Source organism: Parus major, chromosome 2 (genome assembly GCF_001522545.3).
Source record: "Parus major isolate Abel chromosome 2, Parus_major1.1, whole genome shotgun sequence".
Lineage (NCBI taxonomy): Eukaryota > Metazoa > Chordata > Aves > Passeriformes > Paridae > Parus > Parus major.
The window spans coordinates 46,095,811-46,167,899 of record NC_031769.1 but is presented as its reverse complement, the minus strand read 5'-3'; the positions used below and the strand labels follow the sequence as shown (position 1 = coordinate 46,167,899).

The 72,089-nt window shown below is 41.6% G+C and overlaps 1 protein-coding gene across 1 annotated transcript; it reads left to right on the top strand.

Annotated features, from left to right (window-relative positions):
- Positions 1-18,044: 18,044 nt before the first annotated feature.
- On the top strand, positions 18,045-57,450 carry TBX20 (T-box transcription factor 20). Its single transcript, XM_015650745.2, has 8 exons — positions 18,045-18,278; positions 20,357-20,591; positions 21,938-22,102; positions 27,290-27,398; positions 32,888-33,046; positions 36,458-36,534; positions 47,513-47,622; positions 51,949-57,450. Exons 1-8 carry the CDS (start codon positions 18,152-18,154, stop codon positions 52,287-52,289), a joined length of 1,323 nt encoding a protein of 440 aa, XP_015506231.1. The 5' UTR covers positions 18,045-18,151; the 3' UTR covers positions 52,290-57,450.
- The last annotated feature ends 14,639 nt before the right edge of the window (positions 57,451-72,089 follow it).

Genomic DNA, 72,089 nt, shown 5'->3' with positions numbered 1-72,089 from the left:
GCTTTGCTCCCATAAGGCTGCCTGTTTCTGACAGGAGACTGACAGCTGCATGTCCAGGTTTGGATTCCTGGCATGACAGGAGAACACCAGTACCAGTCCAGGCAATCTGTATTCAGGTTGCTCCTTTGTTTATATACCAGAAAAGTAACACAGATGTTTTTTATTTCATATAATGCTGGGCTGAGTCTTGGGAGACATGCATACACTTCCTACCATGCCATTTACCTTCTGGTACTTCAGGGAACAAAGCTGGAACAGTTTATGTAGTTCTTCCTGTCCTATCTATCATGATCATACACTTATTTGCAAAGACCTTGAGCTGTCCCACTGAAAAGTGTGATAGAAGGCCTTTTCATCATTATTTATTTTTATTAATGCAGGAGCATGGTCAACCCTAGCTTGAGCTAAGTGTGGGCTCACGAGGAGCACTGCTGTGCCCAAGCAGAAATGCCCACCAGGACCTGAGACTGTAATTCAGTTGTTTCCTCATGTCCCAGGGTGTGAGTGCCAGCGTGTCAATTCCTCTGATAACTCTGATTCAGAAGCAATGCCACATGCCTGCCAGTGAAGCTGCATCTCCCCAGTATTCAAAAAGTGCTCTCTGCTTCATTCATGCAGATGCTCCATGTATTAATTAACTGAAATCAGATACTTGTTGCTTTTAGCAGCTTGTATTTGAATAGACACTTGGTGGCACACTTTCTCTGAACAGTGCTATGGGAATACTTAGCTGTTTTGTTAGTGACCCTTTTTGTTACCTTTCATTGTCCTTGGCATGGTGTGTTCATACAGGCTGCCAGCCTTGTCCTCTGGCTTTTACAGCTTACCTTGAGAGGGTGAGCAGGTGCTTTTACAAAACAAACAAACAAAGAAAACATTTCCCCACAGATCCCTTTCCAGGTCCCCAGAAGGAGAAGAAAATTGACAGAGTTTTCTGCTAGTTTTGATGACCATCTGTGTGGTTCCAGCTCACCTGAATTTCTCTGTAGTCTGTGGGTGGTGGACACACAAAGTCCTGCTCTCATGGATTTCCTGGGCATTCCTTCCTGCTTCTTCATTGCTGTTTTCTAGAGGGTACAGTACTCTTCAGTATTTGCATATACTCAAGAAAACACCAATATTTACTTTAGCTAGCCTTGGTGCTACATATTTCTGTTACACTCACACATAAGGAAGAACCTCGCTGTATTAAAAAAGGAAAGCTATTTGTACAAATAGTAAGAAGTGTTTTGTGATTTTTCCTTGTAAAAATACTTGTGCTTCATAAATATTTACCCTACTGTCCCTGTTATACAAATACTTGCCTAATACTATTGCTCAGCCATAAAGCTGACTTTTGCTTCCAGCAGAGTTCAGCGATGTGAACTGGCTAATACAGGTATCATCTCTCTGTGAATATGCATTACTGGATGACTAAAAGAAGAATTGTGTCTACATTGCCCTGAAATTTTACATTTTTACATGGTGCATTGCTGACTTCCCGTGCTTGGTGAAATATTGGTTGAAATGTGGAAAAAGCATAGGAGTACCCAATGTCTGTTGAACTTACAGCTCTGATCATCTTTCCTTCATGCTGCTTCTAGCAGCTGGTACTTCGGCCATGCAATGGACAGCACAGCCCTGGGTGTGGGGGCCACTAATGAACCAGCAGTAAAGAACTCTGCCAAAATCCACTGCCATCAGAGCACAAAAGTAGAGAAATGACCATCTTGTCAAGTGTTTCATATATTTAGCTGTGGACAAAAGCTGAGGGGGAGAGGAAAGAGCAGAGGGACAGTAGTATGCTACATATCAAAGATGACTGTCATATGATGAACTGGTAACTAGTTCGCTGGTGTTTTATCTGCAGTTTCCCCAGCCCTGCAAGTAGTATTTTAATTAACAGGATAGTTGTCCAAAGCAGTCTTTGCTTACCTGCTCACTCTCCTTACTTAGTGTATTATGGCATTTGCTGTTCTGCAAAGCTCTGAGGACTTCTGTGAGGAGGAAAAGAAACAGCAGATTTGGCTCCCAAATGCTCTAAAGCTCCATTTAAAACCAGAGAGCGAGTAAAGGCTTCCCATTGCTCACATAGGAAGGTTTCAGATGATATAATAGTGTCTTTTTCATCCTTTACAGCTCTGGCTCAGGTCTGTTAGCCATTTCAGCAGTGTCCCTCTGAGGGAACGTTAGCGATTCTTCTGCTGCTGACTCACAAAAAGCTCCACTTCCTTGACACATCACAGTGACTGCAAAGAAAGCCCTTCTCCATGTGAGCCATGCAGCAGCTCAGCCTGGTTCTTGTTATGTTCCTCCCCATACCACTACACTTCTGCATAGATGCAGTACCCACCCAACTGGGGTCACGTCTGCTGCTAACAATCTGCTGACATATTAGATAATTTATATGGGTTTCTTCACTGCTGCCAAGGGCAAAATATTCCCACATATACCGGCTTTTGTCATCCTTTACTTCTTATACTTTTTTTTAAACCAGATGTGGGTCAAGCTACAAAAGCAGGGAAAGTTCCTGAAGTATTGTGTGTTTAACACTGCCTGGTCTGCTCCCCAGAAGTGTAGGATATGAAACAATGGGGAGGTAACAGTCAGGCTTTTTCCCCTTGGCATGTCTGATGGGTCTTTTGCTTCTTTGTTTGTTCCTATACTCATCTCATGTGGATGCTGTGCAATTTATTGTCGCTCTCTTTTAATTGAGGGAGATCTAATGATTCACCTGCAAGATCTTCATCTTCAAGGTAGAGCACACGGACAATTTGCAAGACATCTTAATGTCTCTCATAGAGTTTTTGACCCCAAAGCAATATCTTTGCTTATGTGACACAAAACTTATATGATTAATTGTTGTGATATTACTATGAGGGAGCTCTGTTTGTTGCCTGCTTCTCCTTAAGGAAACAAGGTTGAAACAATCCTGCCTATCCCACCCCTTCTCCAACAAAGCTTCTGAACTACTTGGGTAATTTCAGTTTAATTTGGAAACAAGGACAGGATGTCAACGAATTTCAATGTCTACTTGTTTTGTGACTATAGACAGACTAATATATGAGGCCAGAATTCTCTTCATACTTCCATTCGTGGAAGAATTACAGCATGGTATGATTCTCTAATTAGAAAAATTATTGACATAGCATACTTTATCACAAGACATAAATTCATGGGTGACCAGCCTTCATAGGTTCTACTACTTTCTACTACTAATTGAAATCATTCTTTTTGTCCCCTTCAGTACATGCAGCAGAGAAGCTGTACCTAAATTTGCACATAATGCTGCTTCACTGTATCAGAGGAATAGCCTGGTTCCAAACAAACTGAGCATGGGGTAGATGTACCAGCAGTCTTATTCCTTGAGCCTCAGCAACTGGTCTAGTTTCCCAACACATGAAATTTTGTGAGCTCTTGACATGTTCTTCCTTGTTTTGATTACACAGGTCCCTTTTGTTATAAGCTCCTGTTAATAAAAACAAACCAACCACAAAAATCCAAACCAACCAAACAGAAGTAATTGGTAAATTCAAATTATACCAGAGGAGGCAAAATTAACTTTAGTTGTTTTGCATGTGGTACTATCTCATATATAATAGTTTATACCTTTTCCAGTCCCTAGCATGTGGATGACTAAACAAGTTTGTTAGGAGCTTCACTGTAAGCCTTCAAAAAGGACCTCACCTAGACATGTCTTAAGCTATTTAGTATCAGTGGGGCACATTAATATCAAATCTGCTGAACAGATAGTAAATCTGTTTTCTGTCTTTCTTCTTTAAGAAGGGAACCCAGCTTTTGTAAAATCTGGGTTCCATATGCAGAGCCAGCTATGAAGTCTTTCCTTTCACAGGAAAAGCCTGCACCAGTGTCCTCAAAGTTTCATCAGCTCTGTTATGCCTCTCATGTCCCTTCCTTCCCCCCAGGAGATTCAAAGTACCAGTGCTTTGGTCAGGCCTGCATCATCTTTACTAGATACAGATGGTGATAAGTAGGTTTCATGTCCCCACTACCTGTTAATTAAATGGCACATTGAAGGACCAAGGTGAAGAGCTTAGCAAGGAACTGCAGCTTCTGGTGGCAGTTGCATGAGTCAACAAAGATGACATGACCAGGTCATAAACATCATAAACATCAGCCTATTAATATCATTCATTGTGAGTTTGGCTGCAAAAGTTTGTTACAATCCTTCCCCCCTGATTTATGGCTTTGAGGGGAGGTTATTTTAAGATATCAAGAACTAAGTTCAGGAATATGGTTAGCTGATCAAATTACCCCGTCTTTACTAGATGGGGCATGGCATGTTTCCTGTGGATAGCTGGACTAAGCTCACTAGCAACTGTGTGTTAGCAAAGATCCATCTAAGTAGTGCCTTAGGAATGTATAACAGTGAAGCACCACAGGAAGAACACTGCAGAATGATCACTTTTTATTAACTCCTCTGTGTCTGGGGCTGAATGTGACAATGTTTCAGCTTTACATCAACATTTATGTGCTCTGAAAAAGATCTGGCATTTCACAGCAGAAATTGCTTTTCTTTAAAATAAAAAAAAAAAATTAAAAAAAGTAAAATGAGAACCAAAGTGAATTACAGATGTCAAAGACTGTAGGCTGCCAGTGATGACATGAGATAGCATTCAGATGACTTAGGCAGTGTGTGAATAAACTGAAAATTCTTTTGTTGAAAAAAAGGGCAGGAAAAAGAAAAGATGGTTTTCACTTCCTCTTTCTCTAATGCACAACCTTCTTTCTCTACCTCTGCAGCCCATGCATCTCTCTCTTGTGTGTTTCAGATGTGCTGAAAAGTTGGTTCTTTTTGGTTCTCTCTTTTCCATGAAAGCCCTCTCATTTCTGTGACAGTTGGTTCTCTGGATTTCAACATGGTGCATCTGTAAGAATGCACATTTGTGTTAACAGAACAAACCCAGGATAAGTGACATGGATACATTTGAGATCCCACTCTCTGCCAAGTGGCTGCATCTCCAGTCCCACCATTGCTGCCATCTACACCACCGTAGGCAGGACAAGTGCATGCTCCTCCTGTAATTCCACTGTCACCACCATGGAAAGCACAACAGATTTTAAGGCAAAAGAGCAAGGTCCAGAAATAGATAAGAAATAACAAGGTTAAAATGTTATTCAAAACTGTATATACTCAGTTTTTAGTGGAGAAGACCAGCAAAGTGATGGTGACCATTGTGTTGTTCTTGTGATGGGTCTGCACCCATTCAGCTCTTCAGTGCTCAGGTCACACATTAGGGAAGGATCAGTCACTGTAGATTAGCAGATGTCATCCATTTCAGTGACAGCAGAACTAAGTAATACTCCTTTTTCTGCAGCAGTCGGTAGTTTCTCTAAAGACATTTCCAAATTCAATTGCTGCTGGGTTAATTCCTCTTCTCTTATATCATACTGCAGACTGGACAGCTGCCTCAGCTGGTGTCTGAATCTTCAACAAAGAAGAGGTCAGAAGAACTATTTTTCAACATTTAGCAGAAATCTACTGAAACTGTCAATTTTAGAAAGCTGATGGCAAGTTGTTTGACAGATGCCAAGTGGTAAGAGCCCAAATATACTATTGGGAATGTTTATTTGTGGGCATAATCTCCCCTGTCAAACTGAAGAAAAGGAAGCCATGCAGGTTTCAGATATTAAGTGACAGATTTCATGCAGTCTTTCTTTCTCTGGAAATGTGAGTGCATGTTAAACACAGAAGTGCTCTTCCCAATCCCTAGGAACACATCAGTGCAAAAGGCACACGACCCTTTGAAATCGGACTGAGAAAATAAAGAGTTCAAGTATTGGTTGCTTTGCTAACAAAAATATTTTAAAACCTCTCTGAAAATTGACCTAATTGAATATGATTGTGTCATTAGCTGTTGGTGGGTAGAAAGAGTCTATTTTTAAACCTGACCTATTTTCTTTGTGAAAGCCCAGAGAGAGTGTACAAATGAAGGTGCCTTCCAGGTGTCCTGTTTTATAGGCAGTACTGACACCATCTCTCTAGGTGGTGCTTTTAATCAGCAGACTCTGATGCCTTTTCTGCAGCAGGTTGGTATCACTCCACTTGGGCTTGGGCAAGGCAAAGCAGGAACGTAGAGCAGTTGCAGCTGTGGGCTAGAGTCTTAGACCAGTCAATTCTGACCTTGTGTCCTAGTTACCACATTGTACTGATCAAGATCAATTGTGGCACAGCCAAGGAAGGGTGGAATCATCACCTGAGCTACAAAGCTGTCATTACAAAGCTGTAAAAGTTTAGCTGGGCTTTTCCTAGCACTTCCATCCCCTGGAACTTAGCACTAAATTATTTTCTCTCTTATACCTTTGGTCTTAGTTTTTTTTCCAGTACCAAATATCTGGTATGTCTACATGTCTGTTTATTTTGCCAGAATTAACCATGGGTTTCTCCTTTTGACATGAAACACCTGTTTTAAAGTACTCACTAAATTATGTTCCAGCTTTCCCTCTCTTATCCCTCCTATAGCCTTACTGTACACCATTATCTTTCTTTTATGGTGCCAGCCTTGGTTTTACTATCTGCTTAGTAAATCCACATAATTTATTCTAGGCCTTTTTAGGGGATCCATGCTAATCACAGTTAATAGTTCTAATATTTTGTACACTGTATAGAGGTGAATATCACTTTACACATGATCACTTACATCCAAGTGTTTCAAACCTGAGAGACAAGGTTTGTCTTGGCACTGGCACTCAAAGCATTCCTGGTGTTAGAAAAAAAATATTAAAATTCTTGTACAGTACTTTGGTTGCTGTCTTTGAAATTGAAAGATGCATGACAGGTTTCTGTACTCCATACTTGCTCTAGAGTTTCTGTAACAGAAAGAGGGATGTGAACCCGGGTATATGAAAACACCACAGACTCAAAGAGAACCCACTCATTTCAGCTTGTGTGAGACTTAAACTCTTGACTAAATCCTTAATTTGTCAAAAAGTGACAATATAAAATATATTTCTTAACTTGAAATATACTATTTTAACCTGTTTAAAATAATAATTTTCATTATTGGAAAATTTTTTCAGTTAATGAAATGTATTTTTTTATTTGATAAATATCTTTCTTTTTTACTTTGAAATCCATTTACAGATGGAATTAAAGCCTATGACTTCAGGCTGATTTCCATCACAAAAAAAAATATTTTAAAGAGAAAAAGACAAAATGCTTAACCTTAAATTTAAGGGACTACCACGGAGGAAAAATAAGTTGCCCCCAGTCCTGAGCGGTGGTTATGGGGGAAGACAAGGAGGCTAATCCATCTCTAGTGTAACACAGGGCTGCCTTGGCAGATATGTTGTGGCAGGATTTGGGTACCTTGGGTAACTATTGATAGAGAGAATGGCAAATCCTGCTCCAAAGCCCTTGCAGGCAGGCTTGGGGCAGTGATGAATGGAGAAGGAATGAGATGTCTTTTTCCGCTGATGGTCAGCTTGCACAAGGGGAATCTCTCCTGTCCAGCAGTCACTGGTGGGGTTCCCTAAGGCCCAGTATTGGGGCCAGTCATGTTTAATATCTCTGTTGATGGTCTGGACAAGGGGGTTGAGTGCTCTCTCAGTAAGATTGCAGATAACGCTAAGTTGGGCAGGAGTGTTGAGAGTGCTGATGTGCTGGAGGGTAGGAAGGTTCTGCAGAGGGATCTAAACAGACTGGATCAGTGGGCTGAGGCTCAATAGGGCAAAGTTCTGGGCCCTGCACTTATTTCACAACAGGAACTCATGCAGCACTACAAACCTGGGAGGAGCGGCTGGAAAGCTGCCCAGCAGAAAAGGAACTGGGGGTGCTGGTCAACAGCCAGCTGAACATGAGCCAGCAGAGTGCCCAGTTATCCTGGCTTGTACAAAAAAAATGTGTGACCTGCAGGACCGGAGAAGTGATTTCCCCTCCGTGTTCAGCACTGGTGAGGACACACCTTGAGTATTGTCTCCAGTTCTGGGCTCCTCACTACAAGAAAAACATTGAGGTGCTGGAGCATGTCCAGAGAAGGGCAACAAAGCTGGTGAAGAGTCTACAAAAGTAAATCAAAGAGAAGTGGAGGCTCAGGGGTGACTTTATAACTCTCTACAGGTGTGTGACAGGAGGCTGTAGCAAGGGTGGGGGTCAGCCTCTTCTCCCAGGTAGCCAGTGACAGGACAAGAGGACATAATGTCAAGCTGCACCAGAAGAGGTTCAGTTTGGGCATCAGGAAGAATTGTTTTTCATGGAAGGGTTTGTCAAACGTTGGAATGGACTGTAAGGTAGTAGATTCACCATTCCTGAAAGTGTTTAAGAAATTACTGGAAATGGGACATAGTGCTATGGTTTAGTTGACAAGGTAGTGATCAGTCAGAGGCTGGATCTGATGATTTTGGAGGTCTTTTCCAACCTAAATTATTCTATTTTTTTTTTTTTTTAAACAAAAAGTTCCCCATTTACATCCCTAATGCTGGGCTAAAAGAGCACACTGGAATGCAAATGTAGTTCAGTCCTTCTGTAACCAAAGATAATCTCAATAAAAGACCAGGAAGACTTATTTTTCTGCTATGGAAAAAAATAAGATGCATGATAGTAAGTGTTTCCTTTTTGTTGGAAATGAGCTCTTCTCACACTTTTTTAATTCCCCTTGTTTTTATCCCCGAGATATCCAATGTACATGACTTAAACCCATTTAAGACCTATATTTATGACTGCATTTCTTGGTTATTTCTTCAGCACAAGCAGCAAAGTATTATCCAATTAGTTAAGTTTCATTTGTGTTTCATAGTAACAGCAGTAACAATTCTGTCAAATTTTGCTAACCTTTCATGTATCCTGAAAAATCCAGCCCAACTTTGTATCTTGCAAGAACGCTTGGGACTAACACATGACTTACTCTTGTCTAGCTATATTTTAAACAACTGGATTTGAGCACTAAAAGACCAAAAAGGTTCTTCACTAACAAAAACTACCCATTGACCTATATTAAATATAAACTGTTAGAATCTCCTATAAACTCATATAATCTCATGTCTGTCATAGGGCAATGCTAGTTTCTGTGTCACCCAGAAGCCTAATTGATTTGTATTTTCATTACTGCACCCATTGTTGGTGAAGGTTTTAAGATCAACCATGAATTCTGTACTATGGTCAACGATAAGTTAAGCTCTAAAACCAGCCAAAAATTCCTGGTAAGGCTGAACTGAAATATTGGTCAAGCTCTTCTCTGATCCATGCTAAATGAACTGTTAACTTTAAAGGGGCCATAATTTCACCTCTGATCACCTGAAAGCTGATGGCAACCTACTTGGCTTGTAGCCACTTTTTATGGTGCAAATTCCAGGTTGATTGGTTTCCTCACTTTGATATAACTAATGGAAGCAAGCTGGCTTCTCCTGCAATCCTGTGCAGGCAGGGCAGGAAGTGCTTACCTCGTAGGGTTGTCTTCACGCTGCTGAAATGAAAACCCTCTTGGTGTCAGCCTTCCAGCAAAGTGTGTGCTGGGAGTTACACAAACTTGTGAACTGTTTTCCCCCCGTGTTATTTACGACCACATTATTTCAAATAAGCTTAGTTTCCCTCTGCAAGCTTAGCTGTTGCCAGATAAATCAGCGGTATGTTATGGGTACTGAAATATGTTTTTCAAACCCTAATCCCGAATGCTTTCAAAACTGCAGGCTTAAAGAAAAAAAAAAAAATCATTTTTATGCCAGAACACCCCCAGTCCTATTCCCCTTTCTGTTAAAATAAGCAAAAGCTATGCCTTTCACCCTGCCATGGTGTGGGAATGCTTCTCCCTCCATCCTTACCTTGTGGAAATAAGCCAGAAATATCTGGCATTTGCAGTGCCTCATGAGTCCAGCAGCAGGATCCTCTCTTCACCCTCTGGGTTTCTGTGATCATGGCTGTGAGACTTCAGGCAGCAGAAGGCTGCTGGAGCAGCTCTTCAGTGACAGCAGTGCTGCTCCCAGACCGTATCACACGCTCTGTTACAAGCTCTGCATGAGCTGGGAGAGTTGTAAACCACAGCACTTCTTCTCACTTTCCAAACTCACCAGGCCAGAAATGAAACCTTCTTTTTTGCTATGTTCACCTTTCTCCTCCTTGTTTTCTATCTTTTAATTTCCATTTTTTCCCTTTTTTTTTTTTTTAAGTACCATTTTTCTTTACACCTACCAGGAGAGGTGAACACAAATGACAGGTACATCACTGAGCAAAAATGGAAAAATCACCACTACTGAAGTTTTTGGGAAGTGGCTGATAGTCTTCTTTTAATGCTTTCTACCTCTGGCCCTCAAAGCAAAACTCATTTTCTTTACTCTTTGTCTTTGGGCGTATTCTACTGCTGTATGTTCACAGAGGGAAAATATGCAGAGATCAGCAGTTTCAAAGGCAGTCTCTAATTTTAGGTCCTTAGCTTTGGATATTTTGGGACAGAACTTTAGACACAAAAAAAAAAAAAAAAATAAAATACAAGGAACTATAAATCTAGATGAAGTAAATAACACCCAAGACATCTCAAGCTGGCGAGCACAAAGTGGATACTTCTATTTAAAAAAAACCCAAAGTTTTAACATTTGCCAGATTTTTTTTCTCTTACTTGTTGAGCTTTCTATTCTTCACAGCATTTCCCACTATTCCTATTTTCATGTTGCCATAACAGGCAGCTCTGAAACTCTCCTACCAATCCAAGGCTGCAAAGAGAGAAATTTGCCCTTTCTCATTAATGTTCACATGGTCACCTTTAGTACTATCTAAAGTCTCATGATCTTTTTAACCAAAAAATGCTCCTTGAGGTTTTTTTATTTAGTAAAAATTGTTCTAAATTGACAATTTATTGTTTATTAGTATTCCTTAAACAGGCAATTTCCAACAAACAGCAAATAGATTAGCTATTTAAATCTCACTTGCTTAATAAAGCTAAAAAGTTCTGATTTATTACTTTTTAATTAAAATTAAATATGAAATGAGGAGAAAGACAAAAAGGCCTGAAAGAAAATGAAAATAAAAGAGTTTAAATTAAAATATCTGCCAGAAGTGCAAGAAAAAAAAATGAATACTGTTTCAGGAGCTTGAGGAACATTTTCCAAGGTGTTCAACTTCACAAGCAAGTCACACACTAGCCAGAGATTTACTTTAACCAACAAACAATGTGAGTGGCAGCTTTCCTGAAGACTACAAGCCCAAAATTTCAGGTGGACCACTGTACCTGATCAAAGGAGAGGGAGCCATCATATCCCTGCAGTCTGCCAGGAGCTGCATCTTGACTTCCATCATCAATGTGAAAGTCAAGAAGCTCCATCCTATCTCAAGGACAGACAAATGGGCAGTCATACATGTGCCTGTCACAGTATCTTAACTCCAGTAACACTTCAAAAGTCAGGAACTAGAAGAGATTTTTCTGAAGCTCCAGCAAAATGCTTCCATATCATTAGCATGAATTTTATGTCTTTAAAATGAGAACTGAAATAAAGAAGTTTTGTTTTCCACTCAAATTTTGGTCCAAAGCAGTGGTTTCAGCTTACAGTAAATCTTGTGCTGTGGCAGACCGTGGCTTTCTTGTATTGTTTCATGGAAGACAACTAAGAAAAGCACTGGGCAAGTTTAAGTGTATGGTACTGCAGATGTATGTATGTGTATACAAAAGTGTACACACAGGCACATTTTGTTCATCTTGAATAATATTCCCATCTGCTAAGTAAACAAGTCACATTTTATGATTTAGAAAATTTTGAAATGTTCTAAGACCCTTTGTGAGTAAAGAAATTAATAGTACTTTTTGTGTAAAGAAACCAAACAGTTTCTGTTCCAAGCCATTGAAATGTAGCTCTCCCCAATGAAGAAGTTGGACAGACAATTCTGTGTCCTCTGTTGTCTAAGACCTGTGAAGGAGCTTTTCTAAAGTTGTCTTTCTAACATGCCAGTCCTTCTGCTTAATTCTGCCACTTAATTAATATTTCCTCTAACTCTGCAAAACAGGTGGATGGGCTCCTAAGGACTTTGATTTGGAATTGAGCATAAAATGGTTGTATAAAATAGAGCGTTAACGATGTGGCTTTTCATCACACTTCTGTGTGATTTAAGCCCCAAAATCCAAAGCTGGTGCTTGGTCCCTTCAAGCCTGGTCTGCGTTGCATAGGTCCTGGCAGTTCTGGGTCTTTGGGGGGGATGAGTCGTTTTGCTTTAGTTTTCAATTAAGTGATTTTTGAGAAAGACAAGCAAGACAATCTTGTGTGTTAATGATTTATACGTATATACCTTTAAAAAGCCTTTAAAAAACCACAAAGACACATGATTTTTTGGTACGTGCTACATGAAAGGAGGCAGAAGTTCCCTCAATGAATAGAGCCAGGGAGGCCCTGCTGCCTATGCCTAACCCATCCCGCTATGGGGAGCCCAACCTTTCCCTCCACCGCCCTCTGGTCCAGGACAGACTCTCCTGGGGCAGGAAGCGGTGCCCTCCGGCCGCCGTGGAGCATCGTCTTCCCGGGGCTGCAAGAGCCAGTCCCCACCGCGGGGAGGGAGGCTCACAGTCCCCACATCCCCCGGGACAGGCACGGCACCGGCGGCTGCGAACCCGCTCACCTCATGACAAAGATTTTGCAATATTGGAATTAAATGATCACATCCGAAAGTCGTATATTGCTTGGTGGTGCTTCAAATTATAGCTGCAGAGCGTTAGGAGTTCAAGCCCTTAGTGAAAATTTCGTCAGCTTCCAGTGACAGTTTTAAACCGAAAAAAATAATCTGTGGAGTACCCAAAGTGGGATATTTATTTTTAATAAAAATGTCATCGCTGTCATTAAATATAAACTTTAGGTTTATACAGAAAAGAGTGTATTTTCTGCACGTGAAGGGACATTAAAATCTAATTGCGTCCAGCTGATGCGGCGATGTGTGAGAGCTAGATGATCTTCCAAGCTCTGCTATACACGAACCGCGCTATACACACACAGTATGGCACTTTGGAATAGGCGCTATGGATGCGCTTATCCCGGCGGCATCTTTGCAGCGGCTGTGCGTGCGCTCGCCGGCTTGGACCACAAACAGATTTGCCACACGGCTCTGGGTCGGGAAGGATGTGTTCAATGATCCTTCTGGCTGCGAGACCTCCTGCGTGTGCGTCTGTTCGTCTGTCCGTGTGTCCGTGCGTCTGTGTTGAGTTGTACCCGGCTGTCGCGCTCTCCGCGGACAAAGACGTCTCGCGTTCAGGAGCGCGGCAGCCTGCAAAGTGTGAATAATTTTCAGCGAGGAGTTACACTAAATGGGAAAGCTTTTAGCACATTATCCACTGGCAATTGGACTATAATCTAATTGTCAACCCTCGGGTCTTAATAGAGCCTTTCTCTTTCCACCATTGGATTTGCATCTGGGAGATGCCTAATAGGTTTAAAATGCCTCGCATTTTGCTCCAATAAGCCAGCCACCTTCTCGCTGTAGGTGACATTGAGATGTTTTTGTTGTGAAATTGGATCTCGGGTACCTTGCTGGCGCGGATCTTTCCATGAAGAGCGTGGAGCGGAGGCAGGGGAGCGATGTCCCCGCCGCAGCAAGAGCGCTGGGAGCGGGATCTGCCCCGAAATCGGGGAGCGCAAAGAGAGGGGGAATCCGGCCGACAGAGCAATAGAATTACGTGCAGCGGAGGACAAAAAAAAAGCTCCTGAAAGCGGGGTTGATAATCTTGTGAGGTCGCAGGGCAGCAGAGCCAGAGCCGGATAGCGCTGTAGCCACGGCTTTGTAAAGTAGCGGCGCAAGGCACGAACGGGCGAGCTGGAGACCCTGCTCGAGCGAATAAACACCATTCTTTATGCTGGACAAATTGTTTTCATCTACAGCGGTGAAAAATAAGAAAGAACAAAAGACTTTAATTCTTCCTTCCCGAGGCAGGAGGAAATTCAATCCCTAGGCAGTGCAGTAGGTTACCTTGGAGAGGGGGTGCGGGCTGGAGGGTCAGACACACACTCCGGGAAACAGCGGAGCGCTCAGGGTGGGACGGCAGCAGGGAGGCTCTCGGCAGCGGCACCCCGCACCTCTAGGCTCCTAATTAAAGGGAAATGTGGTCCTTGCCCTCCCCACAGGCTACGGATCCGGAGGGGAGACGGGAAAGTAACGCAGGAGGAGGGATAGGATGCACGTGCCGGGTTATCCCAAGGGACAGCCGGGAGAAGAGCGGGTGTCAGCTCGGCTCGGTGCCGGGCCCCTATTCGGGGCGCAGCCCCGCGGCTGCCGCAGCACAGATTTGTCTCTGCGGCGTGAGGGATTTTGCGGGAACAAAAAAAAACCCCAAAACTAAAAGGGCAAGGGCCCCTTACCACTATGCGAAAGAGTTGCTTAAAACCTGAGCATGGTTCCTCGCCCGGTGTGCGCCTCTCTCCGCACACCCCTCCCGCCGGCGGGGCCTGCGCGGCCGCGCAGAAACGCGCAGCGTAGGAGCTCTTGTCGCACAAGCGAAGGAGCACCTGAAACCACCCTCTGGAGCCCAGATTGCTCGGCGGGTTTCTGCGGGTTTTCTGCCCCTCGTGTGTCGTTCCCGTCGTGATTTTGTCTAGGTGAGGAAAGGGCCGGGAAGATGCGGTGCTCATGGTTTTCTCCGGATCGAGTTTTCTCCTTTGCTTTTCAGGGATCAGAGAGGGGTTTTGGAGGCAGGCTGCAAAGGGAGCAGTTTGAAACCTGAAGGCGAAACTGAGACCTAATCCTGATTAAAGCTGGGAACCGAACGAGCGCGATGAGGTGTGCAGCGATTACCGCACGCTGTTTTTCGTGGTGCACAAGAGAGTAAGGAGCGTTTTAGGTAAAGGAAGGCGGTGGAAAAAAAGTATTTTGAAAGAATAATGAGACCTAATGAAATGTCTCTGCCACAGCAGGCTGACAACAGCGATAAACACATGGATTTGCTAGATTAAAAACAAACTGCGGTGTACATTGCGTGTTCTTTATATTCGGATAAACAATAAGGAAGGATTTAATTGAAACGGGTTCAAACGAGGCAACTGCCCTGTTGGGGAGCAGCAGGGTTGGTAACTCTGCTCTCGGGAGGGGGTCGGTACAGTGGTGACAGCCGCTCTGCCTGGGTGCGGCGGGGACTGGCAGCTCCGGTTCGCATCCCCTGGGAAGAGCGCGCGGACGTTTTTAAATACATCCACTCGGTTGGGAAAGCAGAGAGGCATCAAGAGCCTTGGGTTAGTGGCGCGTTCCCCTGCCACCCCCTGGTCTCTGGAAGCCGGCCCGTCGCCGGAGAGGGCTAAGGGCAGGGACGGCAAAGCAGCCCAGGGAAGCCGGGCTCTCACACTTTCCAAACTCGTGTTGCCTGATCCCTGTGTCTCCCCAGTTCGGCCCCGGCGGGGGAGGAAGACGTAGCTAGGATTAGGCGGCCGGAGTTGAGACCCATTCCCTGCCCACGGGAGAGGAGGGGGTGCTCTGGGCGTCTAGACAAGGCTCATTTCCTTATCAGAGGCGGAGCGAAGAGAAAAAAAAAAATTAAAAAAATAAAGATTTTCATGGGATAGAGCGAAAAATTGCATGGCTTAACCAAGCAAAAGAAAAGCCATCCCGTGTGGACGGACCCGTTAAAAATAAAATAAAACGAAGCTCCTCGTTTCTTTCCATCCCGTTTTTGTTTTACCTCCAAGGTACGAGCAGACACCCACAGGTCCCCAAAGCCGGTTCCTCTCCCCGGGGTGAAACGTCCTGCTCGGAGGTGACCGGCAGCCCCGTCCCAGCTCCACGGCCTCTCCGCGGCCTCGGTTCCTCCTCGCCCGCCGCTCCGCTCCCCTCCGCGCCCGGGTGCGCCGTGCCCCGCTCACCGCGCAGCGCTTCCCCCCGCCGCGGCCGAGTCCTCCCCCGGGCCAGGGCAATGACCGCTCGCCCTGCGGGACTGGAAATCCCGCCGAGAGGGAGAGCAGAAATCAGTCCGGAGCTGCCTCAGCTGCCGGTGTTTCCCAGACGGACGCACAGAAATATCCACAGCCCCACCGCCCCTCTCCCCTCAGCCCCGATGGAGCGGGGAGCCCCTGCTAGGGACAGGTATGTTACGACCGCACTGCTAGGGGAAATAAGAAAGGGAAAAAGAGAGATTGTTTTTGGGGTTTTGGGTTGGTTGCTTTTTTGGTTGCGTTTTGGTTTTTTTTGGTTTTTTTTGGGGGGGGGGGGTTTCTTGTGGGGTTTTTGTTGTGGGTTTTTAGTTTGTTGGGTTTTTTTTAGGATCTGCGCTGTTACTTTGAAGGGTTTTAACCTGTGGGTTTTATTATCCTCCTTACTTGCGCGGCGCATACAGTAGGTAGGAAACCAAAAGAGACTTGGGCATCCTTGTTACCACCAGAGGATAGGTGAAGAAGATAACTTCCCCGGCTCTTTGTACCCTCTTTTGTCTTTCTTTTCAGGCAGGCCGGACCCTGCTTTTCAGGTAGGGCCAAGGGAGCGCAGGGCCGGGACCCCCGTCCCACCTCCTCTCGCACGCCGGGAGGGGTCCCAGGAGCGGGGCTGTCCGGCAGGGAAACCGGACCCATAAGTGGTGGGATGTCCCTCGGGATAAAGCGGTAAAGTGTTGAGGGGACTTTTTGTTTGTTTTTATAAGATTGATGTCGGCAGAACTTCTCGTCTGTGTTTTCCCTGTGTCAAGCAAGAGGCGATGCTTCGTGAGCTGACCCTCGCATCCCGCCGGCCGCGGGACAGGCTGGGCTTTCCCCTTTCGCCCCTCTCCTTCCACTAATGCCTGAGGCGAGACCGGGGCCCCGGACCGCTGTGGGCCACGCCGAAATCCTCAGCCAGACTCTTTAGGCGCTTCTAAATATTCACGTCCCGTTTGCGATAGATATTCCGTACGTTAGGAAATTCAGGTAACAAAAGGGCAAGCTGCAGTTGGTTCTCGCCGATCTCAAGGCGATGAAGCACTGTTTCGTCTTCCCCACTCCACTGGCTGGGGAGGATGACCCAAATCATTCTTTGTCCATAAAAATTAATTAAGAGTAGTAGAAACGAGGGTGACGCCGGGTATGGCTCTTGGCAAGAGCCTGCATAATAAGAGTCCTTGGATTCTGTTCTAGGTTTAAAAGGTGGAACTTCAGTGACAAGCTCGCACGTCCTCTTGTGAGTCGTTCTAGCGAGTAACTATTTTCAGTGTTATTTTTATTTAAAGGAATTTAATCAAACGCACCGCTTTGCTTTATTTAATTTATTCATGAGAGTATGTTTACATTTGATGTGTAAAAGAGTACCGGTGATCAGCTTATTTAAATCACCGCCTTGGAATAAGCTACTCGTTGGTACCATCAGCCCGTCCCGACTTTCTCTGTCTTACGTGCTTGATCAATACCACCTATTTCGGTGCAGCCGCTGGAACGGATTTGAGGAAAACTGTGCGATCAGCGGCCCACGCACTGGTTTGGCTTAGAAGGGAATGCTGCAAGGGTCTCACCTGGAGTCGGTGGGGGCGAGTACCTCTCACCGGGATGACAATATTTGGGATCCGGTGCAGGAAAACCAAGGGCACGATCAGCCTTAAGGAACATTCTGTCCCAACAGAAAGCACGTAACGACGAAAACAGCTGCTTTGAAAGCTGTGGTTTTTTAATATTTGAATGTAAAAGAGAAAATTGACACTCTCACACACGCACCAGAAAAATCCACAATTACATTTCATCCTTTCAAGCGCTTCTCCGCCGTTTCTCGCCTAGGCAAAGCGAATAGCCTAGGGACCTTCTCGGGAGCATCCCCGCCGCGCGGCCTGCCCTCCCCTTCCCGCCCCCGGGGCTCAGAGGAGCGGAGGGCGCTCCCCGAACCGCAGCCGGGGCCCCTGCGGGGAGCGGGGTTGGGGTGCCCTAAAGGGGAGCGGCTGCGGGGAGCCGTCCCGAGGGCCGGCCGCCCCCTCCCCACCCTGCGGGCGGGCAGAGCCCTCCCCTTCTCTCCCTGCCTCCTCTCTCTCCCTCCCTCCGTCCGTCCGTTCGTTCGTCCGTCCCTCCTCCTGCTGCTGCTGCTGCCCGCCTCCGCCCCCTCCCCCGCGGCCGGGCCGGGCCGGGCCGGGGCCCTTGACGTGTCCCGGCGCCGATTGGCCGCCGGCCGATAGGATCTCCGCGGCCCCGCGTTAAGGCGGGGGAGCGAGCGGCGCCGGGAGCAGAGCGCTCCCGGTATCCCGGCTCCGCCATCCCCGGCCGGTCCTCCCGCCCGCCCCGTCCGGGCAGCGCCGCAGCGAGTCCCCGCACAGTGGCCATGGAGTACACGCCGCCCCCCAAGCCGCAGCTCTCCTCCCGGGCCAACGCCTTCTCCATCGCCGCCCTCATGTCGAGCGGCAGCTCCAAGGACAAGGAGTCCCCCGAGAGCACCATCAAGCCTCTGGGTGAGTGGGGACGCGGGTGACCGCCGGTGTCCATGGGGTGCGGAGCTCCCGTCTGTCCGTCTGTCCCTGTCCGCCCTGGCTCGCTCTTCCAGCTCTCCGGCAGCGGGGACGGGCAGCGGCGCGTCCCCCCTGCCCGAAGGTTTCCCCTGCACAGGGAAAAGCAGCACCACCTAAGCTTGAAGGTTGAGTGCCTTCATCACCCACGGTCGTTTTTAGGCGAGGCTCTTTATAGCATAAAGAGTTTCCTAAATTCCTCCAGTTTCAGTTATGCCTCTTATTCATTTAGCTTGGCCGTTTGTAGAATAATCCCGCGCTCTAAGGTAGTTCAATTTCTCTTCGCTGACATGAAATTAATCTCTTAAATATTTATTGCAAATCCACCCTGGTTCTGAAGTCAAATTAGAGACTTTCCGTACCTAGACTTACAAGGGGTAGAAAAACTTGTGTGTAGAACTGAAAATCCCTTCACTCCACAGTTCCTCGATGTAGGCTCATATGGGCTGTTTTGCTCTACATACACCGGGAGTTTTTTTGTAAGCGCTTGCGATTTTCGGGTAAGCGATTCCGCTTCTATTTGGTTGCCTCGATTAAGAATCCTGAAAAGCTTTTAAAAACCATTAACATCTTCCCTTCCTCCCCCTCTCCAAGATTCTGGGGTTTGTCATCCTTGCGTGTATCCAGGAGTTCGCAGAAAACTACAAAATATGTGTTAAGCTTTCAGGGCGCCAATGAACAGGATTACACTCAATCCTACAAGAATTTAGAAAAGGCAGCTCCTCAGTGTCTGCTGCACCTAATCAACTGTTTCAAAAGATTTCACATAGTTTAGGGATTCATTGTGAACTTCAGTTTTAAGTCTGGGCGCTAATGTAGGCCGGGAATGTTGTAGTATTCCCGGTAGGCGTATTTACATGGGCTTGTGTTAAACTTAGTGGGGATTGTTGTTTTGTTGTTTGTTTGGTTTTGGTTTTGTTGGGTTTTTTTTCTGAAAACTCTAATTTAACTTTTGAAATTTTTTTTAAGCCCTTCCCTCATGTCGTTCAACCAAAAATCAAAACGACTGCCTGTGACTCGGTTTTTATTAACTGGAGCTTTAGGCAAAACCTTTCCCTGGAGGGCCAGGGCGCGTTCGTGCTCCTCCCGTTCTTTGGCGCCGGGCGGCGGATCCGTCGCCGCGTCCCGGTGCCGCATCTGGGCGCCGGGCAGAGCCTTCGCAGCCCCGCTGCCTGCTGGCCTCGCCTCCGGCCGAAACTCCCAGCGGAGCCGCTGAAGCGCCCGGAGCCTCCCGGGGCTTGCGGGGGTGGGCGGCAGCGCCGGCGGGAGGCAGGCGCGGCGGGCAGCCAGCGTCGGCAGCAGCCACTGCACCCGCGCACGGTGCGCGGCCGCACGCAGCTCCCCCGGAGCCTGTTTCTTCAAAGGAGCGGGTTCAGTGTCAGCAAACCGGCTGTGAGAAAGGCAGACCCAGTTTTCCGGGAGAGTGAGCCGCGCCCGCTGTTTAATTAGTATTTGGGGTTCGCTTCCCCGTGAAGGAGGCGCGGAGGCTGCGCGGCCGCGCTCGGGCTCCTTTCGCGTCGCGCTCTCTGACAGCGGCGCAATCCAGGAGCAGCTTCCCGTGGTTCCCCAGCGTGACCCTGGCCCTCAGCAGCCCCTCGGCGCCCAACGCTCCCGTTTTAATGAGAATTAGTGACCTTTCCGTGGATCCCCTCGGTTGGCGGGGGGGCAGCGCGCAGGGCTGGCTCTGCCCCGCGGAGCGGAATCGCAGCCGGGCGGTGAGGCCGGGGCCCTGCTGCTCCCGCCGCCACCCGGGTGGCTCTCCCGGTGCGCCTCTGGGGAGCGGCGCCGCTCCGGGCTCTTCCGGAGCTCATCTCCGAAAATCTCCACCGCTGCCCGCAAACGATGAGCGGACGCCTAAAGAAGCGGCCGGCTCTGCGGGTGTGCTAGGGCAGTTGAACAATAAATGCGTTTTGTGTATATATATATATATATGTATAATAATTTGTCTTGGTGGTTGCGTTGTCCTGGCTGAATCTTCTCTCTCTCTCTTTCTCTTTCTCTCTCTATTTCTTCAAACCCTGCAGAACAATTCGTTGAGAAATCCTCCTGCGCCCAGCCTTTGAGTGATTTATCCAGCCTGGATCCTCACGGGGATTTTAGCAGCAGCCCTTCTTCCCTGTGCACCGAGCCCCTCATCCCCACCACCCCCATCATCCCCAGCGAGGAGATGGCCAAAATCTCCTGCAGCCTGGAGACCAAAGAGCTCTGGGACAAGTTTCATGAGCTGGGTACCGAGATGATCATCACCAAATCCGGGAGGTAAGGCTGGGCAGCCCCGGGATTTCCCTCTGGGCATCTTTCGAAAAGCGGCTTTGGACGGGGGTAAAAACGTCAAAGTTAGCGAGTCCCCGCAGTTCTTTTGTATGGGGAGAACGGCACGGCTGGGTTAAGGCGAGGAGGAGGAGGGTGAAGCCCCGTTTTGCCGCAGCCCCTCGGCGGGCCCAGCCCGGCGCTGGGGGTGCGGAGCCCCGCTGGGGCAGAGGGAGAAGCGGCCGGGTCCGGCAGCGAGGTGCGGTGCGCTGCGGCGGGGCAGGCTCAAATCCATCCCGGCCATCCTGGATGCAGGGAAGAAGTGGCGCTTCCCTAATAATCAGGTCTGTGACTAAAATCCCGCGGTGATTTTGAGGCGCTGGGTTGGTACACACCGAGGGAAACGAGGGGTCGCGATTCTGTCAGAGCCCGGTTTAGTTTGTTCTTTTCTCTCTTGCAAAAAAGCGCAAAAGAATTCCAGGCTTTCTTCTTACATCGAGCTATGCCGTTTTCTTCAGTAATGCTTGTGGGGTTTGGATCAGTCAAACACAGTCCGGAGGAGCCAGATGTCTTTTCGAGTTTTTTAATCCCCAAAGTTACTTTTTATTAACGGAGTTGCCTGAAGTTGTTTTGTTTTTTTCCTAACTGGTGGGTTCTATAGGTATATGTTTGGGGTTTTTTTGAATAGGTATAAAACATGAAATATAAAACATATGCAATTTACAGCTCAAAATTTTAAACCGTCAAAATTATTTATTTCTTTATTTTTAAAAATTTATTTGTTTGTTTGTTTAATTCTTTATTTCTGGTCTATGCGAAAACCTTACATTTTAAAACTGTGTTTTCTTGAAAGTTTCGTACAGAAAATAAATGTTTTAGTTTTGAAAATTCCGTTCAAAAACATTGTGAGCAGGCTTAAGAAAACACTCATTTAAATATGTGACAATAACCACGGAAATAATTTCTGGAATATTTCCCTTACAGTAGTATGGATCCTGTAAAAAATAAATAATGAAAAGAAAATTCAAGTTTCTAAATATCTGTACTTTAGCTACAACTAATTGCTGACATCGTTGTGTACTTTTAACAGGAAATAGTATATTTCTCCTTTACTTTTTCACCTTTACCATATTTTTCTTTCTGCTTCCAAATATAATTTCGATTTCAAGCTGCTTTTTTTCTCTTTATTAGAGAGACACAAGATTTAACTCCCATTATGTTAAAGCAAAATCAATAGATGCCATAAGATTTTCAGGGGATTTAAATATAATTCTTACTTTTAACAGCTTTTCAAATGCTCTCTTATTTCTGATTTTGCCCAAATATTTATTTTCTGATTTACCCTTTTTTTTCAGGAGAATGTTTCCTACGATCAGGGTTTCTTTCTCGGGAGTGGATCCTGAGGCAAAGTATATTGTGTTAATGGATATAGTTCCTGTGGACAATAAAAGATATAGATATGCCTACCACAGGTCTTCCTGGTTAGTGGCTGGAAAAGCTGACCCTCCTCTCCCTGCAAGGTTTGTAGATTTATTGCTGGTCTTTTATTTATTTTATTTTATTTTTTTTCCCAAAAAATATCTTGTATTATCTTTTGATTCTGTTTACAAACACTACTCTGAGATTTTGAGTCCATGTTCAACAAAGTTGGTTACAAAACTCTGATTACAATTTTTGTGTTGCAGAATCTGGCCTCAAATCTCTGCTTGAGGTTTGATTTATGCTGAATATTCCAAGATATGCAGAATTTGGTTAAGAGATCTTTTATATCTATTGTTTGTTTGTTTGTTTGTGTTAAATGGAGTTTGTCATGATTCAGATAAGAAAACTTTAAAAAGAAATAGAATTGATTTGTCTCTTGGATTTGCCTCCCCAATATTTGACCTCATAATTCAAAGCAATCCAGGCACCACCAGCCAAGCCAGAGTAGAAATAAATTGCAGCTCATTGCTGTTTATGCTTGAAATTATATTATTTCTGTAACATATCCAGCATTTATAGGTTAGCATTTGCTAACCAATGATTTTATTCTTGATTTTAATCATCTATTGGGCAGCAGGCAAAATACAAAACAGTTTCTCGGCACAGTTACTTTTCTTTTCATTAAGAAATCATGAAATATTATGAGACATTAGGAAAAAAGCCCTCTGTAAAATAAATTCCCTTTTCTTTACAGAAACATGCTTCAGAAATTTGATTTCTAAAGTCATTCCATTAATGTAATTAATGACTGATTCCTTTAAGCGCTGGGCAACTGAGGCTGCTGGGCTGGGCTGTACAATGGGAGGGCACTTCAGAGGAGACCCACACTTCATCGTGTTCAGCCCAGCACTTCTGTACCTACTTCAGTCCCCCAGTCCAGTAAGACTGCAGCACATGTCGAAAGGCTTTGCTGAGTCAGAGCTGGAGATATGGAAATAACGCGGATGCCTCTCTGGCTTCAAAGAACCTTCTTGCAGAGGGCTCCGCACAGGAACACAGATCTGCTCCAGGTGGCTTAGCCCAGGGTTAAGAACTTGCTTATTACAGGGGCAGAAATTATAAGTGAAACACAAGAAATGGAAACAAATTTTTTTTGGTGTGAGAGTATAGGCACCAAATTCTGCATGATTTCCTTATATAAATCATTGAATTGAAATCTTGGTGACTGGTGATCTCTGGAAGGCTGTTCAGGGGAGTAAACAAACAAAAAGCGCAAGCTGAGAAGCTGTGATTAAAGACAGCAACCTAGGAGTTATGTCTGCTTTGTTTTCATGGCCAAAAACTCCTTCTTGCAGTGTGGTTAACGTCTGAGGGCTTCGTTTGACGTATTGTAATGGGCACTGATCAAAACCCAAAGAGAAAACACTGATCCTGCTCCAAAGGAGTCAGCATCAAAAGAAGAAATAACAGAAGAACAGAAATAGTTTTAAGGCAGGGTTTCCCCCTTCTTATTTTTCTGTTCACGCCCCTTTTGGGATACCTTTAAATAGATTTCTAATTGGCATTCTTTCTGGCATAGACTCGCTCAACAAGGAAATACTAGAACGTAAGACAAGAGACCGGAATAATTAACAATTGCCTTACTGAGTATTGGAAAAAACCTTCTTGAAGTTTAATAGTTATTTTTATTGTACTGTGGTAACTTTGTGAGTCCCCAGCAGATCAGTGTCCCTATGTGCAAATGCATGTGTCTGCTGTTACATTTTCAGGATGGTTTGCTCCTGTGTGTGAATGCACACCTTTCCTGCCTCAATTGCAGGATGCTTAGTTAACAGACTATTGATCTCTGATCATTCATGCACTTTTTCCTCCTTATACTTTGATGAGAAAAAGGGTGCCAAGAAGTTTAGCGCGCCAGTGTTTGCATTACCAGTGCTGCTTCTAGAGTGTTAACACATCTTTTCAGGTGGGGGGGCCTCAGTCTTGCTTGAACAGATTAAAAGTAGTTCTCCTTCCATCTTGAAACAAGTTTCGTCCTGCTCCAGTAACAGAAACCTTTAAAAAAGTTATGATTTCTCGTCCTCCAAACACAGGGTTTTAGCTCTCCCTGCTTGAGGAGTGTCAGAGAGGTGTGTGTGTGTGTGTGTTTAGTGTCTGGGCACTGGTAATGAGGTACTTACTCCCCACACACATCACTGCCTGCCTCTGCCCAGGCACAGTATAATTCATGAGTTCCATTGTGTCTGGGTGTAAGACTTTGCAGGATTGAACCAGTTCGATGGTTTTACTCTTTCCATTATAAAAATAACTTTCAACATCACGACAGTTTTGTAGGGTTTTTTTTTGGTTTTTGGGTTTTTTTCAAATTAATAAGTATTCTGTGATTCTGTTTGAAAGATTAGCCCTTCAGGGAACTTTCTATTAAAACCAGTTTTATCCTTGTCTTCCTGCTGTCAATGTTGAAGACAAGTTTATGTTGCAATGAACAAGTTTATGTTGCAATGAACACTTAAATAAAAATACTTTTCAGAAAGTCTTTTGTAAATCTTCTAAAGTGGTATCTGGGGATAGAGTTCCTATGTGATATTTTGTGTTTGCCTTCCACATTGTTAAGACTGTGTGAAACATCAGTTCAGTAAGTTTCAGCATGTACCTTTATTTGATCTTCTTCCATTTTTGTCTCATTTCTTTCACTCAAAAGTTTGTTACTATTTTTTTTTTTAACCGTATTTGTCTCAATAATTTGTTTAATGAACTTAATGTTTACAGACATATGGAGAACTCTAGGCAGGAAACCTTTAAAAGGTATTATATTTTGAAAATTATTTGAGACATTATGGTAAATAAAAGTAGCATGCATGGAGCTTGTGGGACCAGACCAGCTGTTAAACTAAATAGAGGGAGTGCGGTGTTGCATTCCAAAATACACAAGAAAGAAGCAGTACCCAAACCTTGCTTATATCGTGAAACATTATATACTGCAGAGCAAATGCACATCCAAATATGGCTCCTAAATCCTTTGTGAATCGAAGCGAGGAGCCCCTCACATCTGGCTGGCCTTAGGCAGCAGATACCAGACAAACTTCTGGGAGAGCCTCGTGTGCCGCGCTGGAATGTGCACATTTATCTCGCTGGCCTGTTTGCTCGTGCTCACTCCTGGTCTTGCCAACTTCTGCTTCAGAAACCACTCTGTCAAGTGCTCAACACTCTTCCCCGAGGTGTGCAAGCTCTGGCTGTGGGAGAAGTGTGGGAAATAAGTTTAGGTCACCAGATAGAACCCCGGGTTGCAGTGGGATTGTTGGGGTGTAGCAAATGGGTAAAGAAAAGTAAGGTCTGTTACTGCTTTTCAGTAATTGACATTCTGGTGCCCATCCTTCAGTGACCTTCCTCTTAGCACTCTGCTTGTTTTAAAGTCTTGGTAGTTTTAAACTTGTCTTGGTAGTTTTAAAGCAGTGCCCAGCATTAACCATTGATGGTGTAAAACAATTGTGCTCAGCTTTTCAGCACAGGGAGGTCTTTACTCATTCCCTGCACATATTTGAAATACTTTGGCTTCTCGGTCCCAATTAGCCAAACCTTGCTGAGTCTGACGCTGTGCTCACAGTAAACATTATTAGCTATCCAGGCATTCAAAATTAGGAGTCGGGCTCAAAAAAAGAAAAAAAAAAAATATCACAAGAGGCTGGCTGAAAAGTTGCAGGGCATCTTTGGAACTTTTTGTTTTACCTTCTCTAATTCAGGGTTCTAAATATTGACATTTTCACAGTTTTTAGAGGAAGACAAAGCTAATTTTCATGATAGCTAAGATTCTTTTGACAGAACATGATTCTAGGTCTTGGTATTTCAGATACATCATCATTTTTCAAGAGCTTTGCAATGCAAGCAGCAGAGTTGATAGCAGTGAGGACGCCTGCATGCTAGGAATATTTTATTGTGACAGGAATCCTGGCTCAGCATCCCTCCCATGGACATAGCTAGAGCAGCCAAGCTGTGCTTTGGATCAATGTAAGGAAAACATCCTGCACATCTGAGGCGAGCTGTGCTGGTAAAACTTTGGTTTCACTGTGTCTTGGGGATTCTGCTGGCAAAAACAGAATACAGGATCAAATCTTCTTCCTCTCTGAGCAACAGGGCTATTCTCCCCAGTGTCTTTGCTATGGGCATTCCTTGATTAGGGATCAGCATGCTCTACTGGAGAGTTACGCCCCACCATTTAGTGGTTTTTTCCATTCTAAAATCGTAGCTCAACAACAAGGACAAATGTTTATCTTCCTAACCTAGCAGCTCAGTGCTGCCCCACCCACCTAATGGAAGAAAGTCATTTGTGTGGCTAAAGACATCACCCAAAATGAGAGTCAGGCCCTCAGTGAGCGATAACCAATACAGACAGCAGCAAAACAGGGCTGGCTTGCACTGGCTGAAGGTCTAGTCTATCTTTTAATTTGCCATCACAAAAGAACAGCTGAGTTAATAATTTCCAGCAATACATTATTCCTATAAAATCATTGCTCTTAAATAGCATGGCACTTGTAATTAGTGTAGTCATAATGTATATATCATTGTATCTGCATGTCTTCTTGCTTCCTTTTCTTCTGCTTAATTTCCCAAGTGTAGGACTGTTAATAGCAGAGCTGCAACTGATTTTTCATGTCAGACCACTGTGTTGGACTGCAGCCTTCAACCTCTTATAAACAGACGTCACCACAGCGAATGTGTGATCGAGTGCAGGTTAAAATCATTATCACGGCTTAATGTTACATATAAAGAAAAATGCATTTTTATCTGCATTCCCCCATTATCTCTGTAATGACACCATGTTTTTTCTCTTGGAGTTGTAGTCATTGTTATTTTAAGTGCTTGTTAGTACAGCTGTGGGGAAAGACATGATCAATTTTTCATTTGGGAAAAGACACAACAGGGAATGTTAATGTCTCCATTTTAGATAGTGGGATAAAATAATAAGTATGGTTAAGGAGCAGTCTAGCACTCAGACACAGGATTCTCAATTATGTTCCAGTGAATTAAATAATGCTTTACTGCTTTACTGTCCTTCATGAATAACTTTATTTCAGGAATTCATTTATCTGGGGGGAGATGGTGTCATGTTCTAGCAGCAGATTTGTATTACCCTAAGCTCTCCGGAAGTCCATGCCCATGAAAACACTGCATATCCTGAAAGCAAAATGATATGTGCATTTTAATTTCATACAGAGTTGGTGCCCACAAGCACACAAGCCCAGAGGAGAGATTTTATTTTGAGCAGGCATTTTCCCTGTGTTTTTTAGGTTGTATGTGCACCCTGATTCCCCGTTCACAGGAGAGCAACTGCTGAAGCAGATGGTGTCTTTTGAAAAAGTCAAACTCACCAACAATGAGCTGGATCAGCATGGCCATGTGAGTAGCTCTATGGGTGGGAAAGGGAAAAGAAATAAATCAAGGAATTGCTTGCTTGTGCCACAGGGCTAAATGGGAGAGAGACTGCCATGGGGAAAGGCTGCCGTGGCCCCCATGGTACACCTCTTTTAGCCAGCCCTTCATACCACAGTGGTGGAATATGTTGTGTGAAGCTTGAATGTGTTTGGTTTAACACATTTAAGGGTACTTTTGGGTTCCTTTGTTGCTGAGGAACAGAGAGCTTTCAAGTCAGGATTTTCTGTAATATTTCATAAAGTAGAACCTGGATCAGTGTTTCAAATCATGCTTCTCCTTCCATTAGAGGCAAAACATCCATCAGGGGCAAGTTCAGGGTGGAGCTGAGCATCAGAGCAAGGGGTAGAAGGAAGGTAGATGAGCCTTTTGTTGTGCTTCTGCTTGCATTTTGCTGTGGCTTGGCAGTATGCTCTGCCACATGCTGTGGCCAGCAAACCCACGGCTTGGAAGCTCCCTGAATGTCACTTCAGGCCACCTGTTAGGGTTGGGTCTGTTAATAACAGCTCTTTTACTTCCAGACTCGTGGCAGCATGGGCTCAGAGTCAGAAGCAAATACTGACCTGACACCAAAGCAGGGTCTATTGAATTATAAAACATAAAAGTGCCTCAATTGCCCTTGAAATTACTGTAGGCTAACTGCAAGTCAAGGTGCCACAGGGTGGGCTTGGGCCTCTGAAGGAGACAGGTCCCAGATTGGTGCCAGTTCGTTGTCACCAGTCCTGAGGCTGGAAGATGGTAAATAGGGTTGAGAGGTGCTTGCCATGGGTTCCTGCTATGCTTCATCAGTGGGGACAACTCCTTTAGTTATCTGACTACCTACTGGTAGGTGGTAAGAATAGGTATTGTCTGTCCTGTTCTCTCCATAAAAGTACCTATAAAGTACAGGAATGTCTAGGTAGAGCTTCCATATTTCAAAGAAAGGGCTAAAATTGTTGCCTCTGGGCTTGGTGAGTCTCTGAGGGAAGGCAGAAGGAGCAAGGGGATGGATTTGAAAGGATTGTTGGCTGAGAATGGGGAAGTTCAGAAGAACAAGTATAAAGACAGTGTTAGTAAATGAGGTGTTGGGAAGAGAGGAATGATTTTGAATTCTAAAGCATGGGTAGGGGTAATGAATTCGTTCAGCTGAATAATTGCAGAATACGATGTATCAGAAGTCCCTAGTGTGGTATTTATTGCCTGGACTGTGGGATACAGTGGCCATTTGTCTCAGCTATGCTCTGTGCAAATGTTTCTCATCCAAAAGAGAATTTTCACTCATTTCACAAACTGAGAATTGAACCACAGCCATGCTCGTTTAAAATACATCTTGGAAATAACAGCATCAAAAATAGCTGAATACCCCAAACAAATAAACAAAAGAAAGCCCAGATAGATGTCTCTGTGTTGTTCTTTTGTAGAGATCCATATGTGGGTATATTGTTCTTGAACCCAGCTCCCACCGTTGTTCCCTTCAGGACTAGCGGAGAATGGTTTTGCTTTTTTCCTCTCTTTTATTTCATAATCTGTAGAAGGGCAAAGCTGAAGATTTGTGGGCTCTATCACCGAGTGATGATAGAGCAGTATACGTGAGCACTTAAAAAGAAGCATTTTTCATCATAACAGGGGCCATGTGTGCCTCTAATAAAGGGCTCGCAGCAGTATATTGCAAGCTAGTTAGGAGAGCTGCAGTTCCCAGAAGCCCAGAGGAGTAGGAAGAAGAAGTAGGTCTGAGGAGCTGTCGGGAATAGAGACATGTGGCAGAGCAAGAAGATGTAATCGTCTCAAATACAGGCAGCAGGAGAAAATGATCCGTAGTGTTTGAGATGCGCCTTCCCATTAATTTCCGGAGAAGCAGAGGTTGATCCCGTTCTTTACACAAAGGCTAATGTAAAGCTTTGTGTGTTCAGTTAAGGATAAGCCCTGAAGTCTTGATCCTGTGTTGAGATTTGAGTGACAGGTGTTACCCCTTCACAGAGCACTCTCTTTTAAATATTTTGGGGGGGTTTATGTTCCAAATGAGGCCGTCAGGTTTTACGTGCTGCCTTACTGAAGCTACGAAAACGCCATCACTGGATGATCAGTAGAATTAAGGATGAAATCAGTCCTCTGGAGCCTTTAAGGAGGATTCACTGTGTTATGGCCCATGACATTTCCAATCTCCTGTGTATGAAGAGAAGAGAACGGAAACACCTCCTAAAATCTCTCCCTTCAGTTTGAAAGAGCCAGTATTCATTTTTTAATTATATTCGATAAGGTGTGTTGGTTCCTGAGGAAGTTTGGATGACGCCTTTAAATGCCAGTTACAGGTATGGAAAATGAATCCAACCTAATTCCAGTTTGTTCTAGTTGCTTGCTTTCTTCACCATCCAGAAGACAGTTTGGGGTGTTAAGGTAATTGTGGTTTATTTGCAGGGTGGTTCACTTCCTGAAAAGGAATCTGTAGAGAAGAGAGGCATTTGTTTGTTCTAGCATATGTTTGTTTTCTCGTGTTCCGAGACTTTTGGAGTTGGCAAGCATTTCTGATGTGTACCTTCAGCAGCATGTGTAACCCCAGAGTTATGCACATATTCTCCCCAAGCCTCAGGCACAAGTCTTATCTCTGTGTGCATGGCATACAGCTCACTCCATGGAAAAACTTTCAGATATCCTTACCAGAGAAAGGAAATGACTCCTATCTCTAGATTTTTACAGCCAAGCAAGTATTGCCATTTTCCTGACTGTGAAATATTTATGAATGTGGCATTTCCCCCCTAGTTTTTAGTGTATTTTTCATATTGAGTGCTTTCTTTAGGATGTTTCATTGCCCTTCATTGGAGTGCCATCATTTTTGATTTATGGTGAGGTGAAGCATGAGTGTACACATTATTGTAATTGTTTTTTTGGCATTTACTCAAACACATGAATCTATGCAAAAGCAAACTCAAAGCTGTGAACATGTTTAATAAATAACTGTGAAAGCAGGGTGTGTGGAATATCCACTCCACACACTCCAAGGAGTTATGCCCAAGTTTTTTTAGTCAACCAGATAGAAGTTAGGAACCCCATGCTTTCAGAAAGAAAACTTTACATGGTAATGCTATTATTTGGTGAATATGGAGGTTTCATTCGCAGCACAGTTCCTGAATTCAAAACCACCTTGGAATTTTGCAGCTGGCATCCAGATTGCCTCTGGTGACTGGTCTGTAGCCAGTGTGAGCCAGATGCCTACAAACCTGCCTGACCTTACAGCAATCAGGATCCAGTAAGAAGGTATCCTGGTCATCTCCCCTGACTCAGGCTGTCAGCACAAAGGTAGATGGGGTAGCTGGGAGCCTCTGGCTGCCAGCAACTGTGTGCAGGGGAGTTGCCATGAATATATGGGCACCTGATGTATCTCTTGGGACATGCCAGCAGGATTGTCACTGAGATGGCATAAGGGACTTTCTGATAGCTACATCGTGCAGGAGGGGACTGCTTGGACTTTGAGGCCACTCTTGGAGACTACTCTGTGAGGAGCACCCTATGGATCTAACTCCTTTGGGCTATTTTTATATGGTCCTAACTCAAGAAGTTGCACAGGTATTAAGGAGAGTCTTTGTATATCATCAGCAGCTTGTGTGGAGGTACAGGTGGAAAACTACACATACAGACCCTCACATGAAGGAAATGTTCACATTTACCTTGGTCATGGGTCTTTTGTGACCTCCTGGCTGCATTCAGTACTTGTTTTGTACATGAATGAATGACCAGACTTGCCTCTGGTGGGAGTGGGAAATGCAGAGTACCACAGCAAGGGATGTTTTCTATGTGCATTCTATTTTTTGGAAAATTTTCATAAGGGATTACACAGTCTTGTTTGAGAAACGCAGTTCCTTTATCAAAATTAGCATTCAGAGAGGAGTGAAAGGAAAGGGCATGTGTGGGAGCTGCTCTCAACATTTTTTTCTTCCTTCCACCTGAGTGCTGCTCAGATGTAATGCCTTGGTGTGGACATCATGGCCATGGAAGGCAATGGAAAGCACCAAGGTCTGTGGGCCAACCCCTCAGTAAGCTCTTCACCATCCACACACCCTGCTTTAAAATGTCTTTTCCGTCTGCTTAGAGCACTCCAAGTAACTAGGATGGCAAAACAAAATTTTACAAAGAGAAGGAAAAGCGCTAAGGGTATTAAAGGCAAGGTCCGTGGCCATTGTGTTTGTTCCTATATAAAATGGTAAAGTACTTTGAAAAAGGACCTGAGTTGGTTAAAGCAAACATGCAACACTTTCAGGATGATGGTTCACTGTCATTTTAATGTCTTTCTTGTTGCTGTGTGCCTCCCCTCAAAGTCACAGTGTGAATCTTGGCAATATTTGGCCCCAAAGGAGCAGCGAAGAAAAAAACTGATGGATATTGTAGCCATGATAGAGCTGTCTCTGTGCTCTCCACTGCAATGCAATGTGCAACCTTCCTCATTGACTTAGCATGAAATACTGCACCGCTCCTGCTATATTTCAGCTGAAGTTAACGCTTCCTGAGGAATGCACATTAGCTATTCCAGATGTACGGAGCTGACTGTAATGTCGTTATGGCCCCTGCAAAATAGAACCACCCACACCATTGCCAATTTTGTCTTGTGACTGTGATTATATCCAAAACAAGGGCTGGTGTGAGCTGAGCTCTGTATTTAATTCTTATATTGTAATACTGTGGTTAGAGGCCGCCAAACAGGCCTCCAGCCAGTGGTAACTGAAGCAAGGGGGGACTCTTGGTTTGACTCCAGTGAACGTTGAAATTGGTTGGTTGGTACTTAGGTTTAGAATTGTTTTGGGAGCTCGTAAACAACTATTAATGAGGATAGAATAGCAAAACCCAGTCATTTGGGGGTTCCATACTGGTTTCCCTCCTTGCTCGCATTTTTGGTAGTCTGCGGTGAGGAGCAGTTCCGAAGGAGTTTGTTTTAAAGGTTTGCCACAGTGAAAGGCTACGTGGAGTTTTACTTTTGGTCAGACGGTTTGTGCTGCTGCTGGTAGGTTTTTGGATGGGTCTAATTTTTTCCGTCTTTTTTTTTTTTTTCTGAGGGATTTGTGACTATTTCATTCTGCACCTGCGCATTTTTGCAAGTGGAGACTCTTGGCCATTACCTTTTAGGAGTTACATATTCACACCTGCCAACCAGGGCACACTCTGGCAGTGACTAATTCCGTATGTAAAACACCTCACCTGTAGGAACAGGTATTTATGCCGCAGGAAATACATGCTTGCCAGTGGCGTAGGAGTGAGAGGAGACTAGCTCCTGGGATGCCTGCTTTTCCACCTTCATTTCCTGGAACTGCCCAAAGGAGCTGGATAGTTTGCTCTGAAAACCAGCCCCTGGCTGGTTAGATTTCAGATGCTTCCCCTGCAGTGTTAATTAGATCTTCCCTCCCCCAGCCACCCCCCGCCATGGTTTAATAGCCTTTGAGGGCCCTGTCAACCTTCCTCTCAGGACGGTGCTCTGTCATTCTTCCTTGCAGATCATTTTGAACTCCATGCACAAGTACCAGCCCAGGGTCCACATCATTAAGAAGAAGGATCACACAGCTTCTTTGCTAAATCTGAAATCAGAAGAGTTCAGAACATTCATCTTTCCAGAGACAGTTTTTACTGCTGTTACTGCCTACCAGAATCAATTGGTGAGTAGAGTTGCTAATTTCTACAGATGTAACTAGATCCCACTCTGCTGAAAACTCCCTTCTGCCCAGTCTAAACTAGGAAAATTTCTGCCATAACCTACCTTTCCATGCCAATCTTATTCACATTCACAAATAATTCCTGAATATACAGTAGTAGTACAGACTTCAAAGAGCAGTAAGGATTACTCATGAGAATAAAAATGGCAAGTAGGAGGCTTTCTTTTGTCTTCCCCTCTGTCTATACAAAGCTGCTTGCATATTAACATTTAATCATTTTCTAATTATAGCTCATTAAAGAACTGTTCTTATTTGCAGTGATATTTTATGCCACAAGCTATGAGCTGAGAGAGATTCTGGTTTGCACATGACGATTTCACGGGCTTAAAAAGTTGACTAATTAAGCTGTAAGGCTCAAACGTAAGGAAAATCACTCAGAGATATGCTTTTCAGAGGCTGCCCAGATTACATCCAGATGTTTGAATTTCAATTTGCATGCCAGTGAATAATAATATATACAAAATGGAGGAGATCATAACAATGGATTGCTAATGAGTAATTTTAGGAAGTCTATAAACAATCAGAGAACAGAGGCTCTGCTTGATGGTGGATTGGGCTTTAATATTTAAGTCAGTGGAAATACATTCTTGCCTTCAGTGTGATTCAGAGCATGTTTGAAGGGCTTACTGACTATGTTAATTAAAAAAAACCCACCTATTTTGCTCCTTAGTTCCCTCAAGTTAAGAAAAATACAGGCACTGTCCAAATATGTGGGTAGGCAGCATCACAGAGTTAATGTACCTGCTGGATTGTTTAAAGTAGGCATTTCCTAATATGAAGCAAATCAATTTTGAAATTCTATGAATAAAATGAAACTAAATCAAAGGGTGCCAAGGAAGCTCTGAAGATAACATTAGTAATATTAAGTCAGTCCTTATGACAGACCCCACACCCTGTTTTAAGGCTTTAATGTATTGATTTAGACTTAGATTTGTATCTGAATGCTGTAGAAAACACACTCAGAACCTGGCAATCTCAAGAAAATAATGTTTGGACAGGCAGCTAGATTTTTCCATGTAACTTTCTTTAGAAACCAGCAAAATACTAACAGGCACAAAACCAGCTAAACCCAGAATTTATTTCTGTAGGATGGCTTTGTGTCTACAATGATATTTACACTGGAGATGTTTCTAAACTAACCTTCCCAAAGCACATACATTGAGTCCTGGAAAATTTCTCAATGGAACATCTCCGGAACCCCTAGAGGTTGATGTTGTCATTTTATTTATGACTAATGAAAATGGAGCCTTTTTTCATTTTTGCCATTTCTTTCAGAACTGTTTTAAGGAGGGATTGATTACATTTCTGGAGGTTATTAGATAAAAGCTAAATACATTACACTTTCAACAAACTATCTCATAATTTAAGATTTAAAGGGCATGCATTTATTTAAACAGTCAAACCACTGCCACAGAGTTGAATTGTAGGTCAGATTTCATTTTAAAATGCTTTCTAGCAGATGTTCTCTGATTGTTTGTGAGACAGTCTCTCAGGAAAAATATGGTCATAAATGATTGTGAGTCTCATCTGGCTTTGGTGGATACAAAAAGTTTCTCCTGTGATGTCATACCAAAACTTTAATATCAGGAAGATGGAAGTTTGATTGGTGAAAATATGCTCAAGAGATGAATAGACATCCTTATTGTTCTGTAGTGCAGTTGGCTTGGTGTGTCGGTGATCTCAGTCAATGGAACTAGTTAGAGCTTGTCTTTTTTCAAGGTGGTTTTCAAAATGCTGCCATAAAAATCTTCACTGGATGTGAGGCACTAACTTGCCACTCTGCAACATCACCATGAGCTGAGGGCTTATGGATGCCTTGGAAGGAGAATGAGCCAATAGCTAAATTTTTGAGCCATTTCGAGGTTCTTGCGACAAGGCTTCAAGGTTGTTCCCACCAGTTGTACCTGAGTGATGAGACAGCCTCAAACCCTCCACCAGCACCCAGGTCCATGAGTTTTAATTAACTGTCAGGCCATTAATTAAAAAGTCAGAATTTCCCTTCATCAGCATGTCCCTTCCTCTCTGTGTTTTTCTCAGAATTAAAAGTTGGGTCCTGTTGTCTCCTTTATAATTTTTTTTAATATTTTATATAAAAACATATTTGTTCTCTTTATTATTTTTTTATTTTGGGGGAGAAGCCACCCCATTTTGAAATATATTTGTTTGATGAGAGCATTTCATTGTTTGAGGATTTGGAAAAGATCCCATTTTTTTTTTCCTGAGTCTTGAGGCCCAATTATTAAAAATGAGATTGTAGCCTCTTGGATACAGATTTTTTTGAGAGAAGTCAGGCTGACAAAGCCCCTTAATATGAAATGATTTTCATGGCCTTAAGCTAGAGTTGGTGGCATTCACTGTGCTGCAGGATGGGTCCTATGTTTTCTTTCATCAAGCTCGAACTCTCACTTACAATTTTAGTTTTAGCTCTAGGAAGAGGTATGGCTGGAAAATCCATATATTACAATGATGTCTCAGGTTTTATTCACCAAATCCAAATTGGTTGTATATATAGAAAATTTCACAAGAACAATGGAGCATTTTCTTTCCTGGTCCTCAAGAAACATATTGAAAGCCACTGCCATTCGCCTGAAAAAGTTTCACCACAAAGAGGAGCTCAGATGTTTTGGGGCAGGAGGGATTCCTGGTCAATGAGTTGCTCAGTCAAAATGGAAAGGCTGACTGAATGACTGGGCAGGTTTATAGCTACCTTTGAAGAAGGGAGGAAAGTTTTTACTCATGATCTGTGGTTTTTCAAGACTGATAGTTTCAATGGGGTTACTCCTTCCATCCAAGCTCTGTCACTTTGAATCTGAGTTCTCCCCACATTTTTCCTTCCCTTCCTTAGCCTCTTCTCATATAAAGCCAGTTAAACTGCCCCTATGTGGTCACTGGTAGGCCTGGCTGAGAACAGTTCCACCCCAGTAAAAAAATAAAGGTGCTAGTGTAGTGAAGCCATGGCTTCAGGCTGCTTGGGCTTGTTGAATTGGTTGATGTGCAGCTCCACCAAGCAGGCTCAGCTGTTAGCAGGGTGATTTGTGCTGCTTGTGGTAAAGAAAACCTGATTGATGCTAGGAAAGTATTTGGAAGCTGTACTGCTGGCCATGGGTGGGTTCCTCCTGCTCCAGGCAACAGGAAGGCTGAGCCTGCCGTGCCCTTTGGCCTTTCCACTGCCATATGTGCAGTGCACCCTGGTTTGCCTCCTCAGCTTTGCAAAGTCTCAGGAGCGGCGCACATGCACAGGGCACGCGGATAAAATTAGCAGTGAAGTCACAGGGGATGGATTGGTTAACACTTTGTACGCTGCAGTACCCTAACACTGTATTCGTGTAATGTTGCTCTTTTCTCTGTTCCCAGATAACCAAGTTGAAAATTGACAGCAACCCTTTTGCTAAAGGATTCCGTGACTCTTCCAGACTCACTGATATCGAGAGGTAATGGGGACTTTCTGTTTACTTTCCATGCAGATAAGATAAAGAGAAGAGAGAGTATGTAGGAAAAGCATCCTTTCAACTCCTGAGAACCTGTGCATTTTAATGTTATCTTGCTGCATACAGTAAGACTCCTCCACATCCTTTAAAAATGCTTATAAACTTTATGAAGAAAGAGCTGTTTTGAGTTTTGACATCTGTTCCAGTTGGGGCCAATATATTAGTCTTCCTCAGGAGGCTTCTTGAAGGAGGAAGAGGGTCAGTTTTACAACTTCAGAATGAAAAGCTTTTTTTCTTATCATGCCATTTAATCCTGTTGAGAGCTGTGAATTGGGTCAATAGGAAACAAGGGCAGTGGTCCTGTGAAAAACATCTTTACAGCTCCCCACTGTTCAACATAGTGGAAAAGAGAGTGGAGAGCTCCCAAAATTCACTTTAGCAGTCCCAGACACCAAATTGGCAATTACTGCCATCAGGATGACTCCCATAACTCCCACTCTGACAACAAAGATGCCATTTTTGTTTCACCAAAGTTGTATTACAAGCTTCACCAGGGGAAAGCTTTATCTGGAAACTGTTTTGTATGTGTACAGCTCATTACAAGCAACTGCTGCCATAGGGACAGAAGCATTAACCCACAGCTGAGTTAGGAAATAAACTTCAATCTCTTGGTAGTTTTCCAGCACGTCACATTTTTATGATATCGTGTCATATAACTTGGCAAATGAAGCAAATTAAGCTGCTTGTGTCCTTTAAGCTGGAAAAGAACTCAATGGAGATGGATATAGCACATCCAATTTTTCCTATGAGCACACAGTCATGAAAGAAAGTTTGGAGAGGTCAAAACCCTCCAGGCTCCTATGTGGAGACATCCAGATGTATCTGTGAATCATTTTTTCACAGGTGCATACAGGGGACAAACTGCTCAATGAAGTCATAGCCACAGAGCTAGAGAAAGTCTTTACAGCAGTTCAAAAGTACATCTATCTAAGCAGGCCCATGGATGGGAAATAGTGGTATCCTTTACACCTTACTAATGACTGGATCATAAGTGATCTGTTGAGTAAATGGCTAAAAGAACAGGAATTTGGGGAGAGAAAGCTTGTAGGCTGCAGTGCACCCATGCAAAGTCTCTTAAGTGAAAGCCTTCATTAAAAATGGAAACAAACCAAAGAAAAGAGGCAAATTTAATAAAATAGCATGGTCTGCTGTATTGACAGAATACTGAGGTAAACAACATCCAAAGCTCAGGTTAGTATGCAATAAATAGTCAAGGAAGCACCTGTCAGAAGAGGTTTCCTTGTTTTACAGACAGGAGACATCTAACGACGCAGCTTTGCAAGGGCGGAAAGAGTCTGAACAGATAAGCTGGGAGAAAAACTTAGTTGCCTCTGTGCAGATGAACTGACTATCGTGGTGCTGGATATGAAGGGAATTTTTCCAGAGGACAGCTTATTATAACAGCACATGGCATGGAGTCAGAAATGCTGAGCATAAGCTGCAGTGCCCTTTTGTTTATTGATAAGTGTAAGAATAGAGCCTGAGACAGGCAGCCGAGCCCAGGCACAAATGTTGCCATGAAAGATAAGGCAGACAAATGGGAAGCCTACAATAAATACAAGAAACAGAATGTGAAAAGTGTTAAACCTACATTAAAACTCTGGATTTGAGAGCCCAAGTGTGGGCCAGGTTCGATTTGTACTTAAATTAGAAAGCTTAGCCCTGATTACTATTACAATAGTATTTAAAAATTCAAAACCTGCTACACAACACATCAAGTCATGAGATAATAAAAGTGTAACATGCAAGTGGGCTGGTAACAGATTTGAGAATTGCCTAAGTTATAAAAATGGTACAGAAATATCAAGGGATTTATTCAGTTGTGCCATTAAAATACTCAGGCTGATGAGGACGTCATTCTCTAAGTGCCCACAGGCTCTACAGATTTATCTTAGCACCAGCAAAATTGCTTAAAGAAATCTGAAACAAAGCAAAGGAAATAGCAAAGTGAGATATGACAACAGGAAGAATTTCTTATTTGATGTCCATTGCAATATTAATTGAATCTCGAATAGTACAGCATGACTCTTGCTCAGTCTAATTGGAAACTATAAGATCACTGCTGGAGAAAAACACTCATTTTCCAGGGAAAAGACTGGGAAGGCCAAAACACACTTGCACAGCTCTTGAAAATGGAATAGTTGTCTAGAAGCTGTGAAAATACTTTGCCTGCACTGCTCCCTCGGCAGGCGTGCACTCAGCACGAGCAGTGTGCAATCTGCGGTGTGGCGCGGTGATCCTAATGGGCTCCCGTAAAGCATCCCATGATGCTGGGGCCAAGACAGCACTCATTTATCCTGAGTCCCAGCTTTTCCAAATGACCTAAGTAGTGTGAAAGCGCACAGAGCTTTGTATTTCATTTCCAAGTATTTAAGCCTGCTTTTTCCTAAACAGCCTTTGGGGAGGGAAACAAATCAGATCAATTGATCTTTAGAGACCTAAAGAAATTAAATTAGTCTGGAGTCAGTTACTGCACTAAACCATCCAGTAATTGGATTGCTTCTTGTAACTGATTGAAAACAGCCTCTATCTGTAACAATATAGGGAGCTTTTCTTTATAGTAGATCTGAGAGAAAAACACATCTTTTTATGACATGATGACAGAAATTGCACTTTTTTAACCTAATTGAATATGATTTTATAAATATGTGACTTTAACGATTTCAGGCTTCCCATTCTAGATTTACGATCTTTATGTAAGAAATTCAAGCTGCAAATACCTTTAGGATTAAATCTGTGGACATTGAATGTGTTGGAGTTGAAATAATATATGTAAAGACAGTGAAATTTGCACAGCAGTAGAGGAGGTTGGCAACAGCAAAACTTTTGAAATGCCCTGTGTTTTCTTTTGTTCCTGTCTAAATACCATAGAATGGTTTCCTTTTACTCATAGCTATATGCAGGCCTTTAAACTATTGAAAAAAATCTTTGGTGAGTTTGGTATATACTGAATTTTTTGTAGGATGCAACGCTCCTTTCACAATCAACCCTTTCCCTACATTACTTGTGGTAATCTATTTATAGCAATGGGGCAGACTTTATCTGGAGCTACTGTGATTTAGATAAGTTTCTGACTCACCTTTTGATCTTTTTACGTGGTATTTACATCTCCTCTGCTATAAAAAGGCTCCCACAGTGGTTGTGAACAAAAAAATTGAACGTTTAGCAGCAATTACCGGAATGTGGAGCTTAGCATACTGTGGTGTTGACTATGGGATGCCAAATCAAGTAATGAGGCATTTCTGCTGAACTAAAATTGCCAGAGGCATGAAGGATGTAGAGGCAGAACCCAATATGCATTTTTTTTTTTTGGTCTTGTGTCTGAATTTATCTTTCGAGTTGTTGTGAAGAATTAGCTTGTTAAAAATAAATAGACAAATAAAACAATCATAATTACTTACCATTTCAAAAATCTAGCGAAAAAGGTGATAATTTCAAAAGCAGGAGCCAAGTATGCGATAGGCAAGTTCAGGGTGTGGATTTTTAACTATTAAAGAGAGAGTTAAATGAGTATACCCATCTGCACATGTCCAATGCAGAACTGTGCCTTCTGGGATACTTAAGAGGAAATATGGAAAAGTATGGTTGCACATCCAAGTAATTTTTAACCAGTGAAGGGAAGGATGGGGGATGGAGAAGTTAGAGAGCAGCATCCCAACTGGATTTGCATGGTAATAAAATTCCAGATTTTCCCTTGAGGAGCTTCATCTCTGAGATGTGGAAATGCATTATGCTGGCTTTACAAGGCTGTAAGCAAAGTTCATGCTAACGCCTAGATAGGGGCACTTCCCTGCTGAAGGATCAGTCAAAGCCACGTGCTCAGTGATGGGCTGAGCACAGCCATCCTCTCTCCCATCCCCTTCTCCTGCTCACCCCACAGAGCTGCCTTCCTTCCCGTTCCTATTGCCTACTGCTGGTCTAGAAGAACTTCTTAGAGTCTTGAAAGACACCTACCAACAGCCAGAAATATATACATGCTCTATGACCTACCCCCACATCCATGGTTAAGTAGGGCTTTGTCATAGTTCTCCAGTAAGTCAAAATTCCAGCTGATCTTTTATTCTCAGCTAGTTGTCAGTCTGTGAATGTCAGCAACCAGCCATGAGATATCATCTCTAATGTTTAGGCTCAGAGAGGAAAAGGGGAACAAGTCCTGAATTTAGGGAGCAATACCAAATACTCTGGCATCTAAATGGCTGGTATCTAGTGCCATTCCAGATGTTGCTGAGGTTATTCCAGCCTTCAGCTGCTGCTCCAGATGGGTGGGTGGATTGTCAGTATTTTCTGCATCATCCCTTCCAGAACACTGCAGATGGCTTGGATGCCTTGGCCAAACTTGAAAGCACTACCTGCCTATGTTTAAATACCTATGTTTAAATTATTCCCTTCAAATCTGGTTCATCTGACCCTGCTTGTTGTTAGCCAGGCAACTCTTCACCCAGCAGAAAGCCCCCTGTGCTACCTAAATCCTCTTTAGTTCCCAAGTTTTTAAGGACTCATACTCTGGATCATTTTCCACTTAGGTTTTCTGTTATCTATCTTCTTACTTGTGCAAAATAGTATAAAAATATTTTTCTAGTTGTTTCCATTCACCTCATGCAGAAGTAGTGTGTGCATAACAGGTGGGGATTCAGTGCCAGTGGGGTCAGATTAGACCTATGGTTTCCACCCCAGAGAAAGTTTTCCAGGGACTTCCCCCTACAATTTCACAGGACTTCTCTGTACTCACCTCTCATCATTTGGTTACAGTCAGAAAGAAGTGATTGCTCCACTGGGTGAAGTGGAGCTCCATAGGGCTAGATCTGTAAGATAGTTTTCTCATTTTTATTTGCAATTGAGAAAAGAGGAATGAGTATATGGAAAACTTCATCCCACTTCTTCATAGATGACATTGCTTTTCCCATGCCATGGCTTCACAGCTAGGCTTTGCCACATCCATGCATGCTACAGCTCGTCTACAGGTGCTGGATTTTTACTGAGAGTGTGACAGTAAACATCATTGTGGCAGCTCATTTGTTCTTCTACAGTCATCAAACCCTAGATTTTTCATAATTTAAGACTCATTTTACTTCTTTCTTGTATATATTCTTGCAGTAATGCATCCATCCAACACTTGCCCAGCAGTCTTGACTTTGTGTGAAAGTGTTTTGGGGCTGTGGATTAGTTTTTGGGCTGTGGATTAGTTTTTGGGCCAGATCACATGAGCCACTGTAGCCTGTAGGTCTTGTTTTGTCCCTGGTTGGCTCAGTTTTAATCTAAGCAGTGGAGCAAAACTACTTGGTTCTGCTCAAGGATTTGGTCTGTACTGTGGACCTTCCACAGCCTGAACTATGTTCCTGTGGTCAGCCTCTAATATTCATCTACCAGTAAGACCAAGTATATGTAGAAAAATTAATATGTCTATATGTTAGTGCATATGTAAAATAGCAAAAGCCACAGGAACATAAAGGCTGAATGATATCTGACAGCAAAAGCTGTTCACTCATAGCTGCTATTGCAGAAATGTATGTGCTCTTCCTGCTATGTTGTTTTGGTTTTATGGGACGTGAGTGGTCTTATTGTTGGATTTTTGGGGGGAGTTTTGTTTGTTAATTGGGTTTTTTTGTTTGGTTTTTCTTTTTTATAGACTTGTTTTTAGCACTTGTGTCTTGGACAAATTAGTCATCTTTTCCCTTAAAAAAGAGTTCTACTACAGTGCGACTTCCGACAAGTTTATTTTTGTGCCTTCTCAGTCCATTTATTCCATCTGTCTTCACCTCACCTCACTTCTGACGTCTTCTGTTATCTGGGCTTTCTTCCAAACATACTGACTGGCAGCTACAAAAAAAGGAAACCTTTGAAATGCAGAACTAAAGAAGTCATTCAGGCTGCAAACTGATAATTCATACACTTTATATCCTGTTCTTTATTTTTCTTTCTGTTGGACTGAATGGCCAAGCAAAACACAATTGTCAGTTTTACTATTTTATTATTTTCTTTCTTTCTTTTTTTTTTTTTTTTTGTTTTAAATTGTTATTGCCTTTTCTTGCAAAGAGCAAGAAAAAGTCAAAAAAGCAAATTCCACAACACCAGGAGCAGGGAGCAGATTCTAGGAATATCCTTACCTTTTTGCATACCTAACACTTGGATAGCAAGGGGTAAAAAAAAAAAGAGGTTAATAGCCCTGCTCTGAAATTCGTACCTCTTGCAGCCATTCCTGAAACAGAAACTTGTGCAGAAGACACTAGTTCAGAATGCCTGGCTCAGCCACTAGCTCTCTCTCACAGCCTGTTGACTTTAGCGTGTTGTCTTCAAAGAAGCTTGAACCTGGCTCCCACTCGGAAGGGACAGCTGCCCCTTACATCAAACTTCATCTTCTTTGTAGCCATAGTATAGATTTAAGATAGGTACTGGATGCCTTGGTTCCAGAAAGCTACTTCTGAATCAGCTTTTCTGACACCTTCACCAACACTAAATATGTCTTAAGCATTCTTGTCTCAAAGGGAGAAGGTAGGCTTCCCATCTCCATCTCCCTTCTGCCAAATTCAGAATCAGGGTCATGGTGATCACCAGGCTGCTGTTCATGCAAAGCTGAAGTAGAGTAATTGCAAAAGGAGCAGAAAAAATGACATCAGAGATGCCTGCCCCCACCTACAAAGAAGCCCTGTTCTTCCATCTTGATTAAAGATCCTGCTCAGGGTAATCTGGGACTTTATCATCTCCTGAGAGAATTTCTATAATCTGGGTTGACAGCAAAAGAAGTGAGCGCCCTCACACAGAGCCTCAGCTACTTACCAAGCCAACTCTGTTTTCTGCCATCTCCTAGTTCAGATCCATGGCAAATCTTGGATAGTGAATCATTTGTCAGGTACATCAGGATTTTCCCATCTTCTTATTGCTCATATAAGGCTACTCTGTACATACAGGGCACTGTCAGTTAAACAAGGCCAAAGACTCAGCTTGGAACTGCATGACATAAAGCATCCCTAGCCAGAAGTTTAGTTTTGGAATCGGCTGCCAGCAGAAACAAGAGTGAAATGTTTAATCAAGAGGTTAGAACCTGCAGAATAGCAAGATGTTCCCTGTGCACCCTAAACCCTTTCTAATTGATTAATTCTCTCAGCCTTTCACATGCTTTGATTTCAGGTTCAAATTTTGCTGTTTAATTTTTTAGACAAAGGAGACAAGTGCTTCATTCATAATAAGGTTTATTGACAGGGCTGGGCTCAAAGTGTGCTTCTGTTGGAATGCAGATTATTGGGATCAACCCAAGCTCCTTTTCCTATTATCTCTCTTCAAATTTGTCCTTCCTCAGCATCTTCTCTGTGGGTGTGCTTGCCAATACAAGCTTAGATTTTTCCTTTCCATTTGGCACATGGATCCTTCTTCTCAAGTGGCTTCAGTCCCTAACTTGCTCTTCTCTAGTCTGTATCTCCTACTATTATCCAGTTCTACATATTGCACAGCTTAATCATAGTAATATATTGTGTGTATGTGCATGCTTTTCCCCCTCCTCTGGGTTTCCAAGACATCTGTGAGTTGAAGAACAGCATGGAAGACTGAAACTTGTTGGTAGACCACACAAAAATATTTGACAGAGAGCAGATATCTTTCCTTTATTCAACTGGCAGCTTGTGATCTCTCTCAGAACAAAGTTGACAGATAATTTCTTGTTAATAGAAGAAATTGTGGAGCTCTAAGACACATTAAAAGGTAAAAATTGTTGGGTCCCAGTATTAGATAACAAGTGTCTGATCACAAAGAAAGAAACAGAAGGACAGAAGTTGAGTAACTGGAAGTCACTCTGTTTTCCAGACTGTGGAACAGTGCTGAAAAATATGCAAAGACAGCTTTAAAAAAAGCCTCTACCCTACTCTTCACTTGCTAATTTTTTGAAACTGAGCATAGAATCATAAAGTGCCAAATATTAACTTATCATTTAGTACTTGATAAAATTATTTCCATCAATCCTTTGAACCACATTGAAATATCTGATGTTGCATACATAACTCTAAAGCCAGAGGTAATACTGTATTTCCCTTTTAGTAGTGTTAGTGTAATATTTTGGGACTTGAAAAACGTATTTTACTAATCCACTCTCCAGAGCACCATGTTTGGGGTAACTTAAAGAGTTCATGGTTCCATAAAGAGAATTTTCAGAAAGATTTTAAGTCCTTTTGTGTCCAGTGGACACAAGGATATAAGAAGGAATCTGTATTCCAGATTTGCAGCTTTGTTCCTGCATTTTGAACTAGATTCCACAGGCACTTAAGTCTTGTTGGTAAGGCTTTGCTTCCTCCTATGTATCTGCATTGGAGAAAGTCCTAAGGCACTTCTGTCTTTAAAGGGTGGACGAGGATAGTCTCCTCTTTCCAACTTGTGTAGGAAACTTCAAATGTTTTCATAGATTAAATGAGTTTCAACTGCTGTCTTCTCTATCCAGACTCCAAGTGATGTGCTCTGAGGATGGAATATTGCAGCATGGTGCAGAGGCCACCACACCCTTTCCTTTGAAACATGAGGGGAAGGAAAGAAATCTAAGTGCAGACTTCTGCTCTTGTTTTTCTAAGTGGAAGAAACAGTTCTTGGAGGATAACTCAGAGATATGCTTTATGAATGGAGAAAATACACCACTTCATTTTTTTTTTCCTGTTTCCTTTTGCACACTTAGGTGTGCCCAGCCTTTTGCATTTTGTAGGTCTGTTTGGAGGTTTCTATGCAGCTTGTGTAGTATGTGGAAAGAAGAGGGGGCACCTGAAGCCTGTGGGGGCAGGTGCCTAAATTCTGGTGTGAGCCTCAGTGCTTTGCACTCATGATTGAGAGTCACAGCCTCAACCTCTAAAATGAAAATTCAGTAGGTACTTGGTAATCACATATAGCATAAACAACCAATGGGGTTAGTCAAGATAAGCTCATACACTTCTGAATATTAAATCTCCACTGCACAAAAGTGTTTGAGTTTAGTTGCTTTCCCCTAATGCAAGTTTCCACATTCCCTCTGCCATAAAAACCTCTGCCTCTTGTGCTGATGAATGAGATTTATCTTCCAAAACCTTTTGCATACTATCTGCAACACTACATCATAAAATAAATAAATAAACCTACCACATAGTTCGCTGGTTTCAAACTTTGCAGATTCAGGGTTCACTAAGAAGTCATCTCTCTTTTTCCTTTAAAAGAAGACAACCATATAGAATAATAGAGTTCTCTGTCTAGCATACAAACCCATCTGGAAAGAATTTAGTCTGCAATAATTGTGGGCATTTGATTTAGCTTTAAATCCCTGTAGGTAATTCAAATGTAAATTTATTGGGGTGAGTTTATCCCCAAGCTGCCATTGGATCCAATGTTTTAGAGGTGAAATTGGCCCACTGCACTACAACTAAAGCCTGCATTGTTTCTGTTGCATCAGGATATTATTACATGCTGTAATCTCTGCCATTATAAGCAGACCCTTACTAGAAATAAATACAGACAATCACCTGTATTAAATTTATTTTTCAGACCTTGATAGACTAATAATTCTTTAATTATGAATATGTTTATATACCAGTTTCTAAATCACTCAGAAAACACTAGCCTAATTTGTTATTCTGTTATGCTGTACTCATATGAAATAGTCATTTTGGGCAAGTAAAATTCTTTGCATGTCACATTCTGCTTCAGAAGAAAGCCTAATGTTTCAAAAGGCATTCAGCACATAATGTAAACAATGCCATCTGTCTTTTTCTTTGGAAAATCTTCTTCCAGATAGCCCTGATATGCCTACTGTTTTCAATCACTTAAAAGGCAGTAATCCAATTATATCATACTCTATGTAGGAACTGCCATTGCTTTCAGTCCACTTCCAATCCTGACACAAGTAAATCACTTTGATAAGATCCTCTTTTTATTTATTTTTTTCTAAGGAGACTAGCATAAGTAATGATGCCAGTGATAGACCAAGGACAAAATGACCATAATGGACTTTCTGTAGGAAAGGAAAACATGTGCCATTGTGATTTATCATGTTACTTGAAAAATATTTTTCCTTGGAATTTCTGGAACAGGCACACTCACTTAGCCAAGGGCATTAGCGAGTATGAATGGATAAATGGTAAATTCAGACAAAACCTTAATCAAGTAGTAGATTTAAACAATTATGGATACTTAGTTTTCTTAAACAGGAAGAGAAGGTTAAAGCCATTTTGAAATGTGCCTAGGTCATTCTCATCTTTGGTATAATGCCACCTACTTACATGGAAATGCGCTTGGAATGTGTAAGGTTGGATCTTCCTTACAAACTACTAAGGCTTATCGTGCAGATATGCCTTCCTTCTATTTAAAAATGGTTGGGGTGACTTCAGTGCTTTGTGCTACCAGTGAGGCAGGGGCCTGGCAGACACGTCTAACCTCCCGGAATAGATGCGGCACGAGATCGGTAGTATCTGCAGACTTCCTGCTATGAACTGCCCTCAACTCTGATGCTGAGAGAGCAAAGTCAGAGCTGAGCTGTCTCTGGACACACCTATCTTAGCCCCTGCTTTCAGAAAAAGGAGAGAGCAGAAAATGAGGTGGTCATGTGCGATGCAAAAGCTTATTTGAAAGGAGCTGGACCACAGGTGTCTCTTTGAACCCAGACTCATCACTCAGCACAAATAACTGCAGAATTTGCATTTTCAAATTTATGAAGAGTGCTGGTCTGATATTCACTGTCTGAGACCACATCCAGGAAACACAATAGGAAGTTCACTCTGCTGAAGAAGCTGGTAAGCAGTGATCTGCAACATTAAAAAAACACAGGCCAAATCTGACATTTCCAATGTCATGATATGAAGTAAGTCTTTTGCAAAGCCTGTGTGAGAAGGCTGTGATCTGGACAGGAAAAGGCACTGTGTTTACCTGAACAAATTAGGATGCTGTTTAGGATGGTATTGATACATTAGGTTGTTTCCTTTTACAGAGAAAGTGTGGAGAGCCTTATCCAAAAGCATTCCTATGCCCGATCACCCATTCGGACCTATGGAGGAGAAGATGAGCTTGGAGATGACAGCCAGGCAACACAAAGCAGAGGTAGGAAAACATGCTCATGATGTAAACTGTGGTGTCTCATTTATGCTTGAGAAAAGCAGGACCACAGGCAGTACTGTGGTACTCTAAAGCATTTCTCTGGTGTGTCTCCCTGCCAGGAAGTCATATAATGAAGAAGAATACTTGTTACCTTCTGGCTCTTTGGGACATCTGATATGCCCATGGCACTGGTGTGGGTGGTTCAATTCAGGAGGCAGTTCTAGGGAGAGCCACGTAATCTTTGCCATCAGAAGAGAATTAGTTCTGCATCCTCTTCAAGATGTCTGCAAACCAGGAAACTTCATTACTGTGGTGCTGAGAACAAGTTAACACTCCCCATCTCTTGGCAGGACTTACTAACTGGGCTCCACACCACATGTAAAGTGCCATGCTGATGTGCCTCTTGCTGCCCCTTCAGCCTTCTGTGAACAGAAGACTTAGTTCTAGTCAACTTCAGCCAGCCTGTGGTTAACCCACTTTGCCTCCTCAGGAAGAAAATTTGCTGGCTCCCTGAAAAACTGATGTTTAATTGTTATCTGTTAGTCTCTTAAAGGTGCTGTTCCTGCTGAAGCAATTAGCCCCAAATGCTTTAGCAAGCAATTTGTCTGCATTAGTAGCAGCAAAAGTAGTAGCAAGACTGACTTGTTCTTTGTGGGGATGTTTACTGGAGAAATTTCATCTGTCATAATGTACCACTGGAAATAGATCTCAATCCCTTCCTGTAGGATTGCTGACTAGCATAAACTTGTGTTGCATTACACTTTGCATGTTGACTTTGTGACCTGCCTGATATGCCACAGCCACTTGAGGTAAAGCAGTTCTGTCTGTCTTCGACTGGCAGTGCCCTTGTCTTGTCCTCTATACAGTGCTGCTAAGATAAGAGCATTATTTCTGGTCATGAGCTCTTTGGACTTGTACAGGGAAAACACACTTATTTTTAACCATGGGTTGCTCTTCAGCAAAATGTGATTAGGTGGGCTTGCTTTTACACATCTATTCTAAGAGCAGGTCGTTAGATTATGGAGTTTCTGAAGCAACTTTTCACCTGGTATGATGCCATCCTTTCACATAGTTCTGGGGAATTACCTTGCTTCATGTCAACTTAGATCCTAGGCCAGATATTGTTGAAGACAGTATTAAATTTTCCATTGCTGGAAGTGCTCACAGTGAAGCACCTTCTCTTCTAGAATTAAATTTCTCCCTAGTATGATGCCCTCCCTTGGGAGTGACAAAACAAACCAGGTGAATCTCAGTATGAGAGTTGGCTGTTAAATCTCTTGAGAGTCCTTAGAAAGGTGTCATGGGGGATATACTACTTTATGACAATTAACTTTATGTGCAATAAAAGGGTACAGTTCTGCATTTGCTTGCAATATGGCAAATGAGTAAGTGAGGAAAATTGTGAATCATGGCAAAGAACTTTTTTCTAATCTGGGAGCCATATGCTACATGGGATGTGAGCACTCTGGGCAACCAGAGACATGCACAGAGGGTAAATCACACTGTCCTTACACGTGAGTAACTGGTACTGCATTTGCTCTCTCTTTAGGTCTAGTGTCCTTAAATAAGGAAAAGTCCTCCAAGATACAAGGAAAGAAACAAAGTTCTTATTGAAATTCCATCAATATTTTAATTTCTGCCAATTAATTTTAAAATTACCTTGCATGCAAAACTGATAGATCTTCCCCCCTAAAAACATGAGTTGAGAGTCAAATACATATACATTGCTGGATGGTGTGTGTTATAAGCTCTTTGAGACCTTGATTGCCTCAGAAGTACTAATTACCTGGCAAAAGTGGTATGTGAGACTTTTTGGAGTACTAAGTTGCAATTAGAGACCAAATCAGTTGGAGCAGGAAAGGATGCTTGAGGAAGTTCCTCATGAAAATCATTGAATAGTAAGTGTTGGAAGGGACCTTTAAAGGTTATGTAGTGCAAAACTCCTTCAATGAGAAGGGACATCTTCAATGAGGATGCTTAGAGCCCAGTCCAACTTGACCTTGCATATTTCCTGGGATGGGACATCTGGCCCCTCTCTGGGCAGCCTGTGCCAGTGTTTCAACACCCTCATAGTAAAAAATGCCTTCTATATAGTCTAAATCTATCCATTTTTACTTTAAAGCCCGTACTCCTGTTGTGACAGACTATGCTAAAAATTTGCTTCTGGCTTTCTCATAGGCCCACTTTAACCACTGACAGGCTGCAATTAGGTGTCCCAAAAGTCTGCTCTTCTCAAGACTCCACATCCCCAATTTTCTAAGCCTTTCCTTAGAGGAGAAGTGTTCCAGCTGTACAATCATTTCACAGTCATTCACGAGAAAGAATGGCATACCTTATTCTGCATAAAACAAAGAAATAGATAGGTGCAATAGAGTTGGTAATTCAGCACCCTCTCAGAGCATACTCTGCTCAGCCAATTTCAGCCATCTAAAGATGGAAGCAGCTAACCTACAGTACAAGATGTCTAATTCCAAAGGAATTGACAAATTGGAAATATATAAATAAAATAAATTGGAAATATATAAATTCAATGGAAACTATTGCATAATTTCTCTGTGCCTACATCCACACACATTCATAGTAGCTACCAGAGTCAAATGCAAACCTTCTGCAAATCCAGATTTGTACCCTGCTTTCCCTGTAGCTCAGTAATGTTCAGATACCCTCTGATTTGTCAAGGGTTTTCTGGTCTGTGAGTAATGCGTCATCCTTAGAGTTTGGCTTTGGATCCTAATTTCTCAGCAGTTAGGATTTGGTTCAGTAGTAGGACCAGGATTTGGTTCAAGTTTATTTCCACTACTAAATTGGCACAATTTCTTTTTCCTATTACTGGGCTGTTTTATTTGTTTCATTAAACAGAGGGAAAATACTTCATGATTTGAGAATATATCCCATGAGAGATTTATGATTTAAAAAAAAAAAGAAACAAAAAACCACCAATATGCACTTTTTATTTCTGTTGTTTTTTGCTAATAGTTTTGGTTTGAGTATGTGGCTATGATTGGTTACTTTACTTAATTCCAATAAGTTTTTGTTGATGGATAGAAGTCTTGATATGTTTTCATTCTACAGTTTGGATGCATCTTCCTTCCTGAATAAAATTTATGAAACTAGTACCTCTTACAAAATTTGTTGTCTCAGAATGTTTTGCAATACTGATTTTAAATAATATTTCATCAAATACTCTTGCCAACAGATTTATTTTCTAAAGTAAGAGAGTTGGTCAAGTAATAATATACATAAGTGACAAGAGTTAAATTATTGTTTAAAGAGGAAGACAAAGAGTTTATTTATAGAATTTCGTTGTATTCCCCATTTCTAGAAATCAGACATATGTTGATGACCAGATGCATATAGGAACTACAGAGATGAAGGACAACACAGTCATCAGATTATTTGAAAATGACCATGTGTAATTATCCAAACAAATTATTGTTTCTCCAGAATTTTAGTGTCAAAATTAAATAAGAAATTAGTTTTAATTTTAAGAAACCATTTTTCTTTTTTTTTTTCCTTATGATTCTTTAATCTTCAGGAAAGAAAGGTATTTTAAAGAGTTGGAAGATTTGTGGAAATAGTTTTTGAAACTTTTCAGATTAAACAAACCCAAAACAAAATGACAAAAAGAACACTTTCATTTGATCAAAAGTAGATAATTATCTTCAGAGCAAGTTCTGCACCTCTTACTATGAATTAGCACTGGTGTTGTTTATTAGAGCATTATACACAGTTGGAAAAAGAACAAATACTTTGACATTTATGTTTTTAGAATTTTTTGTTCTATATTATGGAAAGAATCAGGTTGACTGGAAAGATGTAGTGTTGACAGGTTTCACTGAGATAAAAAAAGGGAAAACTTGTAGTGCAAATTACATTTTCTGCATTTTTGCCACACCAAAATTTTAGAAAAAAAACCGAAACAACAGTTCTTGTAAGGATCTAAAGTAAAAATCAACAAGTATATCTTCAAAACATGGATGTAATACAGTGGGCTTCCATGTCAGAGTAGATATTTCAATGTTTAGTGGCAGCATTATGAGGAGTGCTTCAGTGTTTAATATCTAAAATGTTCAATGTGGAAAGTTGATTGTACTGTTGAAAACACTGCAACCAGCTTCTGAAAATCAAAATTTGTCTAAGATGTAGTGATAAAGGACAGCAAGCAGAATATAACGTTTTAAAGATGGATGTATTTGGGAATTATTTCCAATGACAACTGGTCATTGAAACCAGGCTTGTTGTGAGAGACTCATTTTCTCCCTTTTTGCTACTTTACCAGCTTTGTGTGTCACAGCACCAATGTTAGGTATTCTTTCTCTTTGCTTGCAGGGTCAGCCTTTACAACATCTGATAACCTGTCCCTCAGTTCCTGGGTTTCCTCTTCAACCAGTTTCCCAGGATTTCAGCATCCACAGTCTTTGAGTGCCCTGGGTACCAGCACTGCGTCCATAGCTACACCCATTCCTCATCCGATCCAAGGATCTCTGCCTCCGTACAGCCGCCTGGGAATGCCTCTTACACCCTCTGCTATAGCCAGCTCCATGCAGGGCAGTGGCCCCACTTTCCCATCCTTCCACATGCCAAGGTACCACCATTATTTTCAGCAGGGTCCTTATGCAGCCATCCAAGGACTGCGTCACTCTTCCGCAGTGATGACACCGTTTGTATGAGTGACGTAAGGCAAGAGGAACACAAGATTTTACATGTGCAAGTTTGCTATGAAAAATACGTGGGACCTTCCCGAAAGGTCTGTGGCAGGAGTGCTGAACTCATAACAAACCAGCTAAGAAAATGCATTGTGGATATAGATTCCTCTTTTGAGGGATCACAAGAAGAGAGCATGCAGCTTGGAGCTGCTCACAGATCTATGTGTAACACAGCCAAAATGGATCCCAAAGTTCCCAGGATCTTTGGTTGCGTGCAGCTTGTTCCAAAGGTGCATTATACCTGGTGGAAAGAGATTATCTTTAAGCAGCAATGTACAAACTATTTGTCTATAGGTCTTTTTTCATATGCTAGATGAATTCTAAAAAAAGGCAATACTCTTACTCATCTTCATCTCTTCTTGTGACTGATGATCATCTAAACAGAAAAAATGTATTGCTATAACTTTGAGCATGTTTTAGGCTATCTCAGCATACATTTGCTGAAAACAGGACAAAGTGGAGAAGACCACTGTCCTTTTTAAGACTGGCATATATTCACCAAAACCAGTATTTCTTAGTTGCTACTATAATCACAAAGAGAACGTTATTAACAAGTATTTCTTTCTTTCTTTGTTACTTTCACAAAACACTTATCGGTTCCAAAAAAAAGAACTGTGTTACAGGACTGTGGTAGTAATAATGTATTCTGTCCTTCAGCCTAAAAGAAAGTTTGTTCTATATCTGAGGAGGAGCAATTTAACTGTTGGTTAAGGTATAATGAAGAAAAATTGTGATTTGGAAAAATCTGTTACTTAAACTTAGAGACCCAAGATTTCAAATTCTAAAGCAGTGCTTGTTAGCTACTGTGCATGCCACTGAAGGCTTGTTTCCACCTGTGCATGTGTTAACCAAGTTAACACAATTTCAGACTAGATCAGTCTATAGACTCTCTGGATCAAACTATAATTAATGGACTGGTATGAGTAGCATTGGAGTATCTTTCCACTTGTTCTGATTTTGTTGGGTTTGGTCATGGCTGCTACTGTACAAGTTCCTTGGCCAGGAAAATGAGGGTTGTACTACCAGCTTTTTCATGTCCTACTGGAGTTTCCTTGGGAAAATATCAGTGCAGAATTTCACATGATTTTTTTTTTTTTTTTTAAATTCATGCCTGACATTTTTTCAGTTAGTATTTGGGGCTCTCATTCAAAGTACTGTCCTGTTTTTCTAGTATGTTGTCTCTGATGCAATGGAGGAGCTATAGAGGCGTAAGAAAATAATGACCTTATCTGCAGAGAGCTAGCATGAATCTTTTGTACTGCTAGAAACAGTACCAGTGTGATGCTGGTTTTCTGTGTGGCAAGAGCTGGGATTCCACTGTAAATAATAAATTGACACAGTTTCTGTGTCGAGTTGCATCCAAGCTATAGATGATAACACATCTACTGACAAAAAAGAACTAGCATATATAATCTCATATATTACAGATCTCTGTAGAGCTGGAACACAAAACTGACTTATTTCCTGCTATTGTCCTCTACTTTTGATCATTCTGTGTTGGTGTCACATGGTAAAAAGCACAGTGCAGTACACTGAGTCACCTACTCCCATACCTGCAAAGTGCAACGCAAGGCACTTGTGTCCCACAGAAAAGGACCATCATTATGTGTTTTCTAGCAGCTGAATTCAAAATCTTCTCAAGTTGGCCATTTCAATCACCTTTTCAACCAAGTTATCTGCAATATCACCCTAATGCCCCATTAATCACTGTTGGACCTGCTGATGAAAAATGACCTGGGCCAATTTGCAGCTCCTGTGTTCTGTATGTAAATAAAAATTAAAATTTATTTATAATTCAGACCTGCTACAAGAAGTTCCATAAATTAATACAACAGGGCAAGCTCTGCAATATTTAAATGGCTCAGAATCAGACCCTGAATTTGTCTTGGTGTACCCAAATATTAGATTTTGCTATAGGCTATCATATTCACAGGAAAAGTGCATGTTGCAAGATTGTGCCTACTTATAACTGGTTTTGATATAAACTCCCCCTATTTTTCACGAAATTAGGTGCTACTGACCCTACAAGAATGTAATTCTTTAAGTGCACGTGACTATACAGAGACAGTAATTACAGAAAGGGTTTGGAAGAAAGATTTCTCTTCAGTTGCTTGACTTCTGTTAAAGCTGTATGAAGACCCTAGGATGACAAGTACTAAAGCCTGTGGGGAAATTCTATTTCTTTTATCTGTCTCCTTCTGCAGATTCATTAACTTACCTGAAGTTGCAGGGAATGTGTTTAGGTTCAGAATTCAAACCAGTAGTTTTACTGCTGGTACTTTCATCAGAGTCAAGTGAGCAGGCAAAATTCACATGACTCTGGAAACAAGTTTGGAACAGGTGGGCTGATTTAGGCATGGTCAATATGTGACATAAAGGCTGCTCATACATGACCTTCCTTCATGAAGCAAATTCAGAGAAATAAACAATCTTTTAGCCCTGTCCCAGTCCCTGCTCTGGGAACACCAATATTTGGCATGCAGAAATGCCCCTGATACTGTTTCAGAGAAAACTCTCCAGGCTCTTTCTGGAGACTGAAACTGGATTTTTGACAACTTCCTTTATAAAAAATATTAAATGAAAGAAATGTGCTTTCCACTACAAGTGAAGTGTGATTCATAGCTGAAATAACATGGCAGTAGGCTGTCTCGATATTGAAACATGATAAAGCAAACTCCTCATCCAAATTCTCTCCAATGAATTTTGTATTACAGATGATGCAAAATTATCTGTCAAAATCCACAGCTTGATTTTTCCAGTTACACCAAGTCTGTCTCAGTGGGTTCATCCCTCCTTGTGATGCTTTCTGATGGTTTAATTCCTTCGCAGCAGAAACCCATTGGGTTCCCCACTAATGCAGAATCACAGGCAGGTCCCAAGCAAGGGAAAGAAGGCAGCTTGTGAGAGATTTCCCCCAGAATGAGATCAGTTGGTCTGTCCATTCCTCACTTCCTCTTCTTTGCCCTCACAGGTCTACCTACAAAACCAGTTGCATAGAGTTGAGGTTAAAGGGATTAAGTTCACAGAGGCCACAGGACATCCAAAGAGGTCTTGCCACCTCACAAGGTTTCTGCTCCATGTCCCTCTCATCTTCCTATGGGCCCAGGGATGCATGGGAGTGATTCCAGGAATAAAATTCCTGCCCAGCTAAATGGAAATTTATTGACTGTAACGGGGCAGAATTTCATTCCACTTTGTCATCTAAAAATAAAGTCTGACAGTAAGAACAGTGACTTAAATAAGAGCAAAAATACAAGAACAGTACTGAAAAGATTAAAACCCAAGTAAAAATGAGCTTTAGCACTGAACCCACAACTGGAAGAAAATGAGTGCAAAATTGTAATTAATAGGTTAATGAGTGAAATCACTTTTGCAAAAAAAACCAAAAACCAATAAAATAAAAAATATTAAATTATCTCCATCACTTTGACAATAACCCAGTAATTTATTTAAGGATTTGCTGTAATGCTGTCAAAATTGTATCACTTTCAGGACAGAACATCTGTTGTTGGTAGATGGGCTAGGAATGCCAAGTATAATCTAGAATTTATTTTCCAAATACATTTCACATTTTATATCCCATGAGAAGTGCTCTTCACCTTTATGAGCTTTTATCTTGGCTCAGAAAAATGGAGCTGGTTTATGTTGTTTGATTTTGTTTGGGTTTTTTTTTTGGGGGTGGGGAGAGCTGTTTGCCTTTTTTTATAAAGAGTGGAGAGAACATGCATGAATATACTTTTTAAAGAAAATGGTAAGATTTCCTTGGAAGTGTTCCAAGTACTTTTGTGTTTTTCCTGAATTACCATTTTACCCATAGATTGTCAACACCCTCCAGTCTTTAATCCAACAAAAGTGCCCCATACATTAACAAAACTTATTTGGATGTATTTGTCTGAATTTTATATCTTCTACTTTTGGAGCCCTGGGAATCTAAACATAAAACCTCCCATTTTTAATTTATCTCTTTGGTTTGTGGTATTGCTTTATATGGCCTGAGGCACTGTCAAAGATAGCAAATCAATGCCACTGGGTTTCAGTCATACTTTTCTGGGTGTAAACTGAATAACAAGCATAGACCAGGTAGAGAGAGTTCCTAGTGGAAATGCTTCTTCATGAGTCTGAGGATGGTAAGTTGTATGGTAGCTAACATGCTTGGTACTACAATCTTCAGAATGAAATTGCAGAAGTTCTCACAGTTAGTTTTACCCATGAAGGCCGGGACACTGCATCAACATGCCATTTCCAACATCCAGCAAACACTAACTGGCACTTGAAAAGGAACCTTTTTTAACTGAAAAGCATTTGGGCTGCAAGCTGATTATTTAGTATCTCCTCTTTATATGTGTGTATTACACAGAAACAGAAATATCAATGAAAATTTTTGAAAAATCTTGGAATAATTTCCAAAAGTGTAAGTCAATATAAATTGTGGCAATTTACTCCTAGATAAGGGTAAAAGCAACAGTGAGATCAGTGTAACGCTTATGGCTTCTTGTCTTCAGGAAGTTGTGGCCACAGTGCATATACTCATCATCTGCAGGGGGATGACACTCACTGCAAGATTAATTTTGGTTTTAGTGAGATTTTATTCTCACTATTCTTTATAAAGCATTTTCTGCTGCAGCTGTGGTTTCTTTACTAACCACCTACTTGCTGGCCAGAGGATTTATGTATTACTTTATAATCAAACGTCCTTGCATATAATCTCTAGATTATCAAATGACAACTCCTTTTTCTTTATTTTATCTTTTTAAGAGAAAACTAAGCAGTGAATTAAATAAGCTCTGAAGTAACTTTTTATGATAGTTTAGGGACAAAAAATACAGTTTGCTGTATTTTACCTTTAGCACATTTAAACAATCTTCTCTTTTTTTTTTTTCTTTTCTTTTTTTCTTTTTTTTTAACTTTACCTTCAGAAACATGAGGAAGGATTTGGTTTAAAAATAAGGAAGGTAAAAAACCTGGATGTAGCCTCTTTAACAGAATGTACCACAGTTCTTCTGTTTGCTGTGTTGACTTTGTTGTTTATAATGCATTGCGTGAGCACATTCACCATGTACCGAAGTGTGTGTTTGTGTGTATGGGGTGGGGGTAGAGGGAAATCTTTTTATGGAAAAAAAAAAAAGTTGTGAACATAAACTATGAAGCAACATCTAATGAAAAGTTTCTTTTTAAGTGCAATATATTTATTTCTGCTAGAAATATAATATCAACATTATGTAATATTTGAAGCATTAAATGTTATTTGTAAACAGCTTAAAATTATATATATATCACAAAAACTGTACAGAAGTGCAAATGTGTGGATATTCAGTTTCTTTCATTAAAATATTGGGTGTTTTGATATATCATTCTTATTTAGCCAAATCTTTCTGCTTCTGTTTATTTTTTTCTCTAACCAAGTTGCTGAAGGCAATGGAACCAGTCACAGATGTTTCTGAGAGCACACAAAATTTGTTAGGGCTGCTCATCTACAAAAGGTGGTCTAAGTCTTGGATTCATATGGAGTGATAGTTGTTCTGTAGTTTGTAGTTTGCATGGAGTTACACAAATTATTTATTTTTCAAAATGCTTTGCAATCATATTCATAAAAATTCCTGGGTTTGCCAGCAGAAGGCAAATGAATGGCTGAAATATGGGGTTCTCAGGGTCCCCAGGATAGTAAATACAGACCTAGGAAACACAGTCTAAGAAGAGAGTAGAATTGGGTCTCTTAAGTCAGGAGTAGTGAAGAATGTAAAGAAGAGAGGAGTAAATTCCTCTCCATAAATGCTACAGAGTTTTTATTTAAAAAAATAAAAATGGTTTTATTTCAATTATAATAGCATATATTAAAGCAAGAGAGAGTTAACTGAGACTCTATCTAAGGTATTCAAAGAGGAAAGATAGTGACACACAGTAAAGGATTACCTAGAGAGTATAAGGAGCAATACCCATCATTCAAAGTCTTCTAGAACAGGTTGAACATGCACTACTCAAGAATGATGTGATTAAAGCTAATCTTGCCTTAGGACAATCAGATGATCTCTTGAGGTGCTTCCAAGCTTCTGACAAGAGCTATCCCTTAAAGCAGCTTCTGACAAAATTCTCATGTTACTCCAAAAGTTTTTGTTATGAACCCAGAGTTTATCTTGTCCCCAAATTGAGATCAGCTGCTGGGTCTTTTGCAACTAGGTCACAAGATCCCTGGTTTGCAAAGAAGCTCAGTGGGATGGAAGAGCTGTGAGGTTCCAAGGAACAGTAGCTGCAGCATCACCTTGGTTTGCGAATGTAAGCAAGGAGATAGCAGCCTCAGGTAATTCAAATCTACCTTTACCTATGCTAAATTGCAACCGTGCTTTAATGTATCTCATTAATGTTTGGAATGTATGAAAATTAGGATGGATTGCTGAGTTGGTAACTCTGTATGATGCCTTTTGTCTCTGTATTAGATTTTACAGCATCTTGGTAGCAAAACACCTGCATTCTCTCATGGATATTCAATGCTGTGAAAGTCTTTTGCTTAACCTCAGGCTAAGGGGGCTTTCTTTATTACAAGTAACACCAAGCATGTGCATTGGCACTTTCCTGAATCAGAACTATTGGCTGTGCACTGGTTTAAGACACAGTTACGCCAATGGTCCCATTGAAATCAGCAGCCTTGCTTGTGTGAAGTTAAATCAGTGCTTAAGCGTTGCAGAGGCTCTGCAACAGCAAAACTCCTCGTGCTTTAGAGAATCAAGACCTTTGGAAGCAAGTTGGCTGTGCAACAAATACCTCTGTAACTGGAGCTTTTATTTGCTATTTTACAAAGAGAAACTGGGGAATTAAACAAAATGAAGATTCTGAACTGTGTCCCAGTAGGGTTACTTCGAAGAGACTGATGAATAGTCATGGCGACTGTAGGCTGCTTTGTGTATCACATTTAGAAAACAGATTTCTATCCAAATTATTCATCTTGGAGATAAGCAGTGCAGAAAACAAATTCTTTGGAGAACGCTATTTTCTAAACTTCCTGTGCAGGAGCACAATGAATGCATGATTTAATGGTATGCTTCAAATACAGAGTAATAATATTTTGAATCAAGATCATTTCAAATACTCATAAAATATTTAGATTATACACTAACAGTTCAATATATAAAAACTAACAACAATCACTAAGAATAACTCTAAAAATGAAACTTCCAGTGGTCTAATGTTCAAGATCTTTATTAAAGTTAGTCATTGATATCAGGGTTGGTCAGTGAGGCTCTAGGGACCTTTGCAGGCAGTACTGAAGCTGGTCCCTGTTCTCCAGAGTAATAACCAGAGGGACCAAGAAAAACCTATAGGAATGCATACCAGAAAAGTTGGACAGAGAGGTTTTTTTTGAAGAGTAGGATAATAACTTCTCCCAATGCAGAGAGTATTAGATATAATAACCACTGTAGCATTTTTAGCTCTGTTAATATAAAATATAATTTGACAGACAGACACATCAAAATCCAGTATTTTTGAGGCTTTTTAGGATGGAAAATAGATCTATTGCATGAACTGCACCGACTAACTAATTTGGTAAATTAAAATCAAGCAACCATTCTCAAGCTATAATTTTTGCCTCTTGGTTGATTTTGAATTGTTTTTTTATTCCCTAGCAAGAATATATGCAGTAATTTTGAGTTGTTTTAGGATGCTGTGTCCTAGAGAACTCCTAGAGAGTTTGAGTCATGTTTTCACAAACTCCATGAGTACCCCCTTCAAAGGTCTGTGTTCCCCTGTGTTTGGAGAAGGGTAGTTGCAGAAATGGTTGTGAGCTGAATGGTTGTGCTTTAGCTATGCAAGGGACACTCAGCTTGCTCTTTGTTTAAATTACTGACAATATCAGAATAGCCCAAAGAGTAAGATGAATTAAAAAAGGGAAAATGCTTGCAACTGAATCTGTAATTGATGATATTTAGAAGAAATAATCCTTCAAAAGCTTGAGGTGATAACAGTTCCTTGAACAGCTGTGGCTTTTCTCTATTTAGATGCTTAACTTTGGTCAGCTGTTCTGAGAGAGTCATAGAAGAAACAAAGTACATACCAAAAAATCTGTGTCTGTCACCTGTGTCAGAGGTCTGTTATCAGTGCTGTAAAAGGCAACGCATTAATATGGCTTTGTCACCTCAAACTAGAATGATTTTTGTGCTTTTTACCTGGATATCTGTCTTAAGGCATCTTAAATGACGTGAAAGGAATGATATTAAAATGGTGAAATTCATGATGTCTTTGCTTCTAGTATGTACTGTTTTGCAGTCAGCTTCTAGGGACAATGCATACATAATTTTAAGTATAAATACTAAATCAGATAGGTATTTGGTGTCATCAGAAACCACCCTCACTCTGAGTTCTCACAGAGGTGGAATAAATTGCAATGCTTAAACTGGTATCTGTGCTTAATAGGGTTCATTTAAATTGGACTGTTTTCAATGAGGGTTTTTTTATTGAAAATTCCACATGGTTTTCTGAAACAAGAATTCTGTGGTCTTCACTGGTCTTCACTCCGATGTAAAAGTCGAGTGTGGGAGAGAGAAGTTTCTGTTTATCTTAAAGACATGGTTGATACATCATCACAAATCAACTATTATTTCCTCCTGTGCTCTCTTATTGATTGATCTAAGGCAGCCAAAGGAGGGATTACTTTTTATCTTGATGCAAATTGTTAGCTGTAAGATTTGCATTGATTATATCTGAACATGTACCAAGGGCTTTGGAGTGGCGGGCTTCAATTACCTTCCCCCTGAATGTCATAGCTTTCAGACTTGAGACACCAGTCATACTACTCATCTCCAATGACGTTACAAATAAGTTAGTAGTACTCAGGGGATTTATCAGCCTGACTTTATTTAATCTCTCCATTTTCAGTTAATATAGTCACCTCAAACAGTGAATTTCCAGAGGATGATTAGATTGTTTCAGGTGGTTAAAGACTTTGGCCTTCCTTGCTCCTTCATTTTACAATGCACTAGGAATCTTGTACATTTTTGACTGAACATATAAAAGCCTAACACTTGTGCCCCCATAATTTCCTTTACAAGACTTTAAACACTTCCAAGTTGTTCTTAAATGAATTAGTATGTGTTGTAGAGCCTATCTAGCACTTAAGACAACTTGGCAAGGTTTCCAGTGTTTCTGGACAGACAACTACTTGTGTTTTCAGTCACAGAAAATGTTTTCCTTTCTATGAAAAGCCTGATGAAGGAAAAGACTAACAAGGAATATTATAGGCTGAGCTTTCAAAGTGATTACAAAGGTAGATGCACAGCTCACAGTAATTTTAGCAGCTCGTCTTTCTGAGTCCTGTTCAGAAAGTCTTTTCTATAGTGTTTGTTATTTTAAAAGGTTTATGTTTTTTTTCAGAGACCAGCCTAAACATTTTAACATTTGTTCCTGAATTATTTTAAAGCCTCTTTCGCTCCATGCCATAATACCATGCCTTTGTTCTTCTGTTCTTTCAACCTTGGCCAAACTGTTAGAGAACACATGAATACTTCCTTTTCATTTGCTAACTCAATAATAAGAGAATGCATATGAGCTGAAGAGGTTAATTTACTTTTTTCTTTCTTTGTGGAGTTTTGGAGGTGGTTTTGTTGTGGATCCTTTTCTTCAGAGCTTAGTTCTTTTTTGCCTTGTTTATAGAAGTATAGCCTATATATTTGTCTCAAAGGCAGAGTTGCCATCATAACAATATATGCAAAACTGAATTTTGCTGTCCAAAATTTAAGGGATGGGCTTGAGCTGACATAAAAGAAATCAGAATTTAAAATGACATGAAGATGCATCAGCACACTTTTACCGCTGCCAGGAACTCCCACCCTGCTCCTGAGCAGCTGCTGCCATTCTGCATGCAAAATTTCCCCAGCAGCAAAAGCAAAATATTTTCCTCTTCAGGGCTTTGGTATAGGCAGCAAGGCAGGCATCAGGTTTGGGACTGGTTTGTCCCCACCTTGCCCATAAACATATAAACATGCAGAGTATTTGATGCTGAGGAAGCGCCGTGTCAGCTTGTGCCTAGAGCCGCTCAAGGCTGTGGATTCCCCGAGTGATCTAAGAGCCTAGAACCTAAGATCTGCAATCTACAAGTCTCTCTTTCACACACGCAAAAACTTATGGCTTAGAATATTTTTAACAATGGTATTATTCTGGAAATGTGAATCCGCAGTGCAGCTGCCATGAGGTGAACATTTTCACCAGAATGGACACACTGGAAAATCCAGAAATACGTAAATAGCAACTGTCCGGATGCAACAGTAGAAATAAATTGGAAGCTGATCATAAGATCCAAGTGGGTATTTAGAGTTAGTGTAAATAGAAATACCAAATTAAGCAAATAACATGTAATTTTGAGATGAATTGCCCCATGTGCCAAGCACAAAACTTTGCACTGACTGTGCACTGCATGATAACATGAGAATAGGGCAGACATTTTAAAACCTAAAATCACATGAGAAATTGCAACCCACAAAAAAGGATACTAAAAGTCACACATGCAATGCGACCGTAAACAAAACTGCAGTATGGTTAAAGACAACTGTAGCTTAGAAAGAAGGTTTCCATAGCACGTAACCTGAAGGAAAACCAGATCATACATCCAAATTTCAGCTATACCAGATTCTAACTGAAAAAAATTTTAAAAAGCGCCAGTGTAAGAATACCTAAACACAGGAAATATGTTATATAGCTTATTCTAATTTCTGAGTTAGAATACACTGCTAATTCCCTGTTTACTGCTTTGGTTCTGGAGTATGTCCACATAAAATAAGTTGCTCGACTGTGGCTTAAACCAGTTATCCAAACACACAAAGACAACAAATGAGACGGCAATAATGGATTTCTGCTTTATCTGGGATTCATGGCAAGTGCTGAACATGCATCCAGATGGGGAAATTATTTAGAGAAGACAAAAAAGACCCCAGAAAAGGAAACAGAGAACTGTGTATCATCTTTATTTAACTAATGAAAGCCATAAGAATTAATAAGTGCACCAATCTGTTGGAATAAAATTGAGAAAAGAAAGAGAGGTCTGCAAAGTTTCCCCTACCATTGAATATGACATAAATAATTTTAAAATTAACAATGACTTCATTTTTGTTTCTCTCCACACTTCACTGATGTTGAATTAACCAATGCCTTAAAATAGATTTCTCCATGTGAAGTCACTTTGAAAATTAGCTTTTGAAAGAAACATTTCAAGCTAGTGAGGAAATCACAAGTTAAAAAAAAAAAGCAAGCCTTTGCAAAGATATTACGTGATGGTCTGCACTTTGGCTAGTAAAGAAAACAGTGATTCCTAAACATGAAAAAGTTCAGGCATAAATCTGATTCTGTAGGTACTCTTTCCATCTCTGTGATGGAAAGGACCATAGCAGGGAGCTCATTCATTTTACACAAGTGTGGTTTCAGCTGTTGTTACTGGATTTCTTTATTTATACACACAAGACATTATAAACTAGTTGCTCTTCTTGCTTCACCGAGATCCACATGTATCGGATATCCATACATAGAGCTACAAGGTATGAGACTACTTTTAAATGTTAATATGGAATGGTTATTCCCCATAATCTAATTTTATGACTAAAACATTTCAATTCAGCATTCGGAAAACCAACCTTTTCCTCTCCAAGGCATCCTCTGATTTTTCCTTTGTAATTTTACTGTGAATTTTGTGTTGTTTTATCTTGTTTTGTTATTAAATGCATGGACATGAGAAAGATAACTTCATGAGAATCCTACCTTCCATTAAAAAGAAAAAAGGCAGGAGGAAACTAAGTTGGAATAAATGTTTCAAAATTCAGGATACTAATAAATGAACCAGCTTATAATTCTTGTTTGGATACCTTTTTTTTTTTTTTTTTGACATTTGGGACTGGAAACAGAATAACTTTTGCTGTTGTTGCTATGTCAAATAAAAAATAAATTTACTTGCAATATAATTTATTCCAGTTACATAACCAAAATAAACAGTAATGGCAAAGTGGCTTTTCACTGTCACTCTTCACACAGCCTTTAGGACTCTTAAAAAAAAGGCTTCTGGATGGTTTTTGGTTGGCCAATGAACTGGAAAAAATAGGGGAAAATGGATTCAGAATTAAACGAAAATGCAAAGATCAAATTTGGAGGAGTATAAAGGGTTGATTTAAATGAAGAACAAGATGACCCACGCATTTTGTTTGTGTAAACGCGCAATGTCGTATTCACTGAAAATTGTTTTCTGTTTCCTCAAACGAATCATGACTCTTTGTTAACTTACAAATTTACATCAATTTCAACTGAAATACTAAAGTACTTTATCACCTATCAACCAACTTTTTATTTTCAACTTCTGATATAGTTTCCTCTTTTTATTTCCAGCTGAAAATCATTTGGTCTGAATTAGAAACTCATTTCCGCTTCCAGGAACCAGATCTTTCTTCTGACAAATGCACTTATCACTGAGCTTCTTGGCCATGTGGGGTCCTAAGACGCTCCTTCACGAGACTGTCTAATCTTTATTACATACTGCCGCTCCATCATTGCTTTTATTGTTAGATAAGGACAAAAAAAATACTAAAAAAAAAAGGCATCAGTGACTTTCTCACCGGTGCCCTAACACTCTGAAGGTACATAGACACAGGAATGTTCCAGCCGGTTTGTTGCTAATCGAAAACGAGTGGTTTTTGGGTTAACCACCTTGAGGCAGGGTTACCTGGCCGAGCAGCCCTGTGTCCCTGTGCGCGGAGGGGAGCGCAGCCGCGTCCCGCGGGCGCCCTGTGCCCTCTGCCGGCGGCACCTCCGGGAGAAGGCAGGCGGGAGAGGAAACAGAGAGGGGAAAAAACACAAGTAAGAAAAAGAGCGATTTGTCAACGTACTATTTTCCATGCGCCCCGCATGCCACCTCTGGTGTTGCCTGAATTCCCGCTGCCCCCTCTCGTCTGACCTCCAGCCCCTGTAACGCAGTGGGAACTCAGCTCTCTGCTCAGGAACCTCTTCTGCCTCTGCTGCACAATTTCACTGGAATGCCTCGGACGTTTTTCAGGCAGCGATATCCCTTTCTTTCCCCCCATACCCAATATGTAACACAGCCTGCCTCGGGTACGTTTTCACAGATTTTCTATCAGGTCCTCAGGTGCAAAATCCACATGGTGAGTGAAAGCGTGCTGGCCTGCATCAGATATCAATTTATGCTTCTTAAGTCGATTAGGCTTTTCCCTGATTTGTTTTTATCTCAGTGGTTTTGTTTGTTTGTTTTCTACTTACTGGTTGGATGGCATCCAGGCAAGTCATAAATGTCTTTTTGGATTATGAATAGTAATATATAAATTTTTTTACACCCTAATTTTCAGCAAATATTACTGTTGTCTGCAATAAATGAGCCTGAACAAGAAAAAAGAATTAGCTTGCATCCACATGCACTACCTCTAACTTCTTCCAGGTAGACAACAAAAGTATTTTGCTCTGTATCTTAACAAAGAAGTAATCTTTAAATACTTTTGGAACATGCACTCAACACCATAGCAGGCAGAAAATACACAGCCTGATTTTCATTTACACAAAAGCCAATTTATAAAGCTCAGGAAGCCTTGCAAAGATTAAAGCAGATGTCTGCACCCACTTAGAGCTTTCTTTCCACACCAGAGTTGTGTAACTGAATAGCTGCTCAGGACTTGCTGCTGCTGAACCGGGTAAGCATGCCACACCTAACACCTTACTCGGGGCAAAGCTATGTAGATTGCATGTTTTGCATAAAGATGCATGTATGTTCTTTTGTGGCAGTCATTTTCATACATTTGCAGCCCTTCAGGTCTCAAAAAGCATGATGACGGTCTCAGCATTTTGTTCCTTTTTCCTTCCACAGATTGTGTTGATTTAACTGTCATTAATACAGAAGCCATCGAATTACACAGCCACACCCCACCATTTCAAAGTATAATATTGCATTAAGTTAAAACTGGCTATATAGTAAAAAATAAATTCCTATAATTAGACAAATTCATATATGCATATCCAAGCATATTTTTTGTAGGAAATTGACTAAAAATCATGAGCATAAGGACTTATTTTCCTCTTTAATCTTCCTGATTTTTGGATTTTGTATTTAAGTGGACACAATAAAAGAAATGGAATCACACACTGAAAAGGATGAATACAGTCTCTGCAAAAGGATCAGGTTGTGTCAGCTGAATTCCCTAGTGAAATGGGAATAATTCTCTTTTAATGGAAATGCTGAAGTCCAAAGCATGTGTCTGCCATCGCCCTGCCACCTCTGAGGAGTAAAGACATATGACTGGTCTTGTGTTTGAATTCCTCTTTCTTCTTTCAGGCCATATTTGGAAAGATTTTTAGAAACAGGAGGGCTAAACCCAAGGAAAAAAAAAATCCAAATCCTTTAGTGCTAAAATTACAGGGACATTAGGACAAGGATAGGGCAACTCCAAGAGTAGAGCAGTGATAGGAGAAGTGTAAGAAAAACTTGAAGGTGCAGTTGCAATCTTTCTTTTTGCAAGGTGGGTGCGAATTTCTTTGGCTTTCCTTTTCTTCTTGCATAAGGGGTGCAGTTGTTCTTCTATGAAATTTAACAAGGGAAAGTGCCAAATTCTGCACCTGGGACATGGCAACTGTGGTGGTGTGCACAGGGAATGAGAGGCTGGAGAACAGTGCTGCAGAAAGCTGAACATGAGTCAGCAGAGCCCTGGCAGCCAGGAGGGCCAGCCCTGTCCTGGAGGGCATCAGGCACAGCATCATCAGCTGGGAAAGGGACACACCTTGAGTCCTGTGTGCTTTACCTGGTCCATTCAGCCTGGCAGAGACTGAGGCGAGACCTCACTGCAGTTACAACTCCCTTGTGAGAGGAAGAGGAGGGACAGACACTCATCTCGTCACGCTCAGGACAGGACGTGAGGAAACACCAAGAAGCTGAGTCAGGGGAGATTTAGATTGGATATCAGGAAAAGGCTGGGCACTCAGAGGATGGTTGGGCACAGAAACCCAGGGAAGTGGTCACAGCACCGAGTCTTGTCTGATTTCAAGAAGTGTTTGGATAGTGCTCTCAGGCACATGGTGTGATTCTTGGGGTGCCCTGTGCAGGGCAGGGAATTGGACTCATTGATCCTCATGGGGCCCTTCTAACATAGCATTTTCTATCATTGTACAATTCAAATTCAGGTAGTAGTGACAATGAGGACCAGAAACAGGCTCTTCACAAGACCTTTGCGTCTTATTTGTGGAAATCCTGAGGAAGAAGAAACCTTGGGTCAGTTTAAAAGAAGACAACAGCAAAAATCCATCACACAAGAGACAGACTGACCCACTCTTGAATGTGGGCAATAGAGTGGATATGATTCCATGAGAAAGCAACTTCTTGTATCCTGGGGTAGAGAAGGTACATACAAAGATACCTTCTCAATCTTTTGAATTACACAAGAAATTCAACCATGGATGACTGGCTTTTATTTGGGAGTGTGAGGTTTTGGGGTCTCTGACCTACTATAAGCAGCAGGTTAGGGGATCCAGGTTCCAGGGCCAAGATTCACTACAGCACTTAGATATTTTTTTCCAACCTGTAGCACTCCTTTAAAAACATATGAAACACTGAAAAGCACAGAATTTTTGTTGGAGTTAGGCCTTTGTTGCACTTGCACATTTAAAGTTAGTTTACAGTATGACTTTTCTTTCCTCTTTCCTTCTTTGTCCTCTGACTTTTCTTCCTCATTTATTGCCTGCACCTCTTCATTCTCATTCTGCATGCACATCCCCTATTCTCAATCCTGCTAATCAATTATTGTCACAGCTCCCTTCCTTGGTATCACCTCATTTTAGAGCATCCACTGTACTCACAAAGTAGATTTGTGGCAGACCCAGTAGTGAAACTTCTGTGCCTCTTTAAGACCCGAGCTAGTTTTCAACTGCAAAGTCAGTGTTACCTCTTCCTTCTTTTCTTCTTCTGCTCTCCCAGCTCGAAAGAAAGGTCCAAGCAAATACTACAGGTTTGTCTCTGCTCTTCTCCTTCCAGAGTTTCTTCTCTTTCCTTGTTTTTTTCCTTCCTTCTTTTTCAGGTATTGGCAAAATTTGAAGGTGTTGCCAATGCAGCTCATTGTTGAAGACTCATAATCTGTAAGTTACAGAGCCTTTATGATAAACAGCATGGCATCTCAGGATAAAAGCAGCATTTTCCTCAGTATATTAGGAGCTGGGTGGTCTCCAGCTCAAAGCTGGGTCAGGGGATACTTGGGATGAATTTTTTTCATAAATACTCACTGAAGGATTTGCTGGTACATAATAATAATAATAGGTAGGGCAGGAAGGGGTCTTCAGAGATCATCCCCTTGACTTAAGCCAAGATCAGTTTATAATTAAACCACCTCTGGAAGATGTTTATCTTATTTGTTTTTAAGAGGCTCCAACAATGGAGACTCCAAAGGTCCATTAAAGATTCTGTTGCTTAACTATTCTTTCTTTAGAAATTGTCCCTAATATCTAACCTGACCCAGACAGAAATTTTAGCCCTTCACTCCTTATCCAGTGCTTCTGTCACTTCTTGTAGCAACCTTTTGCCCATTTGAAAACTGATACTACATTCCCTTTGATTACTCTTCTCCAGGCTACTTTTTACATCTTCCTAGTGAAGACTTCAAGTGTGTTTTTTGTTGCGTGTATGTGCTTGGTGGAGGGGGAAATCTGGTTTGCAAATACCATGGCTGATGTAAAATAAGGATGACAGCAAGGGATAAAGGAGATTAGGAAAAGTCCCTGTCTTTCAGTGGGTCTACGTGTTTCCTGAAGTGCAGTGTTCACTATTGGACACATTCCTTTAGCTGAGATCTCCCCAGTGCTAACCAAAGTTAACAGATGACTGGAAAGTAAGACTGTTGTAATTTGTTTTGCATTACTTTTTCTGCAGTTTTCCTAACAATGCTAGCAATAAGGCTTATAATGACAGCTGAAATGTGGAAGTTCCATGATGCCTGCGAAAAGGAATTGTGTGCTAACACTAAACTACTTTAAACCTGGTACAGGCAGTTTGTGAGTTGTTAGTGGGCATTGAAGTTCTTTCTCTTTGAAAGGCAGGTAGAATTTTTCCAAGTACCACCTCAAGAGGTTGGATAGTTTTCTCTAAAGAGAAAATACCTTTTAAAACTTTATCGTGTTTTTCTGAGAGTCATTCTGCATTCTGCACTTTGGCATCCTCTTCTCCTTCCATTAAGTGGCAATTTTAAAAGCATCCTTCCCATGAAGTATTTCTTCAGCAAAACCCAGGATTACTAGGGGGCCACAGTTTCCTTGCAATGCAACCCTGGGACTCATTCTGGAAGTACAGCCCTACTCAATGAAATTCTCTATGACTTTATGACATGACAGCTGCATGGGAGAAATGGCTAAAGACAGCTCTGTCTTGTGAAATATGCCTTCCTTGCCCAGCAGTGCAGGATTTTTAATATTTCATAGTATTTCATAGATGCTTTTTATATATACGTGCATGCAAACACATACACTTGAAAGTGCATTGTTTAGTGAATTCTCCCCTTTGTGCTGTGGGGCTAGCAGCAGAAAATGAATGCCATCCTATATTCAGGCTTCAGCCCATTGTCAATATATACCTTGATATATATGATATCATCAGTGTAATCTGTCCGGAAGGGAAATCCTCTGAACTCCCACGTGTCATGCCACAGGAGCCATGCTACAAGATCCCTTACTGGGAAACAAGTTGTAGCACATTGAGGAACTGGAGTGGTTGCACCTGCCTTGTGAAACAGTAAGTCAGCTGCTGCTGTCTGAGCATAATGAGTTGTTCTGTCAAACTAAAAAGAAAATGAGAACATGAAACAAGCAGTATATTTTAGAAGGAGCTTTTCCCCTTCCCTCACATAATCTCTTCGGTGATAACAGCTGCATGCTTCCTGAGAAGTGGGTAAGGCCAGAGATTTTTGTTGCCTATAGATACTTCTTTTGAATTGTTTTTGGTAACATCAAAAGTAAGTAGGATTTTCTAATAGTAGGGATGAAATGGGCAGAGAAGTCCATGCCTTTTGTTAATGTAAGTGGGGCTTTTGGTGTGAGCGAGGGAGTGTCACCAAGGGTCTGTGGTGTGAGCAATGGTAGGTGGGAGCGCAGGAATGGTCCCAGGCTCTCTCCCAGGACAGTCTGTGGTGCTCCAGGCAACGCTCACAGGGAAGTGAAACTGCCTACATTGCCACACACCACCTGTGGAGAGACTGAAGGCAAATGCAAATTGAAGAGGAGCTTGTAAAGAACACCTCTGTATGTAACAGGTAATTTGTATCTGCAGAGCTGGAATGATCACCTGGAGCAATACAAATCTGTGGCAGAGGTATTTACAATTTGTACTTGAAACACAGGCCTGATTTTTCTCGTTTTGCATGCATCTCCAAGTGCTTCCTTATGTAGACTTACTCAACATTTACAAGTCAGGTGTGATTCAAGATCTGCATAGATCAGTGGTTTAACTTAAATTACCAGCAGCTCTGACAAAGCAGTATTAGAGTCAGCAAGAAACTATAATGGCCGGGCCAATCTGTTTTCTTTTCAATCAATCAAACAACTCGAGACTTGGCCTCCTAGCCTAGATGAACGGGTATATTGAAACACAAACGAACGTGTTATTTTACCTGCTGGTGTTTTTAATTAGGATGATGCGGCAGCAGAGAGGATGCATTGGACAGTAGAGGGCACTATGACCTCAAAAATAAGCTTCAGACTGGGCTGTAATTGAGCCTTTTTGTGAGCACAGCTGATCAGACAAATGCCCTATTCCAACCAAAAAAAGAGCTCTGTTTGTTTCTTAGTAGTTCTAGAGACTAGAGAAATAATGTCAAAAAGCAAGGAGGGGTTGGACTTAGAGATAGGAATGATCGCTACAAACTTCCACAGTACCAAACTGAAAAAAAGGGATAAATTTCATCAAGATGCTTGACACTGTGACATATCTTAATGTTTTGTGAACACAGTCTTTAAAGCCTAAGTTGGGTGCTATCCTTAACGAAGTTTAAGAATGTATAATGAAGTATTTAGGATCATGCTCTGAGACAGATTGTCAAAAAGTTGAAAAGGTGAGGAAGTAGATGAGGAGATGCAACTACTATTTTTATTCACCAACAGGGACTCCAAGTACCATTTTCAAAACTTTTCTGTGTAAAATTTGTATCACATTTTTAGTTTTGTATGGGTATAGATCAAAGGGTTTGTAAGCTAAGTATCCTTTTTTATCTCCTCTTTATAAGGTATTTAGCGAAAAGACCCGATTTACCCTGCAGCCCTCAAAGTGACTGTGTTAGTCACATCAGCTTGTCATAAAGAATTCACCCTTTCTCAGTCATATGCAGGAAGCAAACAGCATTCCCAAGCCACAACTTTGTCATTTAAGGGGTGTTTGATGTGTAGGATTATTTTGCCTTGTCTTGTCTGCTATGTTGCTCAGTTTGCCAGAGGTAAAACTATCTTTCTATCTTTTTATCACTGTCTTAATGTGCTGCTTCTCTACCTCCAGTAACCAGGGCAGCAAGGCACATTCTGGAATCCCCACCAAAATGAAAATCAGGCCAAGCAAAGTGTAAAGCAGAAATAAACTTGCTAACATCTGAACAGGCAAGCTACTGCTGTTTCTGATACAGCTGTTTGCATTACACAGTGGTCCACAAGCTTCTCTTGCCAAAACAGATTTGCCAGTAAATCTCCACCGATGCAGATATACTGACTTCAACATGGCAACATATTTCAAGAGCCCCACTGTTTCTCACATCTGGCTGCTCTGCCAGTTGTTCACTGAAA

What these genes read in the sequence shown, in the direction of transcription:
- TBX20 (XM_015650745.2), top strand. Translation starts at nt 18,152, where the DNA reads ATGGAGTACACGCCGCCCCCCAAGCCGCAGCTCTCCTCCCGGGCCAAC. An exon ending in GAGCACCATCAAGCCTCTGG is followed by an intron (nt 18,279 to 20,356) that starts GTGAGTGGGGAC and finishes CAAACCCTGCAG; the next exon opens with AACAATTCGTTGAGAAATCC. An exon ending in GACCCTCCTCTCCCTGCAAG is followed by an intron (nt 22,103 to 27,289) that starts GTTTGTAGATTT and finishes TGTGTTTTTTAG; the next exon opens with GTTGTATGTGCACCCTGATT.